This window comes from Pristiophorus japonicus, chromosome 7 (genome assembly GCF_044704955.1).
Source record: "Pristiophorus japonicus isolate sPriJap1 chromosome 7, sPriJap1.hap1, whole genome shotgun sequence".
In the NCBI taxonomy this organism is placed as follows: domain Eukaryota; kingdom Metazoa; phylum Chordata; class Chondrichthyes; family Pristiophoridae; genus Pristiophorus; species Pristiophorus japonicus.
Genome location: NC_091983.1, coordinates 42,637,088 through 42,709,176, shown reverse-complemented (window position 1 = coordinate 42,709,176; position 72,089 = coordinate 42,637,088).

Sequence of the window (72,089 nt, the reverse complement as noted above, 5' to 3'; positions counted from 1 at the left end):
AGGGGAGATGGATAGAAATTGATGACCCTGTATTTGTTCTTAATCACGCTGTGGGGCCCAAGTGGCTCGAGGGTACTGTAATTGGTAAAGAGAGGAATAGGGTCATAGTGGTTAGACTCAACATGGGGAAGATATGCCACAAGCATCTGGACCAAGTAAAAAAAAGGTTCAGCATGGACACTGAGGAGCCTGAGGAAAATCATAAGATGCTGCCCACACCACTGCCAGTAAACGAGCAACAAGAACCATCAGCAGCATACACAGTCTCTGCGGTCAGCCCGGACGAGCCGGAATCACCACAGGTGACAAAGACGCATGCCAAGGCTCAACAACCAGAGCCCCAACTGCGGCGCTCCACGAGAGAGCATCGACCGCCTGAAAGACTCAATCTTTGACCCAAAGACGTTGGGGGGAGGTGATGTCATGCTTGTAACCTCACATAACTGTAACCTTTATGTAACAACACTGTACATGTGTATACACCTGAGAAATGCACACCTTGACCACAGGGGGTGAACTTGTGGGAGACACCCCTCACCTGGTCATCCAGGTATATAAAGGGAGGTCCCATGCAGGGTCACCACTTCTTGGTCCTGTGAATAAAGGTACAGGTCACAGAGTGACCGTGTCTCCAGTTTGTGCCTCGTGTTGATTTGCTGTAGTGTGTAAGGACACAACAGTCAACATACGATTTCGTTTTAGTCAGCCAACAATGCTGCCTTGTTACTTTCACATTGGCAAACAGGCCTCTTGACCGATTTGAGCATTTTGGAGTTTAACGAGTGTTCTGGCTCCGAACAAATCATGATTCATTGAAGGGAGATTTGAAACTGCAATATCCTTTCATGGGGGCTGTGCTGGCACTGGACCGCACCCTCCAACATCAACATTGGAGGCAACTGAGGCACAGAGAAAGAGTGCAAAATGTGGCCAGAAGTAGGAAGGCTAACAAGACTCTCAACAGTAGGTTTTACCCACCCAGGGTTGCTGAGAGACCAGGGCTATTTTCTCTCAACCTGGCTCATGACTCCCCTCCGCAACCCCAACACTCCTGTAATGAGTGCCATGCTGCCACCAGGAACATCATTGAGCAGACCGTCAGAATGCTCAAGCAATGGTTCCGCTGCTTTGACTGCTCATGAGGAGTCCTCCAGTACTTGGCTGAGCGGCTGTCCCTTTTCGTAGTCGTCTGCTGCATGCTGCACAACTTGGCCTTCATGAGGTCGCAGCCATTGCCACCAGGCAAAGCTCCACTACCTCAGGAGGAGGAGGAGGAGGACAAGGATGAGGAGGAAGATAGGAACAGGTGCAGAAACAGCAGCGACCGAAGAGGCAACCACTCAATCAGCCTTGTGGAAGGGTGGTCCATGACAGCCTCATCACACTTCGGTTCCAATGAATTCTAGACCACTTCCGGTTACTCAGCACATCCCCATCATTACATCAATTTCTTATTCCATACCATACCCCCAAACTGAAATGAGAAACACCAACAAATGTGCAACATTCCAGTAATAAATTTATCCAAAAATATTAACCACAGATATACACAACAACAATATTAACTAATACCCTTCTGCAAACCCTTACCTCCCCTCTTTACATTGCCTTTTCCTACTCTACTGCTTCTCGGTAGTGTCTCCCCAGCGGAAGGCTGCTGAGTGTCAGGGCCAGAGACTACAGATGGCCTTGCAGGATGCCCTCGACCAGCTCTGGGCCTGGAAGGCCCGGCAGTACACTGCACCACCTCAGTCAGGACAGTGGCAGTCTGGCTGGCTGGATGACAGGCAGCGACAAATGCAATGACGGAGTGGCAGTGGTGGGATCAGGAATATTGTCATCGTGAGAGAGGACAGCAGGTTCCTGTCCCACTGACCCACTGCCACTCCCCGGGGCAGCACCTCAGCATCCCCACCAATCTGCTGGAGCACAGATTGGTGGCCTGCTGTGACACCGTGAGATCCCCGGTGGACTGTGGTGGACCCAGCGACGATGGCAGCAGTCAGAGCAGCGTGGGATCCAGCTGAGACTGCGTGAGAGCAGTCTGAGATTCTATGCCAGAAACCACTGGATGCATTACAGCACTAAGACTTTGCGTGGCTTCTGCCTATTATGGGTGCAATAAAAGCTGCCACATCACCCATGGCACCGGTCACGAGGTCTGGGTCCACACGATCTTTCTGGGAGTCTGCCGTCCTCTGCAGACTAGAAATGATGAGCTCTATGGTGTGCGCAGAGCTCTGTGCAATGTTGGAGGCAAACTCCTCCACGCTCCTTACCATTGCTGAGAGGCTCTTGGGCACCCTTGCCATTGCACCGATCATCTCAGAGTGCATGGCCATCATCCTTCTTGTGATTGCCTCCCCATCGAGGTCCTGATCTGAGTCCTGTGCAGCAGAACTCGCCCTCCGGGGAGCTGGCTCCTGAGGTATCTTTTCCCCTTGACCTTGCTGCTGTTTGCTCATTCCCGGTGCATCACCCAGTGCAGTCACCTCTACTAAAGATGCCTCTAATGGTCGCGTAGTACCAGTCTCTGAGGTGGTGCCTGCGGGTGAGAATGTAGTGACACGGTGCTTTGCTCCTCCTCTTCTTCTCCTTCCTCAGTCTCAGTGGGGGCTCAGGGACAAGCTGGTCATCTGAATGCTTATTATCTGAAAGCATAAAGGCACAAAACTCATGTTAAGGTGAAGGCAGGGGGGCAGGAATGGAGCAAGGAATGCAGACATTATCAGGAGCTGGAAAATGAGAAAGGTGAATGAGAAAAGGAGAGAGAATGAAGATACCGTTGTTGCCCCCAACGGGGTCGACTTTGCCAATGACCACGTCATCCACCACCTGCTGCCCAATGAGCTGCAACACTTGCTCCTTGAGGCCTGAGAGCTGCTGGAACTGAGGTTCACCTCCGCCTGTTCTCTGCTGCTCTCTCCTATTGTGGACCATCTTGGCCTGCAAAAGAAATGAAAGTGTATGAGTCGGATTATAGTAATGTGTTTGGGAGATATTCATGCCATCGTTGATTAGCTGTGATTGTAGGCAAGGCATGAGATGTGGATGTGAGTTTGAGTAGCTGCAGATGTTTGGTGGGTGAGTAGGCGGGGGCATGGTGCTTTGCGCAGTGTGCACAGACTGAGGTTCAGATGCTGATATGTAGGACCTGTTGAAGCATGTTCCCACGTTGACCACCCGACTGAGGTCGTTGAATTTCTTCTGCCACTGTGTCAGGCTGCGTTGCGTTACTGGCCAACACCTGCTGGGCCTCCTCCCTCCACATTGCCCTGAAGACTTAGGGCAATGGCCTCGTTCCAGTAGCCGGGAACAGCACTACACTCCTTCACTCTATTGCCTCCAATGCCACATCTGTGAAACGATGAGCTCTCTCCCTCAGATCAGCCATTGCAAGCAGGGGATTCAGATGCTCGCAGGTCGGCTTCAGAACCAGCAATGCTGAAAATCAGCATCTGCATAATTATACAACCTCCCCTTTAAGAGCTGGAATGAGCCAGTGTGAAGGATCATTGCTGAATGCATTGCACCTGAAATTCATTATCGCTCTGCTGGTAGCACCCTTGTAGTACCCTACTGAGGTCATTAGCACCCCACTTACTTCCTGCTGCGCTAACACCTAATTTCAACATTTCAAAAGTTAGCGCACCAAATTTCTCTCCCATATGTTTAAATATAGCACATATTCAATCAAAACTTAGGTTGTAAATTATCATATGACTGTATGTCAGTGAATGCATATTGAGTGAATAGAAGGGGAGAATGAAGAATAAACAAAGGATGGTACTCGCCTTGAGCATGAATTGTTAACCGCAACCATTTGGGGGCGGTAACTGAGGTGAGGCCGGACAGGGGAGGCGCAGAACAGGAGAATTTTGGCCCCTAAATGTTTTTATTGTGTAGCCTTGGTTTAACTGTGAGCAGCAACCTTTTAAGAACTGCTGACTTGCCCATGCTCATAGCTGTGCATAAACCAATATGCACATGGAGCCTATTGGAAATATAACAAACATATGAAAATGATGGAAAGAAAGAGACTGTTATGTATCTATGTAAACCTTACCCAAATGTAAGACTTGCCACCAGGGGGCACACCTGTGGGAGACCTTAGGGTCATCTGTGCACCCTGGGGCAAGCAGGTATAAAAGGTGACTCCCCATGCTGCTTCCTCACTCTAGAGTCTGAATAAAGAGACCAAAGTCACAACAGTTTGAACTTGCGATATAGTCCTGTGGATTTACTCTGATTTGATGGAACTGGGAAGACCTCTGCGTACCTTCTCCGGCGAACGAGGCCTCCCTTTTCCAAAGGCCGAACAAACCCCCACTTCTAGCTGAACCAGGCATCGAAGTGCAGATCCATTTGCAGATCTCCGAGGCACAGGCCGCTCATCACAACCACGAGGAGGTAAAGTTCAACTAAGCATAGTACCCACCACCTGAAGCTGACGACCCCTTCGCAACGATGGAAGAGGCTCCAGGACGACCATGCGGATCGGGACTTTGACCGAAACGATCCGAATGCGTCTTCTTGACGCCAGAGGCAAAATACCTGGGGAGGAAGATCACGGCAGTCGGCATCACGGACACAGATGAGAGGACACCCAGACCACGGAATGAGAAGGCGTAAAGACCATGGGACGAGAGAGTGTCCAGACCATGGGACGAGAGAGTGTCCAGACCATGGGACGAGAGAGTGTCCAGACCACGGGACGAGAGAGCGTCCAGACCACGGGACAAGAGAGCGTCCAGACCACGGAAGGTCGCCGCAACGGAACAGAGGAATGTGTCACCCAGCAAGAAAGACGACTGGGTTTGGGGCAAAGGTAAAGGGGCAGCCGCAGTGAAGGCCAGGAATCCACCATGCTCAAGTAAATTGTGTGCACCATGTAACCCTTGCGAGCGGTCTTTCGCGGCCAATGATGTACCATTGCATGGGGTTGGGGGTATCTTGCAATAAGCCAAAGTAGCGGGCGAACACCAACCGGTCGTACATGTATCTGACAAAGTACTTGTAACAAGTGATGAGTTATCACACAGGGTCGGGTGTGTTGTACAGCAAGCCAGATTAGCAGGCGAACCCCAACCAGTTGTATATGTATTTAACATCTAACAAAGTATTCATAGCAAGTGAGATGTTACCGCACGGGTCGGGAGTGTTGTATAGCAAGCAAAAGTAGCGGGCAAGCCCCAAACGATTGAACATGTATCAAATAAGTTAAACAAAGCAGCAGCCTGTGTTCATGGGACTAAAGCAAGTACCAAAGAGTGTCCCAACATGTGCTCGAGTCAGACAAGCTGTTCACCTCACAAGCTTGGGAGAGCAGAGGCACCATTATCGATGCATTGTTTCGAGAATGTCCAACACTGTCTGTGCATTGTAACATGATCCGCCACAGGCCAGGCACAGAGAGCGGCACCTATGCTCTCAGTTGGCCACCGTTGTCCACCCCCGGGGTGGAAAGGGCGCAGCCTGCAGACCCACTCGTGGTCGTGGAAGTTATAGAAAGTGAGGGGTCTACTGTAACAGCACCCCAGTTTAGGACCTGTACCAGCCCGGATCCCATGTTACCGCCTGCCAAAGGTGAACTGCTTGATGGGATGTGGCAACCTATCTGTCAAAGAGTCGATAGACCAATCCCAACATTGCAAAGCAAGGCAGGGCGGCTACACGCAGTCGGTGGTCCGGGGCCCCCATACTACGGCCCAGTGTCCACAGGGATCACTAGGCCTCCCGCCACTACCGAAAGTCTCAAAGCCATTGCGGCAATCCTGGGCTTGCCAGACCTCAGGGTCACCATCCAAATCACTAAACCTAACACCACGCGTGTCATGGTAGACTCCCTGCAGACTCGGCTATCCTGGGTGTTACGCAATCACCAGACAGAATCACTCAGAACCAAGCCTTCCACATGCCATCAGCAGAGAATGCACCATAAGTTCATGGCCCCTCCACGCGACATCAGAATAAGTCATGTAGTCCATGTTCAGGGCCCCAATTAGGCTGCTAGCACCGCATTAGCCAAGGGGGGGAAATGGAGTGTATGTGATGAAAACGGGGCGTTTGATTGTGAAACCACGTATCGGGCTAACGGGTAAAGCAGTGGGACCAAACTGCGAACGACAGATAACCAGCAACCACACTGAAAGGAACTGGCTTCCAGCAACCCACCAACACAATAAACTTTGTCGTCAACCACAAGGATGAACCCACCATGTCAGGACTTCAACCCAAGTGATCGACCCAGGGGCACGGGGAGTCAGATCGCCTCAACTTGCACAATAAGACTTTGGGGGGAAGTGATGTTATGTACATATGTAGACCTTACCCAAATGTAAGACTTGCCACCTGTGAGAGACCTAAGGGTCGCTTGTGCACCCTGGGTTAAGCAGGTATAAAAGGTGACTCACCATGCTGCTTCCTCACTCTAGATTCTGAATAAAGAGACCAAGGTCACAACAGTTTGAGCTTGCGATATAGTCTTCTGGATTTATTCTGAACATAACAGAGACCAAGTGGTCCATCTAGCTTAACCCATATAGTTGTGATGCCTAATGCAACGCTATAGCGACATTTCCTACCTACCTTGAGCCATGTAATCTCCTGGGAGAGATAAAAAAAACAGATTAAAACCCAAGCCAATTAGGGAAAACAAATCTGGAAAATTCCTCTCCGACCCCTTCAATTGAAACTTTTTCGGGAAACAACATCGCCCCCTGATTTATGATACAGAGTACAATGTGATCTTAGCCTCAGCCAGATACAGGTACAGCTCTCTCTTGAAGGAATACAACAAATCAATATTCACTGCATGAGCTGGCACCTGTTCCACTTTTCTCTGGGAAACAAAGAACTGTCTAACATCCAAACTAGTTCTGCCTTTACATCATTTATAAGCATGATCCATAGTCTTCAATAGCCTATCCAGCTGAAATAATTTCTCCATGGAAGCACAGTCTGGTCCCTTCATTATTTTATGAAGCTTGATCAAATAGCCCCCAAGTCTACACTTTACTTAAGTCTGTGGATCTAACTTTTTGTGCCCATCTAGGTATCCAAGGCGTTTAAACTGGGAATTAATCCTGTGGTTCTCCTCTGCATTCGTTCCATGTGAGGAAGTCAAAACAGGACGCATTGTAACTGATGTCTAACCAAAGTCTACTACAAGGAAAAAATGGTGTGCTCTGTTTTGTAGTGTGTTATGTATGCATGTAAACCTTACCAAAATGTAAGACTTGCCACTAGGGGGCACACCTGTGGGAGACCTAAGGGTCACCTGTGCACCCTGGGGCAAGCAGGTATAAAAGGTGATTCACCATGCTGTTTCAGCACTCTGGAGTCTGAAATAAAGAGACCAAGGTTACAACAGTTTGAGCTTGTAATATAGTCCTGTGGATTTATTCTGAACAAAACAAATTGGCGACGAGTAACGGATCACAAACTTTCACGCGGTAATGACTGCCATTGGTATTCTTGAGAGATTTGTTGAGGGTGATGATTGGGAAACCTTCATTGAGCACCTTGACCAGTACTTTGTGGCCAACGAATTGGACAAGGCTGAAACAGATCAAGCGCAGGGCAATTCACCTCACCATATGTGGGTCATTGGTATATGGCCTCCTGAAAAATTTGCTGCCACCAGTCGAACTAACAGACAAATCTTATGCAGAGCTGTGTACGCTGTCGAATTGCTGATCATTTTCCAACAGTCAATCAACTCTGGATCAGTTCCTATGGACTGGAGGGTAGCTAATGTAACACCACTTTTAAAAAAAGGAGGGAGAGAGAAAACGGGTAATTATACACTGGTTAGCCCGACATCAGTAGTGGGGAAAATGTTGGAATCAATCATTAAGGATGAAATAGCAGCGATTTGGAAAGCAGTGACAGGATCAGTCCAAGTCAGCATGGATTTATGAAAGGGAAATCATGCTTGACGAATCTTCTGGAATTTTTTGAGGATGTAACTAGCAGAGTGGACAAGGGAGAACCAGTGGATGTAGCATATTTGGACTTTCAAAAGGCTTTTGACAAGGTCCCGCACAAGAGATTGATGTGCAAAATCAAAGCGCATTGTATTGGGGGTAATGTACTGGCGTGAATAGAGAACTGGTTATCAGACAGGAAGCAGAGAGTCGGGATAAACGGATCCTTTTCAGAATGGCAGGCAGTGACTAGTGGAGTGCCGCCGGGCTCAGTGTTGGGACCCCAGCTCTTTACAATATACATTAACGATTTGGATGAAGGAATTGAGTGTAATATCTCCAAGTTTGCAGATGACACGAAACTGGGTGGCGATGTGAGCTGTGAGGGGGACACTAAGAGGCTGCAGGGTGACTTGGACAGGTTCAGTGAGTGGGCAAATGCATGGCAGATGTAGTATAATGTGGATAAATATGAGGTTATCCATTTTGGTGGCAAAAACACGAAGGCAGAATATTATCTGAATGGCGGCAGATTAGGAAAAGGGAAGGTGCAACGAGACATGGGTGTCATGGTTCATCAGTCATTGAAGGTTGGCAGGCAGGTACAGCAGGCGGTGAAGAAGGCAAATGGTATGTTGGCCTTCATAGCTAGGGGATTTGAGTATAGGAGCAGGGAGGTCTCACTGCAGTTGTACAGGACCTTAGTGAGGCCTCACCTGGAATATTGTGTTCAGTTTTGGTCTCCTATTCTGAGGAAGGACATTCTTGCTATTGAGGGAGTGCAGCGAAGATTCACCAGACTGATTCCCGGGCTTATCTAAGGCTGAAAGAGCCGACAGTATTGTTGAGAAAGAAGCATTTATCTTTCACCACTGGCTTCAATTCTGTAGAAGTATATAGGAGCCGAAATTGCCCTCCTCCTTAAGGTCTATTACCGCCTCTAAGAGGCGATAATGGGGCAATAAGGCCTTTCTGATTGGGGACAGCCGAATGGGCCAACGTCTGAAATTGCCCCTGGGTCAGGAACGGCAGAAACGGGTTTCCGCCGTGCCCTGTGTTCGCGCCCCATCGGGCACGGGCCGCCCGCTTACCGCCCGGCGGCAACTCCTTGCCACCCCATGAGGAAAATTTCCCCGCTGGAGCAGAGCAGCCATCGCTCAATGCCCCCGACAACTTGTCCTGTCAGGAAGCTGTCAGTGGCGTGTCCACCCTTAAAGAGGAGGGCACTCTGCAGCGGACACCATTTTATTTTAATTGTCAGCCGACACTAAAGTCAGCCCGACAATAGCGGCTATGGATTTAGCCAGCCCGACAGCCTCTCTTGAATGCTGATCTGCTGGCCCAGCTGAAACCCTCCCTGGCTGCCCAGTGGGCACCACTAAAGTGGCTGCAGAGCTCACAGTGGCCGGCCCCTTTAACTGCAGGGGAGAGGCGTTGCTACGCATCAGCGTGGCGCTAATGACACCGCCCGCCCCCCTCCTGACCCACTTCTGCCCTGCAGCTGTCCGAAACACTGCCCCAAGGAAAAACCTTGGTAAAAATTTAGAATTTAAGGAGTGTCTTAAAGGGGGAGAGAAAGGTAGAGAAGCGGAGACGTTTGGGGAAAGTATTACAAAGTTTAGGGCCGAGGCAGCTGAAGGCATGGCCGCCAATGGTGGTGCAATGAATACCTACATCTAGATCATTATGAAGCTAATAAAGAGCAAAGCTCCGAACACCAATCCCTACAGGACACCACTGGTAAACCGGTCTACAAGCAGGTCCCAATCCATTAATTACAACTTTCAGCCAATGGGCATTCAGCCAGTTCTCAATGCACTGCAGTAGATTACCACTAATTCCACAAGATTGTATCTCGTAGAGAAGCTTCTTGTGAGGCACCTTATCAAAGGCTTTATGAAATTCCATTTGGACAATGTCTATCATGTTACCTACATCCATTAACCTGGTGAATTTTTCAAATCTTTCAATCAAATTTCAGACACGACTTTCTTTTCTGGTAGCCGTGTTGGAAGTCTCTAATCAGACCTTCTCTATGTAAATGTAAATGGCCAGGTAGGGCATTAGTAATGGTGCTTTGGACCCTCTTGCCGATTACTGAAGTCAAGCTAATGGGCCTATAGTTACCCAGCTCTCTGCCTTTATGACCATTTTTTAAAATTGGAACAATGTTCGCATCCTTCCCATCTGCGGGAACAATCTCGACCCTAGAGAGCTATTAAAGATACAAGCATCTTTCCCATTTCTTTAAATGACCTGAAGGTCAGCCATGGATGTTACTTGCATTATGTGTACAATGTATTGTGGTCCCACTGGCTTTGGGATGGGACCGCATAATTTGTCCGATTAAATTGTTTTAATTTATTTTCATGGTATGAATGGTACAGAGTGCACAGATGTATAAAGTGGAATACCTTTTTTTAGTGCCGTTTATTAGTACTTGTCTTGTTTGAGTTGGATTATTATAATTTTTCTTCTAGAGCAATTTATGGTTTAGCAACATGGCTATGCAGTCAAACCCATATCATATAAAAGGTGATATCCAATTCCTTATATTGCAAATGTATTAATCGTGAAAGGTTTATCTCTGCATTTGGAGTACTGCTTTGCCTTGCATCGTGCCAGTACACCATCTTAAATGGGTTGTGACAGTAACTGTTAGCAAGAGAACATAGAGCATGGAATAAAGAAAGGCTATTTGACTCAATAAACCCATTTCTTCTACTAATCATATACAACCGGCTTTATAGTTGTCCTAACTCAACCCATTTGAACAGTTGTAGAAAGATCTTCAAAAGTTCTCTCTATACTGCCAAAATTAGTCAGGTAAAACTCTAGACTGTACCTTGTGTTAAATCCTTCATCCTCACCCAGTTGGCTTCCTTGGCCTGACATTTCTATAGTCACAGCACCTCAAATACCATCATGTTCCACCTAGCATTCAATCATCTCTGAACTTAATCCTTAAAAATCTCAATCCTAATGAGCACTTCATCCAACTCTTTGTGAAAGGTATTAATCAATTCAGCATTGGCCACTTTAACTGGGAGTCTATTCCACAAATCCACTACTCCAGGGACGGGAGGCAGGGGAAATTCATTCTAATCTCAAGCTTTGTTTAAGCCTTATTCATGTTGTACTTATATTCTCTGGTTGAACACTCACAAACCAAATTAAATAAAGGCTTTTGTCAATATTATCCTTTTTTTGCAGCATTTTACAAACATGAATGATGCATCTGCTCAATCTTTTCTGCAAAAAATAACAAGGTTCTGTTCTGTAAGACTTTCTTTCTAATTAGCTGTTATTCACATTCCACAAGCGTAGTGTTGGAACCTGGACGTTTAACCTCTGTCAATGTTCACACTTCCGTGCTCCAGTAAAAGAGGGCTGCTTCTGAGGGTCAAGCCGGTGCCTGTTCAAACACTTCAATATTTTCAATTTTGTTTGCACCTTCCTTGTTTTACTTCCAATCCCTTTTATAATTTATTCCATTTAGATGTCTTTATTCCATATGATTTACTTCTTTCCTTTAAAAAAAATCTATTTCATATATTTTGATTTTCTCTCCTAGCTATTGTCATCTTATGTATGTTGACATTGTTGCTTCTTTTAATCCAGGACTGGAACACATAAACCAGTCTGATACTCCAGCACAGTGCTGAAGTAATGATGCAGTATTGAAACAACCACAAAGGTGGTTTCATCAAGACCAGGCCACAAGGCACTGTCAGCTGTAACATCAAATGTACATTTTCTCAGGGAACAAAAAGGCTTGAATGTGATCATCTAAAAATCTCTCTTTATTTGACGTGTATTACATGAACTAAACCACACAAACCAGGTTAAAGCTCCATTTCCTAACACATTTTTCTCAACACAGCTTTAATAAACTTCAATATTTTGCTTTACAGTTCCTTCTGTTGTTTCCTTCAAGGTGAGAGGTACAAGATACAATGGACCGACTTTTCTCTCCGTGGAACAGCGCTAGCCATTAATAACACTTACACTTGCCCACAGACTTTCTGTGGGATTTTGTGCTGGAGCTTACTGTAAGTTAGAGAGCCAAAAATGGTGCGGAGCCCTCTATAGGGGATCTGGGACCTGTGTGAGCAGGAAATACAACTGTGTATCTCCTTAACCAATCAGATAGTAAGAATGGTAAATGAGCCACGCCGAGTTGTGAACCAGGAAGTGTCAGTTAGAATAGTGAATTCAATGTCAAATCAGGTGCAGAAGGTGAAATAAAGAGAGGGAAAGAAAGATTGGATTAAGAGATAGCGATAAAGAAAGACAAAAAGAAAAAGTAAAAAAATAATTATTTCAATCTTTTTATTTTTAAAAATCTCCAACAAGAATTAAAATCTGAAGGAATGAGACTCCATACTTGTAAAAGTTAATTTTCAGTGCCAGAGAGGTTGTTTGTTAGTAATTAAGACTTACCACGCCATTAAAAGAATACTTACACTGGAATGGGCAGCCCTAATTTTTTCTGGTGTGTTTAGAACATAAGAAATAGGAGCAGGAGTAGGCCATTCGGCCTTTCAAGCCTGCTCTGCTATTCAATAAGATCATGGCTGATCTTCGACCTCAACTCCACTATCTCCAAATGCCTTGATTCCCTTAATATTCAGTGGGTATCTATCAGATAAGTACAGCAACCATGCCCTTCCATGTATTTCAATGCTGAGTCTCTCAGCGAGATACTGTAATCGCGAAGCTTCTGGAGGAACAGGGCAACTTGGACAGCAACTTCTTGATTTCTGCATTTAACTACCCATGTGTGGTCACTGGACATTGCTGTCCAATTTACATTTCAATAACGGTGAGCACTGTTATCCTCACTATTATTTCTACAGCAAAATCCAGCCTAATATTGTTTTAGCACAAATAATATAAAAGAAAAGCAAAGAATGCTATGTTGTTGATTAATGAACTTGATATTTTAAGCTAATCAGGTGCAAGCGTGTCACTTACTTTGTATATGAGGTGTGATACCTGGGGTGTAACATGCAGGTTTCCTTCATCACAGCATCTACAAGTTTTCTGTTTCATTCCATCAGTCTGAGCTAGATCTGATCCCTTTCGCTATCTATCTGTCTATATCTATACATATATAAGAACAGTTTCAATTTTATTGAGCAACGTAGGTAAATACTGCCAGTGTTGGCATGAAATTGATGGCATTAGAAGCTGCAGGAACATTGAAACTGGGGTGTTTCCTCCAATTTTTGAAGTGTAGTCACTGTTGTAATGTGGGAAATGCAGCAGCCAACTTGTGCACAGCAAGCTCCCACAAACAACAATGTGATTTTTTTTTTCATTGTTCTGGGATGGCCAGCATTTATTGCCTATCCCTAATTGTCCTTGAGAAGGTGGTGGTGAGCTACATTCTTGAACTGCTGCAGTCGTTATGATGAAGGAACTCCCACAGTGCTGTTAGGGAGGGAGTTCCAGGATTTTGACCCAGCGACGATGAAGGAATGGTGATATAGTTCCAAGTCAGGATGGTGTGTGACTTGGAGGGGAACTTGCAGATGTTGGCGTTTCCATGCGCCTGCTGCCCTTGTCCTTCTAGGTGGTAGAGTTCGTGGGTTTGGGAGGTGCTGCCGACGGAGCCGTGACGAGTTGCTGCAGTCCATCTTATAGATGGTACAATGACCAGATAATCTGTTTTAGTGATGTTGATTGAGGGATAAAATTTGGCCAGAACACCGGGGGATAAATCCCCTGCTCTTCTTCAAAATAGTGCCATGGGATCTTTTATGTCCACCTGCGAGAGCAGGCGGGGCCTCAGTTGACGTCTCATCCGAAAGATGGCACCTCCGACAGTGCAGCGCTCCCTCAGCACTGCACTGGAGTGTCAGCCGAGATTGATGTGCTCAAGTCCCTGGAGTGGGACTTAACCCACAACCTTCTGACTCAGTCAAGGGTGCTATCCACTGAGCCACAGCTGACACAGTTTGGATCATTGTGTTGAACATGAGATACAATTAGTTAAAATACGACTGTCTCACTTCCACCTGATGCAGATCTAGCTCGAATAGATGGGATTGGAAGAGAAATTAGATGGCTGGCAGTATTCCCAAGTTAAAATAAGTTTGCACGGTCACAATATTTTTGCATAAGCTTTGTTTCCAGTGCAATTCTGTACCTGACCGATGGAGTACAAATTGCTAAAATCATTTATTTGGTGGAGAGGCCGAATGTACCTACATTACAAAAGAAGGAAAAACCATTGCAGTGTTTCATAAACAGGTGAAATTAAAGTAATTGGGAATCATTTGGTTGGTATACTTTTAAAGGTCTTAAATAACTGTTGTTATTGATTACTGAGCTGCATCATATTACAGGTGCATTTTTTGAAGTAAAATTTCAAAACATGAAACACTTTTTATTGATTTTATGGCAATTTCACACAGGGAGAAATGAAAGATGCAGCGTGTGAGTGCCTGCTTATTACACAAACAATGTAATTCATGAGCTGCAGTTGCCTTTGAACATCTGTAATTTGTGGTTTGTTTATATATTATGCACATCAGTGCGAAAGAAAAACATTTCGGTATTTAAAATTTATTTCAGAGTTTAGTAAAATAACAGTTTAAGTACTTCAAAATAATGCAAACTGCATATTGCATGTACACATTTTTTAAAAGACAGTTTTATTGTGGCTTCAGTGTGGGGAAAAGCTCATAAGCATATCTTGCTGATATGGGCTGGAATTTTAATTCTTTGCCGTGGTTCGGAGAGGTGGTTCGGAAGTAATCGGGACACCCAGGAGAGCGGGATTCCTGCAACCCCTGCCGAATTTAACAGCCGGCCTGATTTGCATCTGAATCCTCTGTTTCTCACCCGCACCCAGCCAGATGGGTAGGCCCACGGCACTAGGTCGCAGAGAGCAGGGAAGGAGGGATCGGCTGGGGGTCGGGGGGCCAGGAAGATGGTCCTGGGGGGATGGTGGGGTGGGAGGAAGGCCGGTGGATGATCGGGGGGTGGGGCCGGACTCTAGCATCGGAGGGGCATGCAGATGATCGGGGCGGTGGGGGGGGGGAGAGGGGGAAGGCAGAAATCATTGGGGTGCCGAAAGAGCATCGGCGGGTGGGAGACAGAAAACATGCGCAAAAACTCGGAACTTGTGGCTGTCAAGTGTCTCCTTGACAGATCGTCTGCATGTGCTCCCAAAACACTTTCGCTGACGCAGAGTTATATTGCCCAACTACTGCCCAGCGAATGCCCGCAAAACCTTTATGCCTGGTAAAGGCAGGGACAAGGCCTGCTTTTACTAGCATAAGGTTTCAAATAAATGCTAAATAACAATGTTAAAAATGATTAAAACATACAAAAAACATTTAAGATTAATTCATGTAAATTTTGAGCTGGAATAAAATGATTATTATGTTAAATGCTTAATCAAAGGGACTTTTAATTAATTTCGAACATGGGAATATTTATTTTTATGAGAATTGTGTTTTATTTGGAGATAATAAGGTTATGAGGAATCTCCCTTTCTAATTGACTGACCGGGTCCACGTGATCCCAGGACGCTTCTGAACCAGCTGCATCTCTGACATCCGTGGGCCTTTACGCAGGCATACGCCAAGAGGCTCAGGATCCAAAATCTCTGAAGCTCAGGAGACACCAGGGGCTAGATTTTACACTTTTGTGCACATCGCCGGTGGGCGGTAAAAATGGGTTTTCAGATCGCCGGCTTCTCGCCCATTCTCAAAGCACCTAGTATCCATTTTTGAAATTGGACGTGACCGCGACGATATGATATGAAAAGATCGGTAGCGTTAAATCTCTCTGTCCTTCTGCCATAAAGTGTCGCCGTCCTTAGCATGATTCAGGAGGTCAAGGGTCATCATGACATGCGCAGAAGAGGAGACAGAGAAGAAAGGGAGCTGAGAGGGACTGAAAGCTTGTGTGTCTGTGGTGTGTGCTTGTGTGCTTGTTTGGCTGTTGTGGGAGGCACGAGGGAGATTCATCAGCAGGAAAAAGCATACTAAGCACCAAGAAGGTAGTTGGCACCGAGTTTTTGTCCAACAAATAAGATATAACATGGAAGGGATGGTGGAGGCCCTGGAGCTGGTAGCCAGGAACACTGGTGACAGAGGGCTTCCAGTGGTCCCGGAGCGCGGCATTGCACCCTAAGGTGCCGCACCCCCATTGCCAACAACACGAGAGCCAGAAGCAACGTCTTTACAGAAATACTGATAATTTCAGACAAATGTTCAGTTGAAATGTTTTTTATTTAACAAAACCTTGTTGCGCATTGACTCAGATAACTGCACTGTTACACGCTGGTGATTCCTTAAGGGTATAATTACACTTAACTTCAATTAACTTAAACTTTAACTGTCACCAAGGTGATGCCCACCATTGATGTATGACCTGCACACCCAACAGTGTGTCAGCCTTGCAAATAATACCAACGTTCTTTCAGGCAAAGCGCTCATTGATGAGCTCCTGATGTAAGGCTCTTGCAGCTATCATGCCACCACGGGCCCTTTCATGCAGTCTACAGGGGGGCAGGGGCATGGCTTCAGCATCAGCCTAATTGTCTGGGCCGATGTGAGTGTCCGCCTCCTTGTCCTCCTCTTACTCTCTGTGGTGAGGTGGACTGTCAGACTCTTCAGGCACTTCTTGTCCCCTCCTGATAGCCAAGTTGCGCAGCATGGAGCACATCACCACAAATTGAGCTACTTGCTCAGGGTGGTATTGGAACTCGCCTCCTGAGTGGTCCAGGCATCGAAAGTGCTGCTTAAGCACTCCAATGGTTTTCTCCATGATATTGCGAGTGACTCTATGGCTCTCATTGTATCGCCTCTCAGCCTCGGTGTGGGTGTCGCGCAGTGGGGTCATCAGCCAGGAGGAGAGGCCATAATTTTTGTCACCAAGCAGCCAGCATTGACCTCGTGGCTGATTGTTAAACAAGTCAGATACAGTGCTCTCATGCAGGATGTGAACATCATGGATGCTGCCTGGAAATTTAACATTCACAGCCATTATAATTTGCTGATGGTCGACAACGAGTTGGACATTCAGGGAGTGGAATCCCTTGCGATTCCTGAAAACCTCTGCATCCTGAAAAGGTGCCTGCATCGTGATGTGCGGACAATCTATTGCCCCCTGCACCTTGAGGAAGTTTGCAATTCTGGAGAATCCTAGAGCCCTCTCAGTCTGTGCCTCCCTGGTCATAGGGAAGCTGATCAAGTCCCTCCTGCGTCTGTGCAGGGCTTCAGTGACCTGTATAAAGCAGCAATGTATGAGACAGACCGCAAATGTCGCTAGCTGAGGCCTGAAAAAAACCCGACGCGTAGAACGACAGTGCCGTGGTGAGTTTGACCTCGACGGACAGTGCAGTATTGATGGTGCTGGCAGGCTGCAGATCTCACCTTATGAACTGGCATACCTCAGTGATAACCTTTTTGTGGAAGCGCAGTCTCCAAAGGCAGGTAGTGTCGGGCAAGTCGAGGTAAGACCGCTTGTCCCTGTACTTGTGGGGGGTGTAACGTCTGGTCCTCTTCATCAGTCTGGCATGTTTTACATTGGGCATATAATGCTGTGAAGCATACCTTTGGCCATCTCGAGTCTGCAGCATGTATTTGGTCATCAAGAGAGGGTGAGAAAGGACAGGCCCCATTGCAGTAGCTCTCTGTTTTCCACCGATTGCTCACAAAGAATGAATGTATCGACGAAGACACCTATTAAATTCCAATCGTTCACAGTATGGTAAAGATGTTTGTACAGATGTTGACATCACCTCCAAAGACCTCCAGAGTACATCTGAACTCCCACAAGGTTGAAGCAGAGCAGCCTTTTAAAGAATGTGACATGGGATATAGAACATGGCGTCCATAGCGCTGTGATTAGTTCCGGTTAGTTCCACTTTTCCGTGCAGTTTTTTGGACGAGCGATATTGTGGGCGATATGTGTGCGAGATGGTGAAAGTGATATTATTGAATCTCAGCGTTAATTCTGTGTGGAAACTAACGCTGGCCGATATTATGGGCATTGATTTTGCCCATTCTGATGATTCCGCCCAAAAAAAGTGGGCGGCTGTATTATTTTTTCCCGGCATTACGTACATGGGGAAAGTGATGCTCGCCGATAAGTTTCCAAAAAATTCCCGCCAGTTTCCATTTTATGGCTAAATGGACGATATATGGGCGTTATATGTCATTTCAGCAGTAAAATGGCCCTTAAGTGGGTGTTAAGCAGGAAAACAAAGTGGAAAATCTAGCCCCAGGTACTTTTGGATTCTTTTTCGGGTTGGAGGCGTACTCCGCAAATTAAGGGCCAATATTTCTGAAAGATTTTGCTGGAGTGGGGCATCTCGTGGCATGCCCTGTCAGTTAGACTTGTTTGTGCATGTTTAGCTTTTAAACATTTTTGCTCATAAAGTTGCTGGATGTGCGAGCTTATAACAGCACAGCGAGAGCAACAGGGCATCTGGGGCCGAAGTGAACAACGGGACAGCATATCTTCTAAACCGATGTGATTAAAGGATTGAGAAATAAACAGGGAAAGGACTGAGAAGGAGGGTGAATTAGAGAGGCTGAATTCAATGTCAAATCAGGTACAGAAAGAGAAATGAAGAGAGGAAAAAATACTCATAATATGAAAGTGCTGCATTTAAAGAATGCTTTAATTAATGGATTTAAGAAAACAGATATTAATTTACAGATATTAGTGAGATGGGTGTGCCTGCTTCTCACACTAATTCTGGGTACTCCACAACAACAGATGCCCACTATTAGCAACTTAGTGCTGGTTTTAAAGCCGTCAGCAGGTGAGTGAGGGCACGAGCACCCATGCACATGCTGGGATACTGCTGGAAGCATGCCTCACTGCCATCGTCCCAATGGCATGTTCTGTAACAGCTGTACTGTGGGATTGTAGGTCTCCGCGTGAACATGTTCAGACACTTGTTTGAAGGGCCCCACAGGCACTCTGATCACATGTGGGGAGGATGGCACAGGGTCGTGGCATGTGCACAAAGTATAGACCTGGACCCACAGCCCATCAAAGCGACACTGTGTGTGTGTGAAAATTTTCGGGTCACAAAGCCCTGGTGCGCGCTACCCCGCACCTCCCACCCCTCCGATCTGATCCGTCACAACTCAGCAGCCTTGGTGATGTCTGGCCCACTGGCCATTCAGAGACCACACCCCTTTCCCCCCACCACTACTGATGGTTTGGCTCTCAAACCCAATAAAATCAACTGGCGGTTAAGCGAGCCTGGGGACCAGCCCCCAGTAAACCTCAGAGGAACAGGCACCCCAGCAAGGTACAAGTAACCCGGGATGAACCGGTGAAACCCGACCCTAACCGGTGATGGGAGCAACTCGAGACCCCCGATTCTGGGCTAGGAGGGGCAGGAGGAAAGCCAGGCCCGTGATGATGTCTGGCCCACTGTCCATTCAGAGACCGCCCACCCCCTTACCTCCACCACCACTGATGGTTTGGCTCTCTCGGCTGCTCAGGCTCCAGTCACTGTCCTCTGGCACCAGCTCGCAGGCCCAAGCAGCGGCCATGGCTCCTTCCACAATCTCAATAACCACAAGGTGCATAGCGTCGGACTTAACCTGATCCTGGAGCTGGAGAAAAACCATGGCCGGCGCGATGGGTTTGGGAGGTGTTGTCGAAGACAATTTCCCTGAAGAATGCATTTTCAGCAATCTAAATAGAATACAAAGGGCTAGAATTTCCACTTCATTTCTGACAGTTTTCTTGGCGGTGTAGCTCATGTCCGGCGGTAAACCACCCGGCGAAAATTTCCACTCCATTTCACAAAGACTTCCGCTGCTGTTTTCGAAATATCCCTGGGGACGGACTGCCGGTGTGCACCGCCAAAAAAGCTACTACTGTCGAAATCCCGACTCTCAATATACGGCTCTAACACGATCAGCTCCGGTAGATGTTCCTTTAATTTTTATTTGCAGCAAGGAAGAGTCTCACTCAGTCAAAGGCTAAGCGACAACTCCCAATATGGTACAGTTTCACAAAGTATTTATACAGTAAAAACAAATTATGGTTCCATCCTGTGTATTGGTTCTGCCTTTGCAGTCGGCGAAAACAGATAAAGAGCTAATGATTACCACATCCTTGTCTTTACATTTTTCTCAAATATCTCTTTTGTAAGTGATTTTGGTGGGCCAGACGGCAATGACTCGATTAGGGTGTGATAATGTGCTATTACCAGCTTTTCATTGTTTTAGGATTGTCCAGTTACTTGGCCAGTTATTTGGGCCCATGATTTCCATAGTGGTTGATTGGGTACTTGGCTTCTTGCATATTATGGATGAGTTCTGTACAAGAGATAATAGCTGGTAATTTGAGTATCTCTTAGGGGGTGAATTGATAATACAGGGGAGCACAATGGGTGGTACTTACCTCAGCAAGACAGTCTTAATGTTGTCTGGTGGCTATTAATCAGCGATCAGCAGTTTCACTCAGGGTTAGCATGTTTATGCAAACAGATTGTCTGTTGCAGAAGTTGCTAGCAGGGCCTGGACTCCATTTTGTTTTATGGCAAAAAGGGTAAAAAAACAGTGTAATGCAACTTTAAAAACTACATTTCCACATTACCCCCTTTTGTCCTTCACAAAAACAACTTAATCCATTCTAATCTTGCATAGTCTTTCTCTTTCCATTTCCACACAAAAACCTTCAGTAGTTGTTGCTACCATAACCCTAGCAGTGGTCTCGGTTGGTAACACTGTTTTTCCCAACCTGGCACAGCAACACTTAACCAAGACAAACAAAAGATATAGGGCGAAGACTATCAGCAAGAATATGATCAAACCTTGGACCAAAGATCTTCCTAGGGATCCCAATCATCCCGATGCCCACTCCCACAAGGTGATACCATCCTGGGCAATAGTTTGTTTGCACTCTATTACCTTTTTCCTAATATATTCAGCTAGACTGCCGATCTCTTCTGACTTATCCGGAATATACGTACAGCATTCTTCACCAATTAACGCGCATGTCCCTCCTTCTTTGGCTAGGAGATAATCTAAGGCCATACGATTTTGGAGAGCCACTGTTCGAATGGCTACCATTTCATCATTCACCCCTTCGAAGGCTTGGGAAGTTGCGTTGGCTACTGATTCTACTAAATTAGCCAGTTCCCGTAATTGCCATTTGGTTGATGCTATTCCATAGGGTGGTATCATTACCTTGAATATTCCATTTAGCCATGTCAAATCCCGTTTAAGTCTATGACTTCCATAGGCATCCTTAGAGTCTTTGTTGTCCTAATAAAGGGTACCACATATCCTAAGTAACAGGACCCTGTCCAGTTGGCTGGTAACCATGGGTAGGCTTTATGGCCACAAATAAAGTACGTGCAATTATAAGACGTCAGCTTTTGGTCCTTTCGTGCCATCCATACTCGAGTAGTCTCCCTGTCCCACCCTTCACCTGAGACCTTATTATGGACCATCTTCCAGTTAACGATTGCTATCTTTCTCCCATCAGTGGGATTTGTTGTGGCTTGCCATTTAGTCATTTGGGAACACTTGCTGCGTCCCATTTCTGGTCCTTTAGTCTCATTACTCACTAGACATATTATACCTTCAGGATTTCCTATTCCGGGAGTAATACTTAGAAAGGGTGGCTGATGGTTATTATTATAATTTGGCTGGTACCATCCCTGGAAGGTTGTAAGTTTATACCCTGCTGACCTCCATTCTGTTAGATCCTTCGGTTCTGACACCTTGGTTAGGTTTGTCTTATTTTGCACTGTCAACCATTCTACCATTTCTGATTCCTTAAAGGGGACGGATCTTAGGGGAATACCCCTTTCAGAGTGGACAAGTACATGGGAACATATCCAACAACTAGACAAGTTTCTTTCTTGAGCATACTTATGACTCAGCGCCATAAATACATTTACCTGCAGTTCCATTCATTCGCATTTCTGTACCCCTGGTATTATCAATAACGCAAAGCAAATCCCTGTCAAGCACAGCACTATCAGTCCCCATAGTCCGTACAGTTCCTTATTCGGTCTTCTTTTTTCTGTTCCTCTGGTTCCTTCTTCCCTTCCTCCTGGTCGGGTGCCCTTTTGCAATGGGATGCATGGATCCATATTGGTCTTTCTTTTACCTTGATTGCAGTATTAGTCGCCAGCAAGACCTGGTATCGTCCTTCAAATCTTGTTTGTAGACTGCTTTTTCTTTTAAAGATTTTGATGTAAATGAATTCCCCAGGCTCCAGATTATGACACTTCCCTTCCACTGGCTTGACTTGAGCTTCTTTTACCTGCAAATGAAAGCTGGAAATGCATTTGGTTAGTGCAATACAATAATTCAACATATTTTCCTCCATTTTGTGGATGTCCATTTGTTTTGCAGTAAATGGTGCTGTAAAAGGTAGTCGTTGGGGACGTCCCATAACTATCTCATGTGGTGACAGGCCTGTTGTTCTGTTGGTTGCAGATCGCATTACCATCAAAGCCAAGGGCAGCAGTTCTATCCATTTCAGTCCAGTGTCATTACATAATTTCGCCAGCTTATTTTTAAGCATTCCATTATATCTTTCAACAAGTCCAGCTGATTGTGGATGATAACTGCAATGAAAACGTTGATTAATCTGTAAAGCTTTACACATTTCTTTTATAACAGTTCCAGTGAAATGTGACCCATTATCACTAGAAAGCTCAGCAGGGATTCCGAAGCGCGGTACAATTTCTTTTAACAAACATTTAGCAACAGTAGTGGCATCGGCCTTTTTACATGGAAAGGCTTCAAACCATCTAGAGAACACATCTACAATAACTAATACATACTTGAATCCCATACACATAGGTAATTCAATAAAATCCATTTGTAAATGTACAAAAGGCCCCATTGGATTTGGGTGGGAAGCAAATTCTACTTTTTCCGTCTTACCCGGATTCATTGTCTGACAGGTAACACAATTTTCATAGATTTGTTTTGCAATTGCCGAAATACCTGGCGCATACCAAGTTGCCAAAATATAATCTGCCATCCCTCCTTTGCCTGCATGTGTGAATGTATGAACACATCGAGCAATCCATGGAAGTAAGAATTTGGGCGCCATCACGTGGCCTCATGATGAACCCATATTCCTTCTGGATTTTTATAACATTGTTCCTTCGTCCAGGTCAACACCTCCTCCGTACTGGTCTGTGTCTGGAAGGCCAGTACATCATTAATAGTGGGTGGCGGATCTGAGCAATTATTTTTCCTTAGTGGAAACAATGACACCTGCATCCCCCCTTTTGACAGAGCTGCTGACTTAGCTACATTATCAGCTCTGGCGTTTCCAAGTGCTACCTCATTCAACTGGCCTGTATGTGCTTGGCATTTGATAATGGCAAGTTTTAAGGGACATTGAATGGCTCGCAGGAGATTTTCTACTTGTTCTGCATTCTTGATAGTGGTTCCTGAGGAAGTCAGGTACCCGCGAATTTTCCAAATTTGTCCATAGTCATGTGTTACCCCAAAAGCATACCTGGCGTCAGTGTAGATATTAACTGTTTGTCTTTCAGCCAGAATACAGGCTCGAGTTAACGCAAATAATTCGGCTTGTTGGGCTGAAAAAGAGTCTGGAAGAGAGACTGTTTCAACAACATTAAACTGGGTTACAATTGCATAAGCCGCTTTAGGTTGGCCCCTATCATTTCGTAAGGCTGATCCGTCAACATAGTACACTAGAGTAGGGTTACACATTGGTACATCTGTTAAATTGATACGTGGTTTAATCACTAATTTGGTTACCATTTCACATGAATGGGGATTGCCGCCGCCTTCCGTGGGGAGTAGAGTGGCTGGATTTAAGGCAGTACATCTTTTAATGATAAGGTTCGGATTTGATAACAGTTCAACTTCATATTTAGTGGTTCTTGCAGAAGTTAGGTGTTGAGTGGCACATTTAGTAAGTAAAATCTCAACAGAGTGTGGGATATATAAAACGGTTTGATGATTTAGAGTTATTGTCTGAGCCTGTTGTACAGCGTAATAAGCTGCTGCCAATGAAGGAAGACATCCTGGTAGTCCGCGTGCCACTGGGTCTAGTTGGGTACTGAAATATGCTATCGGTCACTGCCTGTCCCCATGTAACTGAGTCAAAACAGATTGTGCAAAACCCGACTTGTGATGAACAAATAAGTTGAATGGTTTAGTGTAATCTGGTAATCCCAAGGCTGGTGCTGAAGTGAGGGACTGCTTAAGATTCTGGAAAGCATTCCAGGATACATCATTCCAAATCAACTTTTCTGGTAGTGAGGGCATGGATATGTCTAACAATGTCTAACAATCTCGGAATAACTCATAATCCATTGCCTGCAATATCCTGACATGCCGAGGAAATGTTTCATTTCTCTCTTGGTTATTGGTAGTGGAGCAGAGCAGATTGCTTTTACTTGGTCTTGTGTCAATTGTCTCGTATCTCTGACCAATTCGTGTCCGAGATACCGAACCCTTTCTGAGACAAATTGTAACTTCGCCTTTGACACTTTGTGTCCTTTCGAGGCCAAGGCTTTTATTAACACAAGAGAATCTGTTTTGCAGGCTAATTTGGAGGATGAAGCGAGCAGTAAGTCATCAACATACTGTACAAGTGCAGAACCTGCTGGTAAAATTACATCTTCCAGATTCTTCGTTAAGCATTGTGAAAATATAGTAGGACTTTCGGTAAATCCCTGTGGGAGTCTTGTCCACGTATATTGGCGCCCTTTATACGTGAAGGCAAACAGGAATTGGGGCTCTGGGTGAATGGGTATTGAGAAAATTGCCGAACATAGATCAATCACCGTATAATACGTTGAGTTTGCCGGAATGCTGGTAAGTATAGTTGCAGGATTGGGCACCACCGGATAAGTTAGGAATACAGATTCATTCACAGCTCGTAGGTCTTGGAAAAACCTCCATTTGTCACGATTGGGCTTCTGAACCGGAAAAATCGGTGTGTTACACGGACTTCTCATTTATGCTTATAGCGATTCACAGATCACAGAATGCAAAGTGCTTGTTTTATAATTGTGTGCCCAACTTCTGTTTTAGAAGCTGAACATCAAAAACTCCAATCTTTTGCTCTGTAACTTCAATTTTATGATACAGTGTCTCATAAATTACATCTTTTAAACTTCAGTTTCTGACGCAGCAGTTGTGTAATTTTATTAAAAAGGCTTCCATACCCAAGATTTTCCAATACAACCAAAATGTTTATCAAGGAGAATCACCTGAAATATCTCAACATCCCAATTCAAATATTGTACTGCCAATCTTTTATTTAAGACTCTTTTTACTGAGCTAGAAGCTTTCGTGTCAAGATTTTACACAAAGGAAAATGGGGGTGTACTCCCCCAGCCTCGAGAGACCCACACGGGCTTTTTTTTAAAGGCATTACAACTTCCCTTCTCCGTTCTTTATCTCATTCATAGACTAATTTTATTGTCTTTCAACCCAATGTAATCAATGATTGCGTGTTTTCTTTTGAGCGTGTCGAATTTTTTTTTAAACCAACAGGACCACGCATTTTTTATCTATTGCTCAACAAACCTATCCTTTGTGCATTTCCGAGCTCCGTAACTTATCATCCGGATAAATCCACACCTGTGTTTCTAACTTAAAATGTAATTCAATTCTAGGTTCACACTTTCTTAAAACTTCCCACATACAGGACAACACCACGAAGTGTTAAAAAAAAACTTAAAAAAGCAGACAGCTCCACCACTTTCTCAAACAGGCTTTCAGACACATGAAAAATTCCTTAATTCCCACCTCAAATATTCCACAGTCAAAAATCACACAAGCACTCTCATTCAAAGACAGACATTCACAAAAGTCTCTCTTCTTTCAACAAAGCTCATTGTTTGGCCAGCTCTATTTTTGGATCCATATGTCACTATCAGGTTTTTTTTCCTTTTCTTACATTTTGATTTACTTCCTCTGTTAATTTTAACGTGGGCTCGAAGAATTGGAACCCAGGCCTTTTCTATTACTTTCTTTTTTTTACCTCTTCTACCTGAGTCTCTGTCTATAAGACACTCCTCTAGACATGTTATTCTTTCTAAATTAAATGAACCATCAGGTGGAAATGACCTGTTTTCACCCTTAGTGCATTTTACCCATTTTTTTTCAGGTGGTCAATTGAAGACTGACCACAATTCTGGAGCATAAAATAGGCTGGTGTGCCCTTTGGTGGTGGTTTACTTGCTCCAGCACTCAATCTGGATGGTTAAGATTTTTCACAGTTTCTGATCTCACAATCCTTTCGGTCAACCGAGTACTCTATGCCCACTTCTCCAAGCCGTCACGTGGCCTGAAAAGGCCCTTAATTCGGGCTCAATCTGGATGTGTGAGATATGTTGACAGGAACCAACCGTAGTTGATCAATCTGTTTCTTTTCTCAATCAATCCTTGTTTTTTTTTTCCGAATCACAATTTTCCCGGTGACTCTTCCCGTTTCTCTAATTGCAATGTCACACAAAAGTATTGAACACAACAGTATAACAAAGACAACTAGGACAAACAACATTCACGTGGGTACAAATCATAGCCTTAAACTCTATCTAAACAAATAGTCAATTCTCAGTCTGCATTGTACGCCACTGCAGACCGGGTCCTTAGCTTATCTTAATAAAATTTATGGTCCTATCGCACAAGGACCCGGATCCTATCGCACAAGGACCCTGTCCTTTCTAAGGCAGTCCTATCGCACAAGGAACTTTCCTTTAGGGACTTGTGTTATCCTTTCAAACAAGGATAATTCCCTTTATGGTCCTATCGAACAAGGACCCTGATCCTATCGCACAAGGATTATCCTAATTTATGGTACTATCGCACAAGGACCCTGATCCTATCACACAAGGATCATCGATCGATAGCGCCCTTTTTACCTTTTCCTAATGAAAATCTCCCCGGGCTGATTGCAGATCGGATATTTTCAGGATCAGATCCCTTCTGCCTACAAGCTGAGAAGGAAATGATTACAAAAATAACTTTAGCTCTTAAATGTCGAGTCTCGTAGATCGCAGTACCTCCACTGTGGACAACAGATTATATATGCGATTCAACAGTAAAGAGACCTCTTGTAAGCAAAAGGCTCACCTTATTCTGGCCAGTGAAGGCCTTCACTGAAGAGGCACTATGCCGGCATCTGTTTACTCACAGGGTAGAGAGTAAGCGATCTTGGTGGAACCTCCAATAAGTAACTGTCGAAATCTCGACTCTCAATATACGACTCTGACACAATCAGCTCCAGTAGATGTTCCTTTAATTTTTACTTGCAGCAAGGAAGAGTCTCACTCAGTCAAAGGCTAAGTGACGACTCCCAATATGGTACAGTTTCACAAAGTATTTATACAATAAAAAACAAGTTATGGTTCCATCCTGTGTATTGGTTCTGCCTTTGCAGTCAGCGAAAACAGATAAAGAGTTAATGATTACCACATCCTTGCCTTTACATTTTTCTCAAATGTCTCTTTTGTAAGTGATTTTGGTGGGCCAGATCGCAATGACTCGATTAGGGTGTGATAATGTGCTATTACTGGTTTTTTATTGTTTTAGGATTGTCCAGTTTCCTGGCCAGTTATTTGGGCCCATCATTTCCATAGTGGTTGATTGGGTACTTGGCTTCTTGCATTTTATGGATGAGTCCTGTACAAGAGATAATGGCTGGTAATTTGAGTATCTCTCAGGGGGTGAATTGATAATACAGGGGAGCACAATGGGTGGTACTTATCTCAGCAAGACAGTCTTAATATTGTCTGGTGGCTATTAATCAGCTATCAGCAGTTTCAGTCAGGGTTAGCATGTTTATGCAAACAAACTGTCTGTTGCAGAAGCTTCTAGCAGGGCCTGGACTCCATTTTGTTTTATGGCAAAAAGGGTAAAAAAAACATTGTAATGCAACTTTAAAAACTACATTTCCACACTACCGCTCAAATTTGGGCTCAGCGGTGACCCGTAGGTAAGATCAAAAAAACTGCCCACGAAAAGCAGCCAGAGCTCGGTGGTAGGTAAGTAGCCTGCAAAAAAAGGTAAGTTAAAGTGATTATAATTATTTTAAAATTATTTTACAGCGATTAAGTTAAAAAGGGTCGAGAATGTTTTCTGATTTTTTATTTTTTATTTCTTGGAAAAATTATTTTTTGAGTTTTTCCCCCCTCCCTTGGCCCAACCCGCAGCCTCGGTCTAAATTTGAGTAAGTACCGCCCATTTTGATTAAGAACCGTCTAATTTGCCCAGGATCGCGTTTAACCGCTGAGAATCTGCGTGTAAGATCCAATTTCTCAGCGGGCGGTATTTTTTCCTTTTGGTATGTAATTTCTTGCCGGCATTAATTTAAGAATCTTCGCGATCTCTTGGGCGGCAATCTGGCGGTGGGGGGTTTTAGAAACATAGAAACATAGAAAATAGGTGCAGGAGTAGGCCACTCAGCCCTTCGAGCCTGCATCACCATTCAATATGATCAAGACATATCATGCACTCCTGAACCCCATTCCTGCTTTCTCTCTCTACCCCTTGATTCCTTTAGCCGTAAGGGCCACATCTAACTCCCTTTTGAATATATCTAACGAACTGGCCTCAACAACTTTCTGTGGTAGAGAATTCCACATGCTCAAAATTCTCTGAGTGAAGAAGTTTCTCCTCATCTCAGTCCTAAATGGCTTACCCCTTATCTTTAGATTGTAACCCCTGGTTCTGGACTTCCCCAACATCGGGAACATTCTTCCTGCTTCTAACCTGTCCAATCCCGTCAGAATTTTATATGTTTCTATGAGATCTCCTCTCATTCTTCTAAATTCCATTAAATATAAGCCTAGTCAATCCAGTCTTTCATCATATGTCAGTCCTGTCATCCGGGGAATCAGTCTGGTGAACCTTCGCTGCACTCCCTCAATAGCAAGCATGTCCATCCTGACTGCAAAAGCTTCTATAGATATGTGAAGAGAAAAACATTAGTGAAGACAAACGTAGATCCCTTGCAGGCAGATTCAGGTGAATTTATAATGGGGAACAAAGAAATGGCAGACCAGTTGAACAAATACTTTGTCTTCACAAATAGCCTTCCGGAAGTACTAGGGGACCGAGGGTCTAGTGAGAAGGAGGAACTGAAGGATATCCTTATTGGGCGGGAAATTGTGTTCGGGAAATTGATGGGATTGAAGGCCAATAAATTCCCGGGGCCTGATAGTCTGCATCCCAGCATATTTAAGGAAGTGGCCCTAGAAATAGTGGATGCATTGGTGATCATTTTCCAACAGTCTATCGACTCTGGATCAGTCCCTATGGACTGGAGGGTGGCTAATGTAACACCACTTTTAAAAAAAGGAGGGAGAGAGAAAACAGGTAATTATAGACCGGTTAGCCTGACATCAGTATCGGGGAAAATGTTGGAATCAGTTATTAAAGATGAAATAGCAGCACATTTGGAAAGCAGTGACAGGATCGGTCCAAGTCAGCATGGATTTATAAAAGGGAAATCATGCTTGACAAATCTTCTACAATTTTTTGAGGATGTAACGAGTAGAGTGGTCAAGGGAGAACCAGTGGATGTGGTGTATTTGGACTTTCAAAAGGCCTTTGACAAGGTCCCACACAAGAGATTGGTGTGCAAAATTAAAGCACATGGTATTGAGGGTAATGTAGTGATGTGGATAGAGAATTGTTTGGCAGGCAGGAAGCAGAGAGTCGGGATAAACGGGTCCTTTTCAGAATGGCAGGCAGTGACTAGTGGGGTGCCGCAGGGCTCAGTGCTGGGACCCCAGTTATTTACAATATACATTAATGATTTAGATGAAGGAATTGAGTGTAATATATCCAAGTTTGCAAATGATACTAAACTGGGTGGCGGTGTGAGCTGTGAGGAGGACTCTAAGAGGCTGCAGGGTGACTTGGACCGGTTGGATGAGTGGGCAAATGCATGGCAGATCAGTATAGTGTGGATAAATGTGAGGTTATCCACTTTGGGGACAAAAACACGAAGGCAGAATATTACCTGAATGGCGGCAGATTAGGAAAAGGGGAGGTGCAACGAGACCTGAGTGTCATGATACATCAGTCATTGAAAGTTGGCATGCTGGTACAGCAGGCAGTGAAGAAGGCAAATGGTATGTTAGCCTTCATAGCGAGGGGATTTGAGTATTGGAGCAGGGAGGTCTTACTGCCATTGTACAGGGCCTTGGTGAGGCCTCACCTGGAATATTGTGTTCAGTTTTGGTCTCCTAATCTGAGGAAGGACGTTCTTGCTATTGAGGAAGTGCAGCGAAGGTTCACCAGACTGATTCCAAGGATGGCTGGACTGACATATGAGGAGAGACTGGATCGACTGGGCCTGTATTCACTGGAGTTTAGAAGGATGAGAGGGGATCTCATAGAAACATATAAAATTCTGACGGGACTGGACAGGTTGGATGCAGAAAGAATGTTTCCGATGTTGGGGAAGTCCAGAACCCGGGGACACAGTCTAAGGATAAGGGTTAAGCCATTTAGGACTCAGGTAAGGAGAAACTTCGTCACTCAGAGAGTTGTTAACCTGTGGAATTCCCTGTCGCAGAGAGTTGTTGATGCCAGTTCATTGGATATATTCAAGAGGGAGTTAGATATGGCCTTTATGGCTAAAGGGATCAAGGGGTATGGAGAGAAAGCAGGAAAGGGGTACTGAGGTGAAGGATCAGCCATGATTTTATTGAATGGTGGTGCAGGCTCGAAGTGCCGAATGGCCTACTCTTGCACCTATTTGCTATGTTTCTTCAGATTAGAAACATAGAAATGTTATGGAAATTTTACCCCAATACCTGCAAATGTAATTCCTAGTTTTCCTATGCTTTGACCCATTTAACAGACTATTAGAAAGAATAATGTCCTTTCTCTTTTCTTCATCTCATTCCTGAGCGTGGTAACTATGGTTCTATAGTAGACAGCAGGCCTCACCCAAATGATCACTCTTCATGTGAACACAAACAGGAGATTTAATTGTTTGGGGATGGGGGGGCGGGGGGCGCGAATCTTGCAATAAAAATTAAGTATTTTTGTCTGCCTTAGATTATCTATTGATTCTTTCTTGTTAGTCACTGCATACACATAATATTATGTTTTGCAAGATACAGGATTGTTGTAATAGGACTGCTTCAGATGCATTATTCTTTCGAATTACTCTGTAACATCTTGCTGTTTCGATGTTATTCCATTTAGTCTGTTTAATAGTTTAGTGCAGTACAAACAGACTGAGAGATGTCTTTCGAAGTTTACTATAATGCCAGATATATTTGTAAGTACTAACATTCTATGTAACAAATAACATATACATTGCTATTGACCTGCTGTAATTATGAGAGATATAATTGCCTAGTGCTCTTTGTTTCACTATATTTTCAAAGGACACTGAACAATAATTTTACCTTCAACTTTATAGTAGCTGGTACTGAGCCAGGTAGTTTAAAGTCAGCAGAGAGACTGAGCCAGTCTCCGTGGTAATATTTTCCCACATATTTCAAGTTAATGCAGGAGAAGCATCTTTTTTATTTTTACATTTAGAGCAGGATGGTAATGTTTGCAGATTGCTGTAAACTTACTGTTTGTACTGAGTACTATTTGTTTACCTGTTCAATCCACACACCAAAGATAAGAAAGTCTGGAGGTGAACCATGATGTATTCTAGTGGAATAAAATGGCAAAGGTTCTTTCTTCGATTCCAAGGTCTTGCTACCCCGGTCCGGACATGGATCGGGTCTGTAATGGAACCGTTGGTAAGGATCACGGCCTGCATGTCGTCATGGAGCAGGCGAAGGATGTTGACAAACATTTGGGGGCATCCAAAATGGAGGAGGACACTCCATAAGCCCTCACGGTTGACAGTGTCAAAGGCCTTTGTAAGATCCATCTCAAGTCGCTGGAGATATATCACCAACGATGTCTCTGCAAGATCCTGCAAATTCCCTGGGAGGACAGGCGCACCAACATCAGTGTCCTTGCCCAGGCTAACATTCCCAGCATTGAAGCACTGACCACACTCGATTAGCTTCGCTGGGCAGGCCATATAGTTTACATGCCAAACATGAGGCTCCCTAAGCAATTGCTCTATGCGGAGCTCCTTCACGGCAAACGAGCCAAAGGTGGGCAGCACCAAAAGTGCGACATCACCACTGACACCTGGGAGTCCCTGGCCGAAGACCACTGTTCTGAGGGGATGAAATGTGAAAAAATCCCACCAAAAACATTCCCAATAAATAATTCACACCAACACAACCTAAATCGCAAAAAAAACAAAAATTGAAGCCGGTGTCGCAACCAGGGATGTTGCTCCGCGTCCCCCTCGAATGTCCCGGCGGGGCACTGGAGGCTGGCCGCCCGCCCGGAAGTGCTTACCGCCGCCATTGCCACCCCTCTGGGGAGCTAACAGGGGCGGCAGAAGACCGAAAATCCAGTCCATGGTCTATGTTGGTGTTATGTATTGATGCTTGGGGTTAAACAATACTCCTGTAATGGCTGTTTGAAAGTGGGGCATCTTCAGAGAATGTGCCCACAACTGAGCAAGCGTGCTTCTGCTCATCACATTGTTGATGATGACCAGTCTAGTGCTAGCCCGGATAGACAACCCGATGAGGAAGCGTATGGTCTGTATTCATTCTTGGCAAAGAGCCAGCCGATAATTGTTAATGTGAAGCTGAATGGTGTGCCTGTATCAATGGAGCTGGAGCCAAGGTGCAGATTCACCTGGACCCTGATGCAAGGCCTGTCTATCATAAAGCTCGGTCCGTTCCTTACATGATGAGGGGGAAGGTTGAAATTGAGCTTGACAGACTCCAACGTGAAGGGGTCATATCACCGGTCGAGTCTAACGAGTGGGCCAGCCCTATTGTTCCTGGGTTGAAGAGTGATGACACTGTCAGGATTTGTGGAGACTACAAGGTTACGATTAACCGATTTTCAAAACGGGATCAGTATCCGTTACCGAAGGTTCATGACCTGTTCGCAATGCTAGCTGGTGGAAAGTCGTTCACTAAACTAGATCTGACGCCAGCCTATATGACACAGGAGCTTGTCGGCACTTCGAAGAAGCTCACCTGTATCAACACCCATAAAGGACTGTTTGTCCACAACAGCTGTCCTTTTGGAATTCGTTCGGCTGCAGCCATATTTCAGATGAGTATGAAGTCCGTTCCAAGAACTGTTGTGTTTCAAGATGACATTCTGGTCACAGGTCGCGATACTGCTGAACATCTGAACAATCTTGAAGAAGTCCTACATCGCCTGGACAAAGTGGGACTCAGGCTGAAACGTTTGAAGTGTGTCTTCATGGCACCTGAAGTTGAATTCCTGGGGAGGAAGATTGCTGCTGATGGCATCAGGCCTATTGAATCGAAAACCAAGGCCATCAAAAATGCACCCAGGCCTCAGAATGTGATGGTGCTGCGTTCATTATTTGGCTACTAAACTACTTTGGTAATTTCTTACCCAGACAGAGCACTTTACTAGAGCCACTGCACATTCTACTCAGAAAATGCGACTGCTGGGTCTGGGGTGTATCTCAAGATAGAGTCTTTGAGAAAGCTAAGAATCTGCTCTGTTCAAACAAGTTGCTTGATCATTATGATCCATGTAAGCGTGTTGTATTGGCCTGTGATGCTTCATCATATACTCCAACAAGCAAATGAGTCGGGTAAGCAACAACCTGTTGCGTATGCTTCGAGAAGTTTGTCAAAAGTGGAAAGAGCTTACAGCATGGTAGAAAAAGAAGCTTTGGCCTGTGTGTATGGGGTCAAAAAGATGCATCAGTACCTGTTTGGTCTTCGCTTTGAACTCGAAACGGATCACAAGCCACTCATTTCATTGTTTTCGGAAAACAAAGGTATTAATACCAATGCATCGTCCCGTATTCAGAGGTGGGCGTTGACATTGTCTGCCTATGATTATGTTATTCGTCATAGACCTAGTACGGAGAATTGTGCCGATGCACTGAGTCGTCTGCCTTTGCCCACACCTGATATGGAGACGCCTCAACCTGCAGATCTACTGGTAGTAATGGATGCTTTTGAGAGTGAAGAAACTCCTGTCACTGCTCAACAAGTTAGGATCTGGACTAGCCATGACCCTATTTTATCAATTGTGAAATGTTGTGTTCTCAGTGGTGATTGGTCTGCAAAACCTATGGAGATGTGTGATGAGACCAAACCATACAACCATCACAAAGATTACTGTGGGGTAATCGTGTCATCATGCCTAAGAAAGGGAGAGAGAAATTTGTACATGAACTACATAGCGCTCATCCTGGTATTGTTATGATGAAAGCCATTGCTAGGTCTCATATATAGTGGACTGGAATTGACTCAGATCTGGAATCATGCATGCATCATTGCATGCAGCTAAGTAAAGTCCCAGGGTAATCTCCGCTGAGTCTTTGGTCAGGGCCATCTAAACCATGGTCGAGGATTCACATCGATTTTGCGGGCCCTTTCCTGGGAAAGATGTTTTTTGTTGTGGTGGATGCATATTCAAAGTGGATAGAGTGTATTATTATGTCATCCAGTACATCTACAGCTACTATTGAAAGCCTTCGTGTCATGTTTGCTACTCATGGTTTGCCTGACATTGTTGTGAGTGACAACGGATCTTGCTTCACAAGTCTTGAGTTTCAGGAGTTCATGAAACTCAATGGTATTAGACATGTGAGGTCAGCCCCATTCAAACCTGCTTCTAATGGTCAAGCAGAGCGTGCTGTTCAAACTATCAAGCAAAGTATGAAATGTGTAATTCAGGGTTCACTGCAGACTTGTTTATCATGTATATTGCTCAGTAAAAGGACAAGACCTCGACACGTTTACTGGGGTTTCCCCTGCTGAACTGCTGATGAAGAGAAATCTCAAGACCAAGCTTTCTCTTCATCCTGATGTGAATGATCGTGATGAAAACAGACGTCAAAGTCAGCAATGATATCATGATCATACTGTTGTGTCATGTGACATCTCTGTCAACGATCCGGTTTATGTACTGAACTATGGTCAAGGTCCAAAGTGGATCGACAGTACTGTTACAGCCAAGGAGGGTAACAGAGTGTTTATTGTCATGCTCAAGAATGGGCAAACGTGCAGGAAACATGTTGATCAGGTCAAACTGTGGCACACGGATGAACTGGAACCGTTTGAGGAAATTGCAGTCAGTGACCAACCAATCAATGTTCATTCATCAGAGGACTCTGCTGTCATTACTGAACCTGGACCTTCAGTCTCTGATGTGGTCATTACCACTCCCATCAGATCGATTAAGTAGCCTTCAGTCACATCTGACTCAGAACACTCGCCCAGAACTAAAGTTGAACTGAGACGATCAACTTGTGAGCGGAAAGTCCCAGACCGTCTTAATTTGTAAAGAGACTGATATTAAGATCTTGAAAGGGGGATGTTGTTATGTATTGATGTTTGGGGTCACCAGACACCAGAGGGCGCCACTGTCGGAGGCCATCACTGGTATATAAGAGCGGGTACAATGTCATGCGGATACTTTGGGCGCGAATAAAGTTGGATCAGGTTTACACCTGAGGCAGTTTACAGTAACAAGACTCTTGAGTCATTACAGTTAGAAACAATGATGTAGATAGAAGTGTATTTAAAGTCCTTCAGAGAGAGTGGAGTGAGTTAAGCAGTAGGTTGAATAACAAGACCTCAAGAATAATGATAGCGGGATTCCTTCCTGTGCCTTCTGCTGGACAGGATAGAGAAGGAACATTAGAAAGGTCAGTGCATGGCTAAGGGGTTAGTGCAAGAGGGAAGGGGTAACATTTTTAGTGCATTGAGTGAGTTCTTGAACCAAAGAAGGCAGTACCGAAAGGATGGCCTTCACCTGAACTGAGATGGCACCAATGTCATGAGAGGTTTTGATACAATGGAGTGGGAGAAACTGTTTCTACTGGCAGGAGGGTGGGAAACCAGAGGACACAGATTTAAGATTATTGGTTAAAAAGAAAGCCAGGGGAGGGGATGAGGAGACTTTTTTCTTGCACAGCGAGTTGTTATGATCCGGAATACACTGCCTGAAAGAGTGGTGGAAGCCGATTCAATAACAATAATTAAAAAGGAAAAAAATGTAGGGCTATGGAGAAAAGTGCAGGGGAGTGGGACTAATTCGATAGCTCTATCCAAGAGCCGGCACAGGTAAAATGTTCAGAAGGTCTCCTTCTGTGCTGTATGATTCTAGGAATCAATGTCTTTCTGAAGAGGATAAATGGGGCAGACTTAGCAGCCAAAATCGCCTCGTGCCCCATTTGGGGGCGGTAACCTTCCGGGCCGGGGACTTTTACCACCCGAGCCAAAAGTCCCATCCCAGGCATTCATTTGAGCTTTGCGCCCCTCAAACGAGATGGTGAGCTGTCTCAGGCTCTCCGCCTCATTGGAGGGGCACTCCTGGGGCGTCAGGGCGGCACTGAGTTCATACAGATAGAATTGAAACTAAACAAGGAAATAGAAACATAGAAAATAGGTGCAGGAGTAGGCCATTCGGCCCTTCGAGCCTGCACCACCAGTCAATGAGTTCATGGCTGAACATGCAACTTCAGTACCCCATTCCTGCTTTCTTGCCATACCCCTTGATCCCCCTAGTAGTAAGGACTACATCTAAATCCTTTTTGAATATATTTAGTGAATTGGTCTCAACAACTTTCTGTGGTAGAGAATTCCACAGGTTCACCACTCTCTGGGTGAAGAAGTTTCTCCTCATCTCGGTCCTAAATGGCTTTCCCCTTATCCTTAGACTGTGACCCCTGGTTCTGGACTTTCCAACATCGGGAACATTCTTCCTGCATCTAACCTGTCTAAACGCGTCAGAATTTTAAACGTTTCTATGAGATCCCCTCTCATTCTTCTGAACTCCAGTGAATACAAGCCCAGTTGATCCAGTCTTTCTTGATATGTCAGTCCCGCCATCCCGGGAATCAGTCTGGTGAACCTTCGCTGCACTCCCTCAATAGCAAGAATGTCCTTCCTCAAGTTAGGAGACCAAAACTATACACAATACTCCAGGTGTGGCCTCACCAAGGCCCTGTACAACTGTAGCAACACCTCCCTGCCCCTGTACTCAAATCCCCTTGCTATGAAGGCCAACATGCCATTTGCTTTCTTAACCGCCTGCTGTACCTGCATGCCAACCTTCAATGACTGATGTACCATGACACCCAGGTCTCGTTGCACCTCCCCTTTTCCTAATCTGTCACCATTCAGATAATAGTCTGTCTCTCTGTTTTTACCACTAAAGTGGATAACCTCACATTTATCCACATTATACTTCATCTGCCATGCATTTGCCCACTCACCTGACCTATCCAAGTCACTCTGCAGCCTCATAGCATCCTCCTCGCAGCTCACACTGCCACCCAACTTAGTGTCATCCGCAAATTTGGAGATACTACATTTAATCCCCTCGTCTAAGTTATTAATGTACAATGTAAACAGCTGGGGCCCCAGCACAGAACCTTGTGATACCTCACTAGTCACTGCCTGCCATTCTGAAAAGTACCCATTTACTCCTACTCTTTGCTTCCTGTCTGCCAACCAGTTCTCAATCCACGTCAGCACACTTCCACCAATCCCATGTGCTTTAACTTTGCACATTAATCTCTTGTGTGGGACCTTGTCGAAAGCCTTCTGAAAGTCCAAATACACCACATCAACTGGTTCTCCCTTGTCCACGCTACTGGAAACATCCTCAAAAAATTCCAGAAGATTTGTCAAGCATGATTTCCCTTTCACAAATCCATGCTGACTTGGACCTATCATGTTACCTCTTTCCAAATGCGCTGCTATGGCATTCTTAATAATTGATTCCATCATTTTACCCACTACCGATGTGAGGCTGACCGGTCTATAATTCCCTGTTTTCTCTCTCCCTCCTTTTTTAAAAAGTGGGTTACATTGGCTACCCTCCACTCCATAGGAACTGATCCAGAGTCTATGGAATGTTGGAAAATGACTGTCAATGCATTCGCTATTTCCAAGGCCACCTCCTTAATTACTCTGGGATGCAGACCATCAGGCCCTGGGGATTTATCGGCCTTCAATCCCATCAATTTCCCCAACACAATTTCCCGACTAATAAGGATTTTCCTCAGTTGCTCCTTCTTACTAGACCCTCTGACCCCTTTTATATCCGGAAGGTTGTTTGTGTCCTCCTTAGTGAATACCGAACCAAAGTACTTGTTCAATTGGTCTGCCATTTCTTTGTTCCCCGTTATGACTTCCCCTTATTCTGACTGCGGGGGACCTACGTTTGTCTTTACTAACTTTACACATCTATAGAAGCTTTTGCAGTCTGTTTTAACTTTCCCTGCAAGCTTCCTCTCGTACTCTATTTTCCCTGCCCTAATCAAACCCTTTGTCCTCCTCTGCTGAGTTCTAAATTTGTCCTAGTCCCCGGGTTCGCTGCGATTTATGGCCAATTTGTATGCCACTTCCTTGGCTTTAATACTATCCCTGATTTCCCTTGATAGCCACCTTCCCTTTTTTTATTTTTACGCCAGCCAGGGATGTACAATTGTTGTAGTTCATCCATGCGGTCTCTAAATGTCTGCCATTGCCCATCCACAGTCAACCCCTTAAGTATCATTCGCCAATCTATCCTCGCCAATTCACGCCTCATACCTTCAAAGTTACCCTTCTTTAAGTTCTGGAACATTGTCTCTGAATTAACTATTTCATTCTCCATCCTAACATAGAATTCCACCATATTATGGTCACTCTTCCCCAAGGGGCCTTGCACAATGAGATTGCTAATTAATCCTCTCTCATTACACAACACCCAGTCCAAGATGGCCTCCCCCTAGTTGGTTCCTCAACATATTGGTCTGGAAAACCATCCCTTATGCACTCCAGGAAATCCTCCTCCACTGTATTTCTTCCAGTTTGGTTAGCCCAATCTATATGCATATTAAAGTCACCCATGATAACTGCTGCACCTTTATTGCATGCACCCCTAATTTTCTGTTTGATGCCTTCCCCAACATCACTACTACTGTTTGGAGGTCTGTACACAACTCCCACAAACGTTTTTTGCCCTTTGGTGTTCTGCAGCTCTACCCATATAGATTCCACATCATCCAAGCTATAATGTCCTTCCTAACTATTGCATTAATCTCCTCTTTAACCAGCAATGCTACCCCACCTCCTTTTCCTTTTATTCTATTCTTCCTGAATGTTGAATACCCTTGGATGTTGAGTTCCCAGCCCTGATCATCCTGGAGCCACGTCTCTGTAATCCCAATCACCTCATATCTGTTAACATCTATTTGCACAGTTAATTCATCCACATTATTACGGATACTCCTTGCATTAAGACACAAAGCCTTCAGGCTTATTTTTTTAACACCCTTTGTCTTTTTAGAATTATGATGCAGTGTGGCACTTTTTGTTTCTTGCCTTCGTTTACTCGGCCTTCCACTATTGCTGTTTACCTTTTTACCATCTGTTTCTGACTCCATATTACTTCGCCCTGTCTTGATGCATAGGTTCCCATCCCTCTGCCATATTAGGTTAAACACTCCCGAACTGCATTAGCAAATGTTACCCCTCGGACATCAGTTCCAGTCCTGCCCAAGTGCAGACCGTCCCTTTTGTACAGGTCCCACTTCCCCCAGAACTGGTTCCGATGTCCCAGGAATTTGAATCCCTCCCTCTTGCACCACTGCTCAAGCCACGTATTTATTCTAACTATCCTGCTCCCTCTACTCTGATTAACACGTGGCACTGGTCGCAATTCAGAGATTACTACCTTTAGTAGGACCTCAAATGTAGTAATCAAACATCATCAAACAGTGAAGATGAGCTTGTGGGAGCAATCTGCAAAATGTCCAGAGAAATATGTAAGAACAATAGGGCAATAATACTAACTATTCTAACACAGAATGGATTAAAGGTAATGCATGTGGGCAAAGTGAGGAATGCATCCAGGACTGCTTTCTAGATTAGTGCATTTCTTATCCAACAAGAAAAAATACTTTGCTTCATTTAGTTTCTTGGATATAAAATGGGGTAAATAACAGATGAGAGATGGAGAATTTTGTCATTTTTCCCTGAAAACTGTAAATCAGAGGCTTTGATGAATCATTTACATTGTTGTACTCAATGTACTCAACTTTTATATGTTACCTTTTAAATGCAAGGGATAGTCAGCAAGATGGTAGGCAATATATACTAGGTATATTGGGCTTAGGACCACTGACCAAGGAGGAAGACTTTATAGGATTTGAGAGAACAAAGGTGGAAGTCATAGGCTTTGGCAGTCCTGAATGAGTTTTGGGTTTACCTGCAGGACGAGGGTTTCTAGGGATTTGTTTACTTGCTGGGGGATTCCTGGCATTTAGCATGGCTGAGGGGTCACCCTGGAGTTTGGGAACACTGAGTGGAAGGTTCTGGGATCTGATAGAATTACAGGGGTCTTCCTGAAGATTGGGAGCACTGTTTTCCACCACAGTTGCTGCTGAAATGGATGCCTGGTCCCATGTACGTTTTGCTATATGTTCTGTTGTTTATTTGCAAGAAGATCACTGGCTTTCTTTGAATAATGCCACTGAGATCAAACCCACCAGAACAGACAGATGAGGTTTAATGTCAGTTTAATGTCCCATCCAAAAGACAGCACTTCCAACAATGCAACACTGCCATCTCTTAGTATTGTACTGAAATGTCAGCCTACATTACATACCCATTTCATGGATTGGGCTTTCGCGCACAACCTTCAGCCTCTAAGCTGAGAGTGCTACCATGATTGATACTTAAAAAGAATAACATGAAAAGAATGGGACCAGATCTGTGCTTTGGCTCATTCTCTGTAGATTTTCAGACTCCATCATGTCATGCCCCACCAGAAGAGGTCTAAAATAAGAGAACTCTCCTCTGATTTTGGCTTGCTCCATCTTATTTTGTCTCTCTTTAATCTGCACGCAGAAAAGTGTTGCTGCCTCCTCATGCTTAAATCCCACCACGGTCTTGCCTCTTCCCTATCTATGTAACCTTCTATTGCCCTATAATTCTCCGAAAACTCTGCATTCCTCCAACTTTGGCCTCCTGTGCATCCCCATTCTTTTGGCCCCATCATTCCTGGACCATGCCTTCAGCTGTCTTGACCCTACGTTCTGAAATTCCCTCCCTAAACCCCTCTGCCTCTCCATCTCCCTAATCTCCTTTAAGATCTTCTTTAATACCCACTTCTTTGACCGAGCTTTCAGTCACTCCTCCTAATATCTCCTCCTTTGGCTTGGCGTTGTTTTTTGTCTGATTACACCTAATTATGATTTTGTAAAACTGAATTATAGATTCAAATTCTTAGAACCAAAGACAAAAAAAAATGCTGGAGTCACCTTAGGCAGGCCCTCTTCAAAAGAAAATTACTAACTAAGTCGACAGTTGGTAAGAATGCTCTTATTGTTCAGTTCTGTTGCTCTGTGGGAGAAGGAAGGGTTTGTTTCTGCATTTTTTATGTCTGTGAAGAATTGTCTTACACATAGTTGTTTCCATGTAGCAATTTGTTTGACTTTATGCTTCATTTATTCATTTTACAATTTTTTAATGGCATTCTGTTCAGAACTGCATCGACTTTTATATTTAATGAAAATTTATATTAAAAAGTTAAAAAAAGCGATCTAGCAACACATTCTAAGGACAAGTACATTGCATGAAGTGATTGCCCATATATTTGGAGTGCTGTTTAGATTCAGCTGTTCGTCAAGACCATATTTTATTAAATCAGTCTGTCTTTCTCTTTCCACATGGCTAACCATGATTTTTCTTTGTATAGCTTTATATAATTTGGGTGCTTATGTCAGCCATTTTACATGCCTCTGTGAAAGTATCTGTGCATATCTGGAAAAGTAGAGACGGTGGAATAAAACATTATTCACATAATTAATTTTGTTACTCCAAGTAATTGACTCCTACAGCATACACAGGCCCCTTAATTAAACTCCTTGGGGCATATTTTGACTTGCTTCCACCTGACAAAATTAGCTGATACTCCGATAGAAATTAGATTCGCCAGATTCCTGCTGCCTTTGGGCCTTGCTTCATTTAAAAAAAAAATCTGCCTGGGATTGATGTTTGAAGCTCCCATTTGAAGCAGATAGAAGCATCCATCACCATAGGTAGTCCCTCGAAATCGAGGAAGACTTGCTTCCATTCCAAAAGTGAGTTCTCAGGTGACTGAACAGTACAATTTGGGAATTACAGTCTCTGTCACAGGTGGGACAGACAGTCATTGAAGGAAAGGGTGGGTGGGGAGTCTGGTTTGCTGCACGCTCCTTCTGCAGCCTGCACTTGGTTTCTGCATGCTCTTGGCGACGAGACTCGAGGTGATCAGCGCCCTCCCGGATGCTCTTCCTCCACTTTGACCAGGGACTCCCAGGTGTCGGTGGGGATGTTGCACTTGATCAAGGATGTCCTTGAAATGTTTCCTCTGTCCACCTGGGGCTCGCTTGCCATGTAGGAGTTCTGAGTAGATCGCTTGCTTTGGGAGTCTTGTGTCCGGTATGCGGGCAATGTAGTCCGCCCAGCGGAGATGGTCGAGTGTGGTCAATGGTGAAGATGTTGGCCTGATCGAGAACATTGACGTTGGCGCATCTGTCCTCCCAGGAGATCTACAGGACCTTGCAGAATCATTGTTGGTGGTATTTCTCCAGCGATTTGAGGTGTCTGCTGTATATGGTCCACATCTCTGAGCCATACAGGAGGGCGGGTATAACTACAGAGCCCTGTAGACAGAGATAGAAGCATACCCAAAAGGTGGCTGGAAGGGCACTGCTGCACTTCTTGGCCCACAGGTGGGCTAGACGCTGAGCATCCAGCACGCCCATGGAACCGCAGCAGGAAGGAAGCCTTGGTGTGGAACTACAGGTGAGAGGGCCTCATCGATACCAACCTACAAAACTCAGAAAAGCCGATGAAAAAAACTGTAAACTCAAAAAAAAAATCCGCCATACAATCGAAAAACAGCCCTTATTAAACGCCTATGACCAAGACCAATGTTCCAAGCAGCTGGATAATTTAAGTTCATTTTTATTACATTGGATTTAGAGTTTGGTAATGTAGCAGTTATGATACTGGATTAGTATTTGAGAGGTCTGGACTAATAATCTAGAGAATTTGAGTTCAAATTCCACCATGGCAATTTGAATATTTGAATTCTGGTAAAAACTGAATCGTAATTAAAAAGGGAGGTGGATCTGCAGGAGACACATTGACAGGGTTCTTTGCCTTTTTTTAAAAAAGGGGATTGTTGTTGTAATATATTTGCTTCATGGGTTCTTTGCTTAAGAATTCATCGCAACATATTGCTATTAATTACTAGTTGGTTTATTAGCAAAGGTTTAACAATCATGCTACACATTACAGTTCATCCACCAGGCTCACAACCACCTGCCTCATTATAGATCATCTGAACCCAACCCGATATCTGAACCCAACTGACTGGGGTTTTATTGAGTCTTGTGAACGTTAAGTGACTGGCTAAGCCGCTCCCAACTCAACAGCTCTACAAACCTGTGAGCATACACACATGTGCATACATTACAGCAAGTGTCAGAAATTGAGCCAGAATTAATGATGTTATGAAAACTTTTAAAAAAATGTGATCCAATTCCAGAACCAACATTTTCAGAATTCGTTGAGGAAACCATCAGTCTGAGGGAACCTGCTTTGAAAGGATTCCTTCATGATAACATTTGCATTCAGTTCAGCCAAGATCCTCTTCCTCCAGCTAATGTCAGCCAATGGGCATCCTCCAAGCCGACATGCTTGGATGATGCCCATTGCCTGCAGAGGAAGATCAGGTTGCTCGATAGGTGCCCGTGCTCTCCTGTCGGCACCTACGTTTGCAGAGAGGATAGAGCAGATAAATGCGTGGGTGGAGAGATGGTGCAGGAGGTAGGCTTTAGATTCCATGGATGTTGGGAGCGGTCCTGGGGGAGCAGGCCGGACGGATTCCACCTCAACATAGCCGGGACCAAATTCCTCGTGGGGTGGTGAGGATGCGGGGGGGGGGGGATGACGTTGCTATTGCTGTTGGGAAGGGTTTAAACTAATTTGGGAGGGGGATGGGCACCAGGATGTAGTATTAGAGAGGAGAAACAAGGTGCACAAAGGATTGGGAGACAGATAACAGTAGAGTAAGAAATAGTATGGTATTAGGTGGGGTCAGACGAATAGAGAAAACAAGAAGGTCTAAGATAGGTTTAACAGTTCATGTGTGTAAACACATGAAGCTTGGTAAATAAGGTTGGTGAGCTGCAGCTGCAAATAGCCACATCGGAATATGATGTTGTGATAACAGAGACCTGGCTCAAAAAAGGGCAGGATTAGATATTAACTATTCCTGGATATAAGGTGTTTAAGAGAAGGAAAGAAAGCAGGTGGGGTGGCAGTATTGATCAAGGAGAACATTACAATGGTAGAGAGAGGCTGTCCTGGAGGGAACAAGGACAGAATCTATTTGTTTAGAGTTGAGAAACAATAGAGGTGCCATTACACTACGAGGCCGCCAACTAGTGGGAAGAATATAGAGAAACAAATTTGAAGGGAAATTACAGAGAGATGCAAGAACTATATAGTGATAATGGAGAACGTCAATTATCCTAATATAGACTGGGATAGTAATAGTGTAAAGGGCAGAGAGGGAGAAGAATTTCTGAAGTGTGTTCAGGAAAACTTTCTTGATCAGTACGTTTCCAGCCCAACGAGGAAGAAGGCATTGCTGGATCTGGTTGTGGGGGGCAAAGTGGAGCAAATGTCAGTAGGGAAACATTTAGAGATCAGTGATCATAGGTTTAGATTAACTATGGAAAAGGGGAGGGGGCAATCTAGAGTACAATAATTAATTGAAGGAAAGCCAATTTCAGGGGTTAATGATGGATCTGGCCCAGGTAAATTGGAATCAAAGATTGGCAGTCAAAACTGTAATCGGCCTTTAAAGAGGAGGTAGTTTGGGTACAGTTGAGGTGCATTCCCACGAGGGGGAAAGGTTGGGCAACCAAAGCCAGAGCTCCCTGGATGACGAAAGAGATAGAGAGTAAGATGAAGCAGAAAAAGAGCACATATGACATCTGTTAGGTTGAGAATACAAGCAAGAACCAGGCTGAATATAGAAAGTTCAGAGGGAAAGTAAAAAAGAAGATAAGAGGGGCAAAGAGAGAGTAGAGAATAGGCTGGCAGTTGACATAAAAGCGAATTCAAAAGTCTTCTATAGGCACATAAGTAGTAAATGGGTAGTCGATGGGGCCGATTAGGGACCAAAAAGAAGACATCGAGGCAGAGGGTGTGGCTGAGGTACTAAGGGCTCAAATTTCCCCAGGATTGACTCTTTTTTTTTTGGAGTAAGTAGCTTTTTTTTGGAGTAACTTAAAAATCGCAAATTTCCCCATTTAACTTGCTACAATGTAAGTCAGTTAGTTAGGTTTTTTTCTAGTTTAGCTTTTTCTCTTCAAAAGGGAGCGTGACAAGCCACTTACGCCTCTTTTGGACATAGAAGCAAATTTAGCCAGCTGAAGGTTACTCCAAACTAACTTAGGCCAGTGTATGTGGCCACTTTTGTAGGCACAGAAAAACCTTACCTACATTTAAGAAATCAGCGCAGGTAGCAAGAGATGGGGGGCGGGGAGCGGCCATAGGAGGGGTAGGAGAGGTGAGTTTGAGGATTCTAAAGCACTAAAGACCTTCACAACATCAGCACAACATCTTCAGCACAACGCTGCACAACATCATCAAAAATAACAGAGGTAAATCAGTTACTGAAAATAGAGCAGTCCTACCTTGCCGACTGCAGAACGCACCGGCTCGCCTTCCACCAGGGCTCGGGGCGGCAGGCACGCATGACTGTCGGGGTGAGAGATTTTTACTTTTTACAGTTGTCTCTAAATGTTGTGTGGTCCTAATGGAATATGATTCAGTTTTAATACAAAATATCTTTTATTGGATATTTTACAGTGCACTTCAATGACAACAACACAGCAACAACAGCAAAGAAAGGCTGCACCCATCCCTCACCCACATCTTGGGAAAAGTGCACTTCCTCATAGGGTCGCTGATGGTGGTGGTGGGATTGGGGGCTCGGCTTGGGTCTCACCGGTGGCTGGTGCATGGATTGAAGTGGAAGTGGCATTTGAGTAGCCAGCTTTTGCACCCTTATTGCAGAAGTTAGCTCCTCATGGCATTTGCCATCGTTTGCACACCCTCTGAAATGCCCACCCTCAGTTCCCGTCGCAGTGCTGAAATTTCATCTGACAGTGTCGTTACCTCATCACGCACCCCACTGATGGCCGCCACGAGTGATCTTGAAAGGGCATTGGTCTCCTCACCCAATGCAGAACCTGATTAACCTCTCCTGGGGGCTGCATCTCAGGAGAGACTGGTCGGCTTTTCCTTCCCCTCCAGTGTGAGGTGCAGGCTGGGATGGTGGAGCACTGGGTGTCCCAACATGCATTTCACCACCACCACTGGGACCCACAACCTCAGAGGGTGTGAAACCATGGAATGTCGCCGAGGAGCTCATGGAGGTTTCTAGCAATGTGAAGCCCTGTACTATCGACTGATCCATATCGCGGTCAGCATTCTCCCGTGAAAACATTTCCATGGACCCCTCCTCCAACCACCCACCTTGGTCTGGAGCGCACGCATCTAGATCTTCTGGTGGATCTTCAGGATGTTGAGGAGTGTCGTCGTCTTCTGCAGAACAGTCAAATGATTAGCAGTACAGGAGGGGGCAGGATGGGTGGCATGAGCAATCTGACGCATAGCAGACCAGTCAGCAGGTTGATTTGAAGGGCAACTATGCAATTTAATGACTCACCCTCACCCTTGCGTTTGGTCCAGCTTGTGCAGAGCTGATTCTTTTTCTGCTGGGTGACTCAGCAAGGCAGCAACCCTCTGTTCCAGGAGTGTCAGTTGGTGCAGATTTGGCAGACCTCCTCCTGTTCTAAGTCTTTCCCTTTTGTTGTGGGCCAATTTCTTCTGCAAATATTAAAATATTAATTTTCACACATGGTGCGCTTCTGATGGGTGGGACACATACAGATGGTCACATTTTCAATTTGGAATTCAATTTAAAGATGAAGATATTACTTGTGCATCTGCTTGACCAATGTCCTGCCATTTCTTTTTGTACTGGCTTCCAGATCTTGCTGTATTGACCCCTGCGGAGTATTCTTCTGCAACTAGGTTCCATCTTCTTCTCATTTCCTTGGTGAAACTTTTGTGGGACCACTCTTGCTGATATCCAGCTCCAGCCATTTCTCCTCAATTACAATCACTAGTTTCTCCACTTCCTCATGGAGGAAATTTTTTGTTCTTGTTGCATGCTCTTGCATCATTCGTGTATTGGACTTACATTCAGGTAATGTTCAAAGATCACTGTTCTCATCTTTCTTCCACCTATCCAGTACTCCTTTCCACTCCGTCAGCCACACAAAAATCAATATTTAAACCTTACCTTTATATATGGTCCATTATCAATGATACTGAGGACTCTCTCCCTTTAATTGGCCGATTGCCAAGCTTCCTGCTCCACTGCACCTGCGCGCACATTGAAACGCGCATTGCGCATGTGCAAACGCTCAAACGGACATGCGTCCCACTGCCGGCACTCCACAAGACGCTGGGCCAAAGCCCCGCCCTGCTGCCAGCTGTGCTGAGCAAGTGCAGCCGAAGCTCCGCCCCCGGAGGGTCTGCAGCGCCACGCCGATGGAACTGGATGACAAGGGAGTGGCCAAATTAGCAGGGCTTTTTTTGCCCCAAAAAGTCGGCGTGCCACCCCTAACTATGCCGCTCTCGGCGGCTGGGGAAATTTGGGCCCTATATGAGTACTTTGAATCTGTCTTTACCAAGGAAGAAGGTGCTGCCAAAGTCATAGTGAAAGAGGAGGTAGCTGGGATACTGAATGGGCTAAAAATTTATAAAGTTGAAGCACTAGAAAGGCTGGTTGTACTTAAAGTAGGTAAGTTGCCAGGACCGGATGGGATGCATCCTACATTGCTAAGGGAAGTAAAGTGGAAATTGCAGAGGTACTGGCCATAATCTTCCAATCCTCCTTAGAGATAGGGGTGATGGCAGAGGACTGGAGAATTGCAAATGTTATACCTTCCTCAAAAAAGGGTGTAAGGGTAAACCAGCAACAACAGGCCAGTCAATTTAACCTCGGTGGTGAGGAAGCTTTTAGAAATGATAATCCGGACAAAATTAACAGTCACCTGGACAAGTGTGGATTAATCAAGGAAAGTCATCACAGATTTGTTGAAGGCAAATCTTGTTTCACTAACTTGATGAGGTAACAGAGAGGGTTGATGAAGGCAATATGGTTGGCATGGTGTACATGGACTTTCCAAAAGGCTTTTGACAAAGTGCCTTATAATAGGCTTGCCAGCAATGTTGAAGCCTACAGAATAAAAGGGACAGTGGCAGGATGGATACGAAGTGACAGGCTAAGTGACAGGAAACAGAGAGTAGTGGTGAATGGTTGTTTTTGAGACTGGAGGAAGGTATACAGTGGTGTTCCCCAGGGATCAGTACTAGGACCGCTTTTCTTGATATACATTAATGACTTGGACGTGGGTGAACAGGGCACAATTTCAAAATTTGCAAATGACACAGAACTTGGAAGTATAGTGAACAGTGAGGAGGTTAGTGATAGACTTCAAGAGGACATAGACAGGATTGGGCAGACACGTGGCAGAAATTAAATTTAATTATGAAAATTAACGCAGATATCTGGAAAGTGATATATTTTGGTAGGAAGAATGAGGAGAGGAAACATAAACTAAAAGGTACAAATCTAAAGGTTGTGCATGAACAGAGAGACCTGGGGGTATATATGCACAAATTGTTGAAGGTGGCAGGGCAGTTTGAGAAAGCGGTTAAAAAAAACATATGGGATTCTGGGCATCATAAATAGAGGCATAGAGTACAAAAGCAGGGAAGTTATGATGAACCTTTATAAATCACCGGTTCTGCGTCAACTGGAGTATTGTGTCCAATTCTGGGCACCGCACTTTAGGAAGGATGTGAAGGCCTTGGAAAGGGTGCAGAAAAGATTTACGAGAATGATTCCAGGGATGAGGGACTTCAGTTACGTGGATAGACTGGTGAAGCTAGAGTTGTTCTCCTTAGAGCAGAGAAAGTTGAGAGGAGGTTTGATCGAGGGGTTCAAAATCATGATCGGTCAAGACAGAGTAGATAGAGAGAAACTGTTCCCATTGTCGGAAGGGTTGAGAACCAGTGGACACAGATTTAAGGTGATTGGCAGAAGATCAAAAGCAACATGCGGAAAAACTTTTTTACGCAGCGAGTGGTTAGGATCTGGAAAGCACTGCCTGAATAGTTGGTGGAGGCAGATTCTAGCAAGGCTTTGAAAAGGGAGTTGGATAAGTATCTGAAGGAAAAATGTTTGCAGGACTACGAGGAAAGGGTGGGGGAGTGGGATTAGCTGAAATGCTCATGCAGAGAGCCGAATACATGACATCACCTCCACCCCAAAGTCTTATTGGGATCACAGGTTGAGTCTCTCTGGTGGTTTACGCTCTCTTGTAGAGCGCCTGAGTTGGGGCTCCGGTTGTTGGGCGCTGGCCTGAGTGTCTGCTGTTTGCAGTGCCTATCCGGACTGACCACAGTGACTGGGCTCTCCTCCCTTTGGTTCCGGTGTTCGGTCACCTGTGGTGGAGTGAACTCGATATCGTGTTCTTCCTCTGCTTCTTCTATGGGGTTGCTGAATCTCCTTTTTGTTTGATCCACGTGTTTGCGGCAGATTTGTCCATTGGTAAGTTTAACTACCAGAATCTTATTCCCCTCTTTAGCAATCACAACGCCTGCAGCGTAGTTGAGGACAAAGACAGGGTCATTGACATCAATACATCGCGCCCTTGCATTCCTGACATGGTAGTCATATTGTGACTGGCGCCTGCCATTGACAATTTCTTTCATGGTGGGGTGTATAAGGGATAACCTGGTTTTGAGCATCATTTTCATTAGCAGCTCTGCGGGTGGAACCCCTGTGAGCGAGTGTGGTCGGGATCTATAGGCCAACAGGAGGCATGATAAGCGGCTTTGTAGGGAACCCCCTTGGATTCTGAGCATCCCCTGTTTGATTATCTGCACTGCTCGTTCTGCCTGGCCGTTTGAGGCCGGCTTGAACGGTGCTGTTCTGACATGGTTAATTCCATTGCCTGCCATGAAGTCCTGGAATTCAGTGCTTGTGAAGCACAGGCTATTGTCGCTGACCAAGATGTCTAGTAGACTGTGGGCGATGAACATTGCCCGTAGACTTTCTACCATGGCCGAGGATGTGCTTGAATTTAAAATGTCACATTCGATCCATTTGGAGTAGGCGTCTACTACAACCAAAAACATTTTTCCCATGAAAGGACCTGCATAGTCCACATGGATGCGTGACCAAGGCTTGGCGGGCCATGGCCAGGTGCTAAGGGGGGCTTCCCTGGGCGCATTGCCCAGCTGGGTACAACCAGCATTGTAACCCATGTATAATCTGACCTAAGTTGTACACTGTGAGAACAATGACCACTAGGTGGTGAACTTGTGGGAGACACTCCTAACCTAGACCTTCAGGTATAAAAGGGGAAGCTCCACCCACTTCCATCACTTGAGTGCTAAGGAATAAAGGACAGGTCACAGACTGACCTCTCAGAAGGTGGTCCAATTCACCTTCTATCTTTTCCCGCATCACGTACGGCACCGCTCTGGCCTTGTGGTGTACTGGCCTGGCGTCCGGGTTTATGTGAATTACTACCTTGGTCCCCATGAAAGTGCCAATGCCGGGTTGAAATAATGAGTCAAATTTGACCAGGATCTGTGAGCATGATACTCGCTCCACAGAGGAAATTGCATTGACATCGCCCCATTTCCATTTCATGACAGCAAGCCAATTCCTCTCCAGTAGTGCGGGACCGTCCCCCGGGACAACCCAGAGTGGCAACCTGTTCTCCAAATCTTTGTGGGTCACGACTACTGTGGCGCTGCCTGGCATCGGAATGATCTCCTTTGTGTATGTCCATAGCTGTGCGTCAATCGGCGATAATTTTGGCCTCCTGGCTTTGGACGCCCACAACTTTTCGAACTGTTTGATACCCATCAGTGACTGGTTGGCCCCCGTGTCTAGCTCCCTTGATATTGGGATGCCATTAAGGAGCACTTTCATCATTATCGGTGGCGTCCTGGTGTATGAACTGTATACATGCTCCACATGAACTCGCTGAACTTCAGCTTCCAGTGATTTTCCCAAGTGTTCATTTCTGCAATTTCTGCAGGTATTTTGCTCATCTCTGCAAACTCCAGATGAGTGTGTGCCTCCACGCCTCCAACATGAACTGTTGTTTGGAAACAAAAGATCCCTTGCCAGTCGATTGTCCCTGACTGCCCCTGTGACTGTCCTTGAGTGCGCCATTAACAGGTGTTGATGGCCCCATTACTGGCCGCATTGTCCCTTGCAATGGCGTGAATCGCCATTCAGCTTGCCATTGTCTCTGTTGAACTCCCCTCTGGGTTCGACTACATGTTGGGGCATGCCCGATTGCCCTTGTCTACCTGGAGAACTGTGTGCTGCTTTAACAATGTTGAATCTCTGTCCCAACCATTCCTTAACACAGTACCTCTTGTCTGTTCTGCTAGTGGCCATGCTCGCGTGGTTTAAATCCGGTTTCTTGTCACCATTGATACGTCCTTACTATACAGTATAAATGCACACGAGGCCCATGCTTGAGAGAAGGTCAGTCTGTGACCTGTCCTTTATTCCTTAGCACTCAAGTGATGGAAGTGTGCGGAGCTTCCCCTTTTATACCTGAAGGTCCAGGTTCGGAGTGTCTCCCACAAGTTCACCACCTAGTGGTCATTGTTCTCACAGTGTACAACTTAGGTCAGATTATACATAGATTACAATGCTGGTTGAATACATGACAGTGATGATATGAAACAAGATGATCAAGAGCCAGCGTTGCCTGCCAAGATGTCAAAAGCCATTTCTCCAGGCCCTGGTAAATCTATCTGGCAATGAATTGGAGAGCTGTCTTCTCACGTTGCGGGTCAGCAGAGAGGCGGGTTCCATGCTGCACTCTATGTTGTAAGAATACTTGGAGCTATCGTGCAACTCATGGCTTGCATCTGCAGGAGCAGCAAAGCTTCAGCTACACCCAGCAGTGCTGACCTACGGGATGGTGCCTTGGAGTAGCACAGGAGGCAGTCATCCTCATAAGCAGCTCATGCAGCACCACCGAGACTTCAGTAGCCATCAAACAGAGGCTCACTCCATTATTTGCCTGCACACTCATGCCTACACCTAAGGTTCCCTTGCACCATAAAACCCAGCCACTTCAGTTTTGGCATGGGCTTCTAATGGATTGAAATGCATTTTTAAGACTCCTCAAAGCTTTCTAAATGATTGTTTCCCCTCTCCCCTTCCCATTGAGTCACACACCTTTAATTGGCCTCATTACTTTTAATTTCCTCCTTTGCCACTTGTGTCATCCCTGAACCCACCTGAGTTGTGAACAATTATGCAAATGACTTTAAACTGGAGAATTGTGTGCTATTTGTACTTGAGATTCAGACAGGAGTTAAAACATTAAACACAAATCGGATCCAACTTACACCAGAAGGTGAAAATCGAGCCCCTTATGTCTTCTGGAATTTCTACTACTGTGATCAAAGTTAAAGAGCCAAGGGTCAAGTTTCCTCTCTGGACTTTAACATAAGAATATAAGATATAAGAGCAGGAGTAGGCAATTTGGGCTCTCGAGCTTGCTCCGCGATTCAATAAGCTTTGACAGATTCAGTGTGTTGCACCTGTGAGGGGACAGGTGCCCTCAATTTTCCTGGCTGTTACCTGCCCCTGGCAGACCCTTCCATTGTGATTGAGGGTAATGGCAGGGAAGGTAGGGTGAGGGTGCAGGAAAGGTGAATAGCTTCAGATATGAGAGGCTTGCAGCTGCACACCAGCCACTGGAATCATGGACTTCTGGTTGTTGTTGGAGAGCAACAGCTAGAAGCTCCTGAGGCCTAAAGATCATTTGGGAAGGGGGGGAGGGAGAGGAGAGAGAAATAATGTACAACAACCAGATGAAGAGGAAGAAGTCCTCTTCCCTCATTCATGTTCTTACATGAGCCTCTACCTATTCCAGGTTCAGATCTAGTGGCATGGATCTCTGCCACAGTTCTTTGCTGCACTTGAGAATTGAGCATTTACCTCTGATCTCCCATAAATTTCCTATGCAGTGAACTACCAATCTCTGTTGTGCTGACCCACAAAGTAGGCGTGATGTGACGTACATCCCTCCGACAGTAAAAACAAAGTTAGGTCAGTCTGCCTGGGTTGTCCCCACACATTTCCAGGTGACTGGTTATAAGCAAGACAGGCCTGAGAGCAGTTCTATAACTCGTACTCTACCAGGAAAAGTGTGAAGTGGGGAAATATGAGGGGAAAAAGGAAAGGAAAATTTATATATTTTTTTTAAAAACCAGCTGCCATTGTCAATACCTCTTTCTAAAAATCAAACAGCTATAAAATGATTTATCTCTTCCTACTTTTCTGTCAATTATTTTTAAACAATAAATGGTAATTTTTGACAATGACCTGAATATTTTATCAGACATTTGTGGTATTGTGAAAATGAGTGACTATATTTGAGTTTGGAAGAAATGCTTCTACATAATATCAAAATAATACAGTATTGGATTAATTGCTTCACACAAACAATGTGATGTGCCATTAAATATCTAATGCTTTGTTTGTGCACCAGCATTAATTTACAAATGTTAATAATTATTGACATTGCAAGTTACAACTTGAATGTTTAAATACATCAAAGATTTAAGAGATTACACAGGCGAACAGCAATTTATGTAATTTACATAATTTTTATAATGCTTGCCAAGTTGCCATATTTCAGAATTTTGTGACCTTTTTTCCCACAGAAAGGACTTGAAAATAGGGTTAATTGTAATGTTGGTTTAAGGAATTTAGATGCAAGGTGGTTAATATGATTATTGAAAGTTGTTTTCCCAAGAGGCCCAACAGTAAGCAATTTGTGAGCTTGCCGAGGTAATGGAAGAACACCACACATCTGTGTGATTCCTGTTTGAAATGCTGGAGGATAGTTAGAAGATATCTTGTTTAAGTCAGGTGAGGTGACCCACCGATATGAGGAAGCGTGGTGTATTCATTATTTTGTACCATTATCCAAAGATAAATTGCACTGATTAAACTCAATGAATCATGTCAGAACTGTTGCTTACCCACAGTAAAATAAAGCAGCTTAACGATTTGTATCGTATCTCATCTGAAGCACTTGCTTAGTCTGTTTTTGGAGAGTGAAGAAGTATATGTGTGAAAAATATGAATATCGAGTCTACTGTTGTCACACTCCTGGGTTATGCTACCACAGAGGTAGATGTTGGGCAATGTGAATCAACTCCACAAAAAGTAAATGCTCAAATCGCTTATGGGAGCAGATCATGTGGTTGAACCCCAGAGAGTGTTAGTGGCGGATCCAGATTTGCAGCAATGCTGCTGAGTCAAACGTTAAATAATTTGTTATCCCTGATGCAGGTTCTTTTTGGAGATTCTGTTAAATGTAAAATTAAAATGGTAGGGTGTTACATGCCAAAATTAGAACTTGAAAACACACATCAAATGCGGAAATGAATTACAAAAATTCTTCTTCTACTCAACAATTTATCTTGTCGAGAATGGCCTCCAGAATTTTAATAAGGAGTCATCCACAAGTACTCATCACTTAACTGAATCGATGCTGTGGAATTACTGATGTGCCAATCATTTGGAGAAGATTGCTTCTGGTCATAGGCAAACAGATTTGAACCTTATCGAGCATGTAATTCATTACAAGTAAAATTTCACAACATAGATCAAAGCATCTCTCTAAATTATTCAGCATCTGCAAGAGAAAGTTATGTTCATGTTTTAGATAGGATATTTCATTAAAACCTGTGGAAAGTCTGGTCACATAGCAGATAATAGAGGCTTTCAAATTGAAAACCGGGCAACCCTACAGAGCACATCGCAGATTCTTCGGGTGAACGGTCCCACCTGAAAGATAACTGATCTCTGCATTTCCAAAATTTCTCTTCCCGATTTTGAGTTTCCAGGTTTCATAATACTTCTTTTTACCTCTGAAAATTATATCTATTTAATTTACAAGTCAAGGTGCTTTTGGTGCCTGCTAAAATTACCTCTTGAAATGGTAATTTAAACAATTTACTCAGAATTGCCCGTCAGTGCTGCTGCATGTCATAGGAGAGCAACACTGTCTCACACTTGTGGTTCCAGCTTTAAGCCCCAATGGAGTCTGGCCTGGTTTGTTACAGCTGGTGCGACTGAGATGGACATTTTAGCCTTAGGCTGATTTACAAAACAGCATTTTATTTAGACTGTGTAATGATACTCAGCACTGTGAGGTATTGACAGTGAAAGTGGTTGAAATACTGCAGTATCAGCTATATTGGTAAAGCTAATGTAACACAAGTTCTCATTTTGTGCTGACGTTCTGATGAAAGGTCACCAACCTGAAACGTTAACTCTGTTTCCCTCTCCACAGATGCTGCCTGACCTGTATTTCCAGCATTTTCTGTTTTTATTTATGTTTTTTCTTCCATTTAATAAACATGACTGAATATTGGGTATACACATAGCTTAAATTATAAGCTTATGTAACTACAGGTTGAACTTCCCTTATCCGGCACCCTCGGGATCTGGCATGTTCCAGGTAAGGGATTTTTCCAGATGAGGGGTGGTTACGTTAAATTGGATGGTACAGGTACTGAGCAAGGGGATATCTGGGCTGACTGGCTTGGGGCTGGAAGTGCGGCAGAGAGATCATGGGGGTGCGGAGTGGATCGCGGGGGCAGGCTCGCGATTGCGGGAGTCGGCAGCGAGGAAGAACTTCACTTTGTTCACGTTGGAGTTCTGCGCATGCACCACCCAGTGGCTGGGAATGGCTCTGGACGAGGGGTGGTTCTGGATAAGGAAGGTTCAACCTGTACTTGTTTTGACATGTCATAGTCTTATAATGTTCTTGAGTTATCAGGACGTTCCAACGTGCTTTACAGCCAGTGAAGTACTTTTGAAGTGTAGTCACTGATGTAATATAGGAATTGCATAATAGTGATGTGCAATAGCTGTAAATGAAACAGTTGTAAATGTTATTATTTTTCCATTATCTACCTAAGCAGTTTTACAGTTCTGCATATTTTCAAGTGTTACTGCATAAAATACATAAAATGCCCATCTGCAGTTCTTGGAGTGTTAAAATGGGTTTCCATCTTTAACCTGCAAAATCAGAACTTGGAACTTTTGAATTGTGTTCTTTCATAAGTTACTCATTAGGGGCTCAAGTTTCGGGCCGTGCCTAGAAGGGCGCAGCTCTGAGAACCACGCCTGCTTTCGGCGCTGAAAAGTGCGTCAAAAACTCACCGAGTAATTCTCCAGTGGAAAGCTGCTTCATTCCAGGTCGGTGCAGCGTGGAGAGATCTGCGGGGGGGGGGGGGGGCCAAAGCGTGGCGCCGATTCTGTGACTGCAGAGGGGCGGGGTTAGGTCAGAGAAGACGACGTCGTGCCGGCAGCCCTGCGCATGTGCACTGGAACGTGCGCGCATGCACAGTGTGAAATAAACATTGGCATTCGGCCATTTTTAAAGCTATATCTGCAAAAGTGTTGTTTAGTTTTGTGGAGCTGCAGAAAGGCTTGTGAGTGAATTTTGCTGATTTTTTGTGCCTGAAGGAGTGCTTTTAGCAGCACTGTTGAAGCAATCACCTGCTGAAATGAGTGAGTGCTGCTTTTTGCTGCTAAACTTCCAGAACAAGTGCTGCATAAGTGCATGCAAAATAAGGACTGTGTGTTTTGAAAAATCAGAGTGTCAATACAATACAGCAATGGAACAACGTCCACCAAGAATAAAGAATTTCTTGCATGAGGAAGTGGAGACATTAGTCAACGTCATTGAGCAGAGATGGTAGGAGCTGGATACCAGCAACAGAGGTCACACAAAAGTGCCACCCAAAGAAATGAAGAAACGCTGGAACCAAGTTGCAGAAGATTACTGTGCAGTGGTACATACCAGGAGATCTGAAAGCCAATGTAAAAAGAAATGGCATGACCTTAGTCAAGTAGTAACTGTAAGTAATATTTTCATTTTTCAATGGAATCGTAATTGTAAATGTGACTATCTGTATATGTCCCACCCTGCAGAAAGACGCACTCTGTAAAACGTCATATTTTATTCATTGCAGAAGAAATTGGCCCACAACAAAAGGGAAAGAACACGAACAGGAGGAGACCCACCAAATCTGCATCCACTGACACCCTTGGAACAGAGGGTAGCTGCTATGATGAGTCGTACATGGAGAAAAGCAATCAGTACAGTACAAGCTGGGCCCACACGCGAGGAAGAGGGTAAGTCCTGAAAATGCATCGTGGCCCTTCAAATCAACCTGCTGCCTGGCCTGCTATGTGTGAGAGTACTCATGCCCATCCTGCCCCCTCCTCTGCTGCTAAACATTTGACCGTTCTGATATATTTTGCAGAAGATGATGATGATGCCAACCCTGAAGATCCTGAACAAGAATCTGAAGAACCAGATGCGGACGATCCAGACTGGCTGCAGGCGGCGATGACTGAAATGTCTTCAGGGGAGACCTTCCAAATTAATATTTATGAGCCCACATTAGCGGACATCAGAGTTTCAACCCCTTGCATAGGTTCTGGTTCCATCTTCCATGGTTTTGATTCCGACATTGCGAGTCCCGGTGGTGCTGCTGATATAATGGAGCAGTTTACAGCCACTGACCCACCATCCCAGCCCATGGCTCGCACTCGAGTGGTGCCGGATGCAAGACCCAGGGCCGCACCATCCCAGCCCGCGGCTCCCAATCTAGTGTTGTCGTTTGGAACACCGAGGGTCCCACCGCTCCAGCCGCGGCTCTCAGTGTAGTGGTGCCGCAAGGCAAACCCAGGCAGAGGAGAAGGAAATTGGAGACACACTCTCCTGAGATGCAGCGTTCGGCTCAGGTTGTGGCATTGAGTGTGGAGACCAATGAGCTTACCCGATCACTCGTGGGCAGCGTCAGTGCAGTGGGTGAAGAGGTGACGGTACTGATGGGAGAAATAGCAGTAATGAGGGAGGGAATGTCCGAGGGAGTGCAATGGACGGCACAGGCCATCAGGGAGGGCCTGGATGAGGTAGCTGCTGCTATAAGGGCACACAGTCCCGCCAATCAAATGGCACCCCCATGAAGAAGTGAACATTCACCAAAATGTGGATGAGAGATGGTTGCAGCCTTTCTTTGCTGCTTTTGTTCTTGTTCTTGATGTAAATGTAGTAACGTTTTTCAAATTTAAATTGTTTTGTAAGTTTTGTAACTTTACAACTTATAAGTGATCTGCGGGTTTTTAAGTGATCTTATAGTGTAAATGCTCTCACATTTTGTAACTTATTTAATTTTGCACCTAAAAAGTGATCTTGAAGTGTAAGTGATCTTAAGAGTGTAAGATTTTTCACATTGAAATTGTTTTGTAACTTTTGTAACTTTACAACTTATAAGTGATCTTAGGGTTTTTAAGTGATCTTATAGTGTAAATGCTCTCACATTTTGTAACTTATTTAATTTTGCACCTAAAAAGTGATCTTGAAGTGTAAGTGATCTTAAGAGTGTAAGATTTTTCACATTGAAATTGTTTTTAACTTTTGTAACTTTACAAGTTTATAAGTGATCTTAAAGTTGTTAAGTGATCTTAAAGAGTCATATTAAAAAGTAAAGTTTGATACAACAAATATTTTATTACACTAACGTTAACTTTTCAATAAAATATTTTTTCATTAATCATGTTCCATTAACACAACACAACACAACTTGGAACAACTCCAAAAAATAAACATATCCATGTGCAACAGTTGTCGCAGAGCCCTCAGGCATCAGTAATTGAAGCGTTCACGGATGAGCTGCTGGCGCAGGGCTCGAGCAATCGTTAAAGGAGCACGATGGATCGTCCTCCTCTGACCTCGTGCTCCGGCATCAGGCACTTGCATGCTTTCCTGATCGTCATCATCATCCTCATCCTGCTCTTCCAAATTACTATCACCATGCACTGGACCCTCATGTGGGTCTTCTGGTTCCATTACCAGCTCTTGCTGCCTCATGATGGCTAAGTTATGCAGCATGCAGCATAAAACAGTGAAGTGACCAACAATCTGAGGAGAGCATTGCAAGTGACCTCCGGAATGGTCCAGGCATCGGAAACGCTGTTTCAAGATGCCAATGGTCCTCTCTATGATGCTGCGTGTCGCAATGTGCGCCATGTTGTATTGATGGTCTGCTTCTGTCCGTGTCACGCGTAGGGCATCATGAGCCAGGTGGTCAGGCCGTACCCTTTGTCTCCCAGGAGCCAGCTCTGCCCTTCTGGCTGCTGCTCAAACATGTCAGATATAACGCTGTCGTGTAGGATGAATGCATCATGGGTGCTGCCAGGGTATCTCGCATCGACTGACATGATACGCTGCTTGTCATCAAACACGAGCTGCACATTAATGGAGTGGAAACCTTTTCTATTCCTGTACTGCTCGGAATCCTCCACAGGTGTTCGCAAGGCGATGTGGGTACAATCAATGCAGCCCTGTACCTTTGGGAAGCCAGCAATCCTGGAGAAGCCCACAGCCCTCTCATGCATTGCTTGTGCAATCATTGGGAACTTGATGAGGTCATTCCTCCGCGCATACAGTGCAGCCGTGACCTGGTAAACGCAGGCGTGTATTGCATGTTGAGAGATGGCGCACACATCTCCAGTTGTAGCTTGAAACGATCCCGAGGCATAGAAGGCAAGTGCAGCTGTTACCTTCACTTCAACAGACAAGGCAGTTGGCGTTCTGCTTCTGGGCTGCAAATCTGCTCTCAGCATATCACAGATCTCAACAACAACTTCTCTGCGGAAACGTAGCCTTTTGACACAATCAGCCTCGCTCATGTCCAGGTATGAACACCTAGCTCGATATTGTCGACGTGGGTAAGGTCTCCTGCCCATCAGCCTGTGGGCTATGATGTTCCTGGTTCAGTGAGTTCTAATCAATTCTCTCCTATGCAGTGAATTGATGGAGAACCATTGCATAATCCGTGGTGTTGATAATGCAGCACCCATACTTGAATTACAAATTAAACTTTTAAACTTGCTGGCTGGCTGACTCTCCCTCCCGGTGCTTTGTACGCCTCCCCTGTCTCCTGGCCGAACAGCCTTACAGCCTATAAATAACGTCACAGCTCTGAGGCGCTGCTGTGCTGCCGGTGTCTGTGTCTCTGTGGCCCACCTCACAAATGTCTCCCGCCCCTGTCTCCTGGCCGAACAGCCTGGCAGCCTGCAAGTAACTTCGCAGCTCGGAAGGCTGCTGCTGCTGCTTCAGACAGGTGGGAAAATTCAATTTTTTTATTCGTTGCTTTATCATTTATTATTCAGGATTGCTCTTTATTTGTTGGAATGAAACTGTTAAATGCTTGTAAAATTTAATCACTTCCCTTCGCCCCCCTCCATCTCTCGTTCCCTACGCCTGATTTGTAACCTATGCCTGATTTGTAAGTGTAGGCAAGGTTTTTCTGAGCATACAAAAATCTAAACCTACTCCATTCGAAGTTAGTTTGGAGTAAGTTTTCACTGCCTAAACTTGCAAAACATGCGTAAGTGGTTGGACAGGCCCCCTTTTGGAAAAAAAAATCTGTTCTACAATGAAACTGTTCCAACTCACTGGAACTGGAGCAAACTAAATGCCGAGAATTGCAATTTCTAAGATGCTCCATTCTAAACTAGTTGCTCCAAAAAACTAGGAGCAACTCAGGCCAAAACTTGAGCCCTAGATGTCAGATTTCTTTGAATGGTGTTAGATGTGAATCTAATGCGAGAGATGAAAGACATTTGTTCGCTGAATTTTAGAACCCGATAATCAAATGTGTGATTTTTTTTTTTGCCTATGCACTTAAAATATGTGAATCGATTCTTTCAACATTGATGCTTAGTCTCGGGTTCTGATGTATTTATTGACCAATAGAGATGGAAAACAGGCTGCCAATTTGCTGTCATCTGATTTACATTATTGCGCAAAGTCAAGATCTTCCTCACAATGTGGATAAGAATCTTGAAATGATCAGGAATTGCAAGATGACTATTAGCTGAGGGCTTCAGGATCACAGCACCTCTGCTTACCATTTTCCTTTCAAGTTAACCGATGAATGTGAATATTTACACTGATTTTCTTCATCATATGCCACATTGCTTTGAGTCACATCTCATTTTTCTGAGTTGAAATGGTAATTTTACCATCTTGTTAATTTCAGTATTAGTCTAAATCCTTTCATTCCCCTTTCTCATTTAGTGTCCTATCATCAGAATTTCCTCTTCTTCCTTATGTTGCTAACAGTTGCTCGATCATGCCACAACGCTGTTCGATCTTGCTTTTATTGATCCAGTGATTACCAGTTTATTTGAGCGCTTCTTGTTATAAGATACTTGGAAAATCGGTGCAATTTTCAGTCATTTATCTTCAAAAGGATATTGAAAGCTTTTAGAGAAGGGAGGCTAAAATGTGACTGAAATAGCTGACAGATTTGGGCTTATTCTCAGTGGAGAAAAGAAAATTGAGGAGATGTAACCCAATGCTTCAAATATTGGAAAACATGGGTAATAGGGACATGTGGTTATTTAACTTAAATAGTGGTTGCAGCACAAGAGAACATTTTTGAGGAATAACTTGTATTGAATAGTGACTTTTTGCAAAGTGTTTTACAACCAATGGGTTATTTTTGAAGAACAGTCAGTGTTATTTATGCAAACACAGCAGTCAATTTGAGAATAATACGATCCCACAAACTGCATGTGACCTACTCCTGCTCCTATTTCTTATGTTCTTATAAATGAATGAATGACCAGATAATCTGTTTTTACTGGCATTGATTGAGGGAGAAATGTTGTCCAGAACACTGGGAGAATTCTTTGCTCTTAGATCTATGGAATTGTCTATATTCACCTGAACAGGTAGATGCAGCTTCAGTTTAACATTTTGATTGAAAGGTAGCACCTCCAACAATGCAACGATGTTGTCTTTGAAAAGATGGTACCTCTGACAATGTCGCTATCCCTTATTCCTGTACTGATTATTCAGGCTAGATCATATGCTCAATAATATAAATAATTAATGTGAAATTGAATAATGCCTTTAAGAATGAACAGGATAAATATTTGGTCAGCATAAGAATTACCATCTTAAGATCGAGTGCTCACTGAGCTTGAATATTCTATATCTGCAAGTAGATATAACAACTTGCTTTATATAGAATGTTTCCAAGGCATGTGAAAAAATGGATGGCAAGCCAAAGAAGGAGCGATTAGGAAGGGTGACCAAAAGCATGGCCAAACTTTAAGGAGAATCTTAAAGGAGGAGAGAAGAGGGCGATGGAGAGGCAGCGAGTGTAGAGAGGGGATTTCAGGTAATTGGACCTAGATGGATGGTGGGGCGAGGGGGTGGGGCATGCAGAAGAAGCCAGAGTCAGAGGAATGGAGCGTTTTGGTGGAGGTTGAGGCGGGGGGGGAGGGGGGGACATTGTAGGGAAAGGCTATAGATGGATGTAACACAATGATAAGCATTTTAAAGTTGAGACGTTGGGAGAACAGCAGCAAATGTAGTTCGGCAAGGAAGAGGGCTTTAGATGAGTTGAAATTTATGGAGAGTGGAGGATGGAAGGCCAGCCAGAATAGCATTGGGGTAATCAAGTCTAGAGGTGACCGACATGCATGAGGGTTTCAATGGCTGAAGTGTAACAATGGAGCAGACAAATGCTGAGAAGACTGAGTAAATACATCTATTGAGAATGATGGATTGTAATGTTGGTCACTCAGCTTGATTTTTATAAGGGTTGTAAAGTCTCTCGTTGAAAGCATTTAGCTCCTTAGCTTGATAAAGGTTACAGAAAAAAATATATATAACGAGAGCAGACCTGCAGGCCAGTATCGACTGCTTTGGTGCTGTACAAAGCCTGCATCTGATGGAATATTGTAATCTTGTTTGGTAGGGAAATCCCATCTCTTGCTCCTGTATCAAGTATTGCCCAAAGCCAAGGTGAACCAAAGGGATGATGAGGATGGCCTACTTCATATCAAAGAGAAATTGGGCTCTCTAGCGCTCATTTTTTGGATGCTGTGACACCTCCTAAAGTTCAAATATGGCATCTGCGACACCTTAACAGGAAGTGCACCAGACGCCATATATGTAAAGGGGTTGCGAGCACACGCACCTGACAAAAGCCGGCAGCATTCTGAGCAGGCAGGTCCTGAAGTCAATCAGTGTGCTTGATGTCAGTGTTGCCATTTTCGAGCTCTACGCTCCGGCCTCTTAGCATCGCACAGCCGAACACGACGTTAAACGGCATTAAGGACCAACTGCTAGCGCTATTTAAAGGGATCACGAACAATGTTCCCTCTTATATTTTTGGGGGTGCACGGCCCATTCACAGTATTGCGAACTTTACATTGAAAAAAACGGAGGGGGGTGCGGGGGGAGCTGGGCGGGACCAGCAGAGGGGTGCATGGCCGCGCATCTTATAGGGAATGTTGGTCACCAACTATTTACATATTAGTTGCTGGATTATTTCCCTGGCTGTTGGTGCAATTCTATGCATTTTGGGAGCTTTTCAAAGTTGTCCAAAGTTTCAGTAGTCTACAGGAGTAGGAAGTGGTCCGACTGGTGCTGAAGTTCTATTTTGGTGACTAAACAGGCTTGTGCTGAAACCAAATGCTTGGTGACAAGGGTGGTCTAGTAGGCCCTCCTCATGGCATTGAGCATGACTGGGATAAAGAAGAGAGGCCACGCAGTGCAGGACAAGCTGCTGGAAGAGGGAGGAGGAGGGGGAGAAGGGCTCTCAGCAGGAGGCTATATCCGCAGAGGGTGTTTAGGAGCAACTCTCTTACCCGAACGTCAGTGACGACCAATGCTCAAGATGTTTGCACTACACTAAAGAGGTGTTGACTGAAATCTGCCAATTGCTGCAGCCCCAACTCCAACCTTAGAGCAACAGCAACAACATCTTGCATTTATATAGCATCTTTAACATCCAAAGGCGCTTCACAGGAGCGTTATAAAAGATTAGGAGCCTGAAATTCCAGTCGGAGGCTTCGTTTGGACGAAATTCTCTGACCCCGAGAATTTTTACGAAATTACCTGGTGGTCCCGGAGGTGCCTGTAATTCCGGTGGGGAGGCCTTCTCTTCCCGCGCTTCAAAGCACGTTCCCGTCCTCGAGATCCCAATGCATGTGACTGCCCAACCAATCAGATACAGTATTCTCATTAATAGCAATGAGAACTCCGTATCTACGAGATCTAATGAGAAAAAAAAACAAGCACACTAAACACAACATAAAAAATAAAAAACTCAACTCACATAATTAAAATTAATTGAAATTTTAAGTTAATAAATGTGTTAGAGAAAAACAAATTTCTGATTTTTTTTTTAAAGTTTGGTAATTAGGATTTAAAATAAACTTAACTTAGTGGGCAGGGTTATTAACATAAAAATGTGCTTTTTAATTTTATTTTTATTATGTTTTTTATATGTTTTAAAACTCTTTCGCTGGTAAAAGTAGGCTATGCGTCTGCTTTTACCAGGTGAGACAGTTTTAAGGACATTCGCTGGGCAAGAGATGGGCAAATATCGCAAACTTGCCCGTGCAAATGTCCTTGCTGCCGAGATGCGTTAGATCTGTCAAACCAGAACTTGACAGATCGGAAAAGCCGTTTTTTGGCGTATGCGCATTGCGCGCCGAAAACCGGCTTTTGCAATGCCTTCCCGGGTCCGTACACACTCCGTATGCACCCGGGGAGACCGGAATTTCAGGACGATTGAGATATTAGGGCAGGTAACCAAAAGCTTGGTCAAAGAGGTAGGTCTTAAGGAGCATCTTAAAGAAGGAAAGAGAGGTGGAGAGGTTTAGGGAAGAGAGTTCCAGAGCTGAGGGTCTCGGCGGCTGAAGGAACGGCCACTAATTGTGCAAGAGGCCAGAATTGGAGGAGCGCAGATATCTCTGAGGGTTGTTGGGCTGGAGGAGGTTACAGAGTAGGGATTTGAAAACAAGGATGGGAATTTTAAAATCGAGGCGTTGCTTAACCGAGAGCAGGCCAGTGACCACATTGCCTGTGGCTGTCAAGGTGACTGTGGCTCTAAACTATGTGTCTGGATCCTTCCAGGCTACTGCTGGAGATCTAAGCAACATCTCACAATGTTCAGTACACTGCTGCCTAAGGGAGGTTACTGAGGCTCTCTATACACAGAGAGGCAGCTTCATCTCATTCCCTCATGCCAGAGACAAGCAAGCGGAGTGAGCACGAGGGTTTGCTCGGAATGCAAGCTTCCCCATGGTGCAGAGTGCCATTGACTGCACGCGCCTTTGCGTGTGCCTCATGTCAACTCTGCCATTTTCCTGAATCGAAAGGGATTCCATTCCCTCGATGTGCAGCTGGTGTGCGACCACAGGCAGCACATCATGCCGGTCAATGCCTGGTATCCTGGCAGTAGACCCAATTCGTTCATTCTGTGACAGTCCTGTGTGACAGCTGTATTTGAACTACCACTGCAAATCAAAGGGTGGCTACAGGGCAACAAGGGTTATCCACTCATGACATGGCTCATGACTCAGTCTGGAACTCGCGCACATGTGCAGAGCCATGCTGCCACAAGGAATATTATATCCACTGCCTGGGCCACTCTGGAGGAGCCCTGCAGTACTCAGCTGAACAGGTATCACGATTTGTGGTGGTTTGCTACATGCTGCACAACTCGGCCATTATGAGGGAACAGCCCTTACCGTCACCAATCAGACAAGAATCTAAAGAGCAGGAGCACGAGTAGGAGGAGGAGGAAGAGGAGGAACAAGAATAGGAAAGAAGGCTGCAACGTAGTTGGCCGCTTTCTGCCCGGGCTCCAAATGATCATATTATTCTCGAGCGACGCAAGTAACCTCAACCACAACTCCCCATTCACCAACAGTCCCACATTCCTTACCTTCCCTCTGTCACTGACCATTACATTGTCCTCTTTCCCACAATGCAAAAATTAAAGCCAACACACAATACACATTCCAATCCAAATTTATAAATGAAATCATGACATAATTGATACAAAAATAAACTAATCACTCTTGTGCATTCCCTTTCATGCCTCTTCCATGTGTCTTTGCCTCTCTTAGTAGGTCTACGAGGTGCTTCTTCAATGGCTACAGCATGGCTGGTGGAATGCTGCTGACCTTCAGTTGAGAAGAATGCAGATGGCCTTGGAGGGTGACCTCAAGCAGCTCTGGGCCTAGAAGGCCTGGCTTCAGATGGCATCATCTTGGCCTGGGCTGGCCAGCTGACAGGCAATAGCAAGGGCACTGATAGGAGAATGAATGCTCTCCTCCTGAGAAAGGACAGTAGGTTCATGCTCCACGGGTTGGTGCCCCAGCAATCCCAGAAATCTGTCGGAGAATAGATTGCTGGACTGCTGTGATGCCCTGGAAACCAGAGTCATCAGGGCAGAAAGCTGAGATTGCATGACAACATTCTGAGCTTCCACTGCAGCACTTGGACATCGGCCATTAGACGCTGCATCATGGTTAGTTCCACAGGTGTGCTGATGGAGGTGACCACCTGTGCCAAGTTGGTGCTGGACTCCTCCATGCTCCTTGAGCGCAGGCTTTCCGGCAGGGTTCCCAGTGCACCAACCATTTGGGTGTTTACACCCATCTTCTGTTGCTTGGCCAATCAAAGTCCTCCACTGACTTGGAAGGCTCCAGTTTTTGAATATCTGAAATGAAAAAGAGACAAGGGTTGGGTTATGGTGAGGGGAGAGGAGAAAGTAAGAAGGTGTGTGCTTACACCATCTGCAGCTTCACAGTCAGAAGAGATTGAGGGATGAGGGAGAAGTGGGATGAGAGAAGGAGGATTTGATATGTAGATACTCTCATCATCAATCGCTCCAGCCCCGCCAATGGCCATGACCTCAGTGATGTTCCAATGGTGGCCAGCACTGTTTCATCCATGGAGGTTAGGAGATGCAGGCACACATCTCCCCCTCCAGTTAATTCCTGATGCCTTCTGTTATGCACCACCTACTCCTGCAAGAAAGAGAGAAGTGCATCAGTGAGTGGCATGCAATATGTTTGAGTGATGTGGCTGTCATGTTTGAATAGCCAGCAGTGTGTGTGAGCTGTGAGATATGGGTGTGAGGCTTACAACAATTCAAAGTGTGTGGGGGTGAAACATAGAAACATAGAAAATAGGTGCAGGAGTAAGCCATTCGGCCCTTCGAGCCTGCACCACTATTCGATATGATCATGGCTGATCATGCAACTTCAGTACCCCATTCCTGCTTTCTCTCCAAATTCCTTGCTCCCTTTAGCCCCAAGGGACGCATCTAACTTCCTTTTGAATATATCTAACAAACTGGCTTCAACAACTTTCTGTGGTAAAGAATTCCACAGGTTCACAACTCTCTGAGTGAAGAAGTTTCTCCTCATCTCGGTCCTAAATGGCTTACCCCTTATCCTTAGACTGTAACCCCTGGTTCTGGACTTCCCCAACATCGGGAACATTCTTCCTGCATCTAACCTGTCCAATCCCGTCAGAAGTGAAACATATGATTGGTAGGGTTGAGTCCTTATTGATGGGAATTGTTGACAGGTGAATGAAGGGGGTGTAGTGAATTGGGCAGTGGCTGAGGCTAGTGGTACAGTTGTTAGGATATGGCATTTGAAGATACATTCACTGATCTTGACCACTCATGTGAGATCATTAAATGTCTTCCTGCGCTGCATTCAAAGTTCTTACAGCTATACTCCTGGCATTAACCTCCACTGCTATCTCTTCCTACTTCCTTCTGAGCGTGTGTCTGAAGGTTCTCTTACCTCCACTGAGGATACAGGACATCTCTTCTCCGTTCCACCTCTTCCACCAAGATTTCCAGTGCAGTGTCTGAAAACCTTGTTGCATGCTGTCGATCATGGTCAGCCATTGTTGAATCTTCCACAGCACACTATTTAGAATACTCTCAGCACCTCCAGCAGCTACAGTGCACCTCTCCTTTCAGAGGTGCAGGCTGTCTTTAAGTAGCACTAGGCACTCACAATATGGAGCCCCCTTCTGATGTGTGCAGCGAATGAACTGTGCGGGGAGCACAAATTTGACATCCTGCCTGCATTGCAATCAATGAGCGCAGGTTAATCGCGCATCACAATCCCTGCACCCGTTTTCGGGGCTTATCCAATTTAACTGCCAAACAACATCTGAGTAATATAGCCAGTCTCTCACAAGATTATAGTTACAGCATGTCAAAAGATTTCTTGATGGTTATGCCACAGTCACAACTACTTTACCTTAGCTTTCTGTGTCAGTCCAGAATCTCTACATAGACTGCCAGCAGGGCATTTGCACAGATAATTTTTTCCTTTTGGTACTCATTCACAAATGGGATTTTCCTGATGTATGTAGAAGCTCAGAGGCAGAGTTTACTTCTCATTTGCTGAACCTGTGCTCAGACAATGCTTGTTCATACTAAAGTACAATTTCCTGGCTCCTAATTACCACTAGGGATGAAGTTTAGTGATCTCTGTTGTTGTTACAGTTGTCGGGGGCGGTAACCTGCTCAGGGCGTGACTTCCTGCGCCCGGTGCGGAAGTCCCACCCTGGCTGTGAAATTGCCCTTACCGCCCCCAGAGGAAGTGGAGCACAATCTCGTGTGCTCCACTTCCCCTTGGGCCAGGTCCAGCAACACTACTGGGGCGCGATCGGCAGCACTTCGCAGATGCTCCGCGTAGCGCTGACATGTTTCAATGCCGATCCCCTTCATTTAAAGGGGAGGGTCGCTGCGCACTCTGCATGCCCTCTGATGGTCTCCAGTAGGCAAAAACGGAATGCAGGGCTGCACAATGTGGCCCGGACCATGCAACTGAGGAAGTGGTTGGGCCGACCCGAGAGTCGACTAAGAAGGTAAGATGGCAGCGTGGGGCACTCGCGACCTGCCCTTTAACTTCCTCGTGAGCAGATGTTGGCCCGGTTCGCAACCCATGAGGCTGGCTCTGACACCGCTCACAGTAGCCTCATGGGGTGTTAGCCAAATTCCGCCACGGGACCGAAAGGGATTGGGACGTGAAGCTAAGGGGTCTCCGTGCACAACGATGATGTAATCAGCGGTTGCATCGTTGCCGATTGTGCGCCGGCCCACAAAATTTCATTGGAGCCGGTAGCGCTCCGCCCCAGCGCAAAGTGACTCCGGAGGCACTAACGGGCTTCGCAAAAGGGGCAATTTCGACCCCTTGGTATAGAAGATCATTATGCACTCTTCCTTAAGTCCTCTTTGAACAATGGAAATCCCTCCTCTAAAATGCAACGTCAAAGTTGAATAATAGTCTATATTATGTCTGTAATGCATTTATGAATTACTCCACGAGGTAATGTGTTGTACTCAAACAGTAGCGACGTTGGTCCTTTATTCATAACTCCAGAGTGAGGCACAAGCATGGTGAGCAGCCTTTCATACTGGGCCCTGCACACCTATGCAGGTGACCCTCAGGTCTCCCACCGCAGTGCCCTCTGGTGGACAGCCTCTGCCACAGGGGCAGGAAACCCCGGTCTCCACCAGTTGCACCCTCTAGTGGTGCCAGCATAGTATATACACAGTGTAAACCTTATTGATAGTACATCAGGTAACACATCTTCATCTTATGCAACTATACAGTGGCTACACGGAGAGTATATCTATAGTCTGCATATATAACATCACTCTTCTCCAAATGCTTTGTGCTGATTACCTTTGCACTATGCTCTCCCCAGACTAAAGTGGCAATAGCCCTTGCACCTTGGCTGTGCTTTGGCTTGGCTCTCTCCCAAGTTAATTCCCAAGTCCTTTTGCCACACTGCTGGGTAGTGGTAACCAGTTTGGATGGTTCGATGATGCAGTGGAGGTTCCAGTGGGTTCTGGGTATGATCCATGTATGTGTCCATGGCTACACACATCCATTTCCCCCCCACCACAGTGAGATCATGCAGCAGGCCCGTTACATTAACATATAGGATCAGACACAGTGCAATTACAAAGAAAGGAAGTTACAATTTGTGACACTTTCATTCAGTGACTTACATTCGTTACATTTTGTGGTCGTGCGCCAGGATTGAGTAGATTGCATTCATGGTTCAGTCATGGTAAGTACTGAGGTAGCAGTACAGGTATGCGAGGACGCAGGTTCCAGAGCAACCGGACGGGGTCCTAGTCATCTGATAGCGGCGCTGCGCCCCCTGCTAGTGGGGTGGGCTTGGTTCGCTCACCTAGCCAGGACTCAGGGCCTTTGCCATTGCCTAGTGGTGGGCAGAGCCACAGATGTGTGTGGCCTCCCTGTCCTCCTTTGAGGGCTGCAGAACCTTGTGCCTGCTCTCTAATGGTGTTGGGAACCTGGCTGTTCCAGGTTCCGTTTGGGTAATTCGTTGCCTGACCTTTCGCTCCCGAACATGGCCAAGATAGCGACTGGGTCTGGGGGCTGCGCCGTCTCCACCCGGGTGGTGGTTAATGGTGGCCAACTGCGCGTATTGGCGCTGCTTTCGTTTCCAGGTCCGTAGCGAATAGTGCCATCGGGTGACTGCAGTGTGGGATAGACCTGGGGCAGGGCATCAGGATCAGCGCCTTTACCCTCCCAAATTCACTTGCTTGCTACTTTTGGGGACACTTTATTCCCGACATCTCGCAACAACAGATTGTTCTTTACATTAGGAATAGTACCGACATCTCACAACAACATTTTGTTCACAATCTTAATCAGTTTGTTGCATTGATTGCCATGCATACAATGTCTTAAGTTCAGTTGGTTGCAGGTCTTCTTTAAGAGAACCCTGCTGGCTTTGCCCCAATCAAATCCTTTGTTAGACACCACGTGTTGGTTCCTCAGCGTTGCACCTCGTAATATGGCCGCGGCCATCTTTTTTTTCAGCCACGCTGCACCTCACTGCAGCAGGGACGCCATCTTGCCTCTGTCCTCGAGGTCGACTGCCTTGATCCTTCTCTCCCGCGATTCTGCAACAAAAGCTGGAAGGGCCTGTGAATTCGACCTTCCTCTCCAGGAGTCCTGCCACTGGAGCCGGTCAGGTACTTTTAGGTCATTCTGGTCGGATCGTTGCCATGCTGTTATGATGGACAGTCTGTGCCTCAGGTGCTGCGCTGGTCTGTTCTCTGATGCCTAGTCCAAGCGAAGGTGAGGTTTTGCTCTGCCTCTGAGCATGGGGGACATCGATTGCTGGAAGGAAGAGGTCTTCCCATTTCCACTGGATCTTCCCTATCCACCTTCTTCCGATTAGCATTGGACCATCCACAGAGGTAAATTGTGCACCACACCATTATGGATTACACTTAGGGAGGAATTTCATAGTTTTCTCCTTCTGAGAAGTTTAAATCTTAGCATTTGCTTTACGTACAGGATCAGTTAATTTAGAGAAGTATTTTTTGCAGTGCCCATTGATCTGAATCTCCCTCTCCATTCTGTACTTTATCTTCTTATGTTGTCAGGCCTCGTGTCAAAAACAGATAACTTCGGACCTTGTGACTTCTCCTCACTTCAGCTTTTGTTTCACACTACCAGCAGTGTGGAAATAATGCAATAGTTTGCATTTTTTTATTGCTCTGCATGTGCAGGAAAGCATCTCAATGTTTTTCGAGGACAAAGCAATGAGTGTGAAGCAGGAAAAGAAAAGGGAAGGATCAAGAGGTGTTACAGGATCAAAGGCTCAGTCAAAGAGAAGAAGAAGGTGGCAAGCGTAGATAACTTCAGCGGACAACAGCATATTAATTAAAGGGGCAGGCATCGATATGGAGCAGACGGTGTGAGGGACAAGGAGAATCCCAGTGTTGGAAGAATGAATGGTACACATGTAAACATAAGGCTGGAGGCGAGCAATCGGGTAGGAGGGACTGGAAAATGAGGCTATAAATGTTGAAGTCAACTTGCTGTGGCCTAGGGAGAAGATGGAGCTCGCAGAGGGCTGAGGTGATGGGGACTTAGAATGGGTGAGAACACTGACTGATGTTTTTATTGTTTTGAAGCTTGTGGAGCAGGGAGGCTAGAGCTTTAGTAAATAAGGTAAACTCAACCTAAACTCATTAGG